Consider the following 65,892-nt stretch of genomic DNA (forward strand, 5'->3'; position numbering starts at 1 on the left):
CTGCTCGCCCGGGGGAGGCCCCGGAGGGAGGGCGGCGGGGAGCCCGCACCCCGCACGCCGCAGCGAGCAGCAAAGCCCCGAGCCTGGCCTCCCCGCCCCTCCCCGAGGCGCAGGGACGCGAGGGGGCGGGGCCCTGCGGGGCGGGGCTTCGGCGGGGGCGGGGCCGGCGCGGGGGCGGGGCCGACTGGCGGCGGCGCGTCGCTGCGCGGCACGTGTGAGAGCTCGGCCGCCGGCGGGCCCACGCGCGCTCCGGGCTCCGCGCGCTGGCGGCGCTGCTGCCGCTGCCTGTGCCGGGGCGCCCCCGCGGCCGGCTCCTCCGCCTGGCCGCCGCCGCCCTCCTGCGCCGGGAGCCGCGCTCGCCCCGCCTCGCCGCCCGGCCCGCGCCGCGCCCGCGCCCGCAGGCCCCGGGTAAGTGCGCCGCCTCGCCGCAGCCGCCCGGGCTCCGCGGTCGGGCCCCAGGGCCCCGCCCCAGCGGCCGTGCGCCCCGCGAAGGCGTCCCGAGCCCGCGGCGCCTCCGTGACGGACCGTGCCCGCGGGGGCGCGGCGGGAGCCCGAGGTCCGCTCCCGCGGGGCCGGGCCGGTCGGCAGGGGGCGCCGCGCGCTCCCGCCTCCCCGCGCCGCCCGCCGGCCGCGCACCCACGCCGGGCGCTCCCTGCCGTCCTCTGCCCGCGGGAGGGAGGAAGCCGCGCCGGGCCCCGGACCCGTGCAGCTCCGGGGTTGGGGGCGGGGCGCCCACGTTTCGGCCGCGAGCCCGCCGCATGCCCGGTGGGAGCCTCCAGCCCTGCCGCCGAGGCGCCGCCGCGGTGCGTGTTCAAACTCGGCGGCGCCGCGTCCCTACCGCCTGCCCTGCGCGGGGGGTGTAGCAAAGCCTGAGCCTTAGCGCCTGGGTCACTAGCGCCTGCCGGGAGGTAGGATCTGTTGAGTTTCGCTCGTCAAATTTCTGATCCGGTGGTCAGACCACTTTTCTTTTTTCTTTTTTCTACAGGATTACGAAGGGCTTTTGTTTCAAGTCTCCAGTCATCTGTGAAAACAGCCATGCCCCACTGGTTTGGGGATGCTTTGAGAATTGAGTGATCAGTCAAAAATCAGCGGGTACGCTCATACTCAAAAGGGGATGCATAGGCAGTGATTTTGTTGGGTCGTTAGGCAAGTAGCCAGCAGTCTGTATATATTAACAATTCCTTTTGAACCTATCTCTTGGTAGAGGCAGGGGCGATACAGGTATTAATAAAACATGGCTTTTGCCCCCAAGTAGGAGAGAGAGATTTCAGGATTGCTCTAGCCTCAGGTCCTTTACATGCGCTGGTCCCACTGCCTGGAACTCTCATCCATACCTTTTCGTGTCTAGTTCTTCCTTCAGGTCCTCTCTCGAAGGACACCTTCTTAGAAATGCTTCGTTAAAGAGCACCCCTCATCCTCCCCTTCCCTTTGCACTGCCTTATTTATGCATACATGTTTCTGAGATGATTATTTATTGATACATCGTTATAAATAACGTAAGCTTAGTGAGGGCAAGAAATTGTCCCTTTTTCCGCAGTGCCTAGAATAGTGCCACACTCATAAAGGGTGCACAAATATTTGTGGAATGAATGAACCTAATGGACTTCATGATTTTGCATGTTAGAGTATAGTGTGTGCTCTGCCCTGAAGAAAGCGCTGTTTATTGTGACCCAGAGGGATTATTGACAGTTTGCAGGGGGTGGATGCATTTAAAAGTTGGAAGTAAAAAAAAAAAAAGTAAAAAAAAAGTAAAAAAAAAAAAAAATTGGAAGTAGTATTCTAAACATAGGATTCAGACTGATACACCTTTTTTTTTTTTTAGATGTTCATTTTGCAGGAAATAATGTTAAGGGATTATCAGCGTTGTATTACAATTTTAAATATGTTAAACTTTTTTGTGTCATGGGTGTAAAGGAAGCTTATAGGTGAATCTAATATCCTAATGAAAAAGATTTTAAAGTATTTTTTAAATTGTAATATTCCTTTCTTTTTTTTTTTTTTTTAAGATTTTATTTATTTATTCATGAGACACACACACAGAGAGGCTGAGACACAGGCAGAGGAAGAAACAGGTCCATGCAGGGAGCCTGATATGGGACTCGATCCCGAGTCTCCAGGATCACACCCTGGGCCAAAGATGGCGCTAAACTGCTGAGCCACCCGGGGATCCCCAAATTGTAATATTCCTAATCTCATTTGGGTCATTTGGAATATAAAAGATACAAAACCCCATTATTTTATTACTCCCCTCAACAGATTGTGTAGGACTTTGAAGTTCATGGGTACCAGTAGCTTCTTTCTCTTCTTGGCTGTAGAATCAAGCTTCTGGTCTACATTACTTGACTGTGATTACTATTCTGGATCATGTATTTGTGCAGCATACCATTTCTTTAAAAACATTTTTTAAAGTACCATTAAAAACTCATGAAACTGGACCTCCCACCCTTCCTCCCCTCTTTATTTTTTTGATTGTTATTTATTTATATTAAGGATTTTATTTATTTATTCATGAGAGACACAGAGAAAGAGAGAGGCAGAAACATAGGCAGAGGGAGAAGCAGGCTCCCTGTGGGGAGCATGATGCGGGGACTGGAACTTGGATTCGATCCAAGGACCCTGGGATCACGACCTGAGTCAAAGGCAAACACTCAACCACTCAGCCCCCCCTTTTAAAAAGCCAGTCATGTTTTTACAGCGTTGAGATACAGTGCTTGAATATGCATATTTGGGTTTGTTTTCTTTTTAAGATTTTTTATTTATTCATGAGAGAGAGAGAGAAAGAGGCAGAGACACAGGCAGAGGGAGAAGCAGGCTCCACGCTGGGAGCCTGACATGGGACTTGATCCAGACGTGGGACTCGATCCCGGGTCGCCAGGATCACGCCCTGGGCCAAAGGCAGCCCTAAACCGCTGAGCCACCCGGGCTGCCCGAATATGTGTATTTGGATTTTCCTGAATGCCGAACTGATTTTTTTTCTTTTTCTTTTTTTTTAAGGTTTTATTTATTTATTCATGAGAGACAGAGAGAGAGAGTGAGTCAGAGACACAGACAGAGGGAAAAGCAGGCTCCATGCAGGGACCCCGATGTAGGACTCTATCCTGGATTTGAGGATCACGCCCTGAGCTGAAGGCAGATGCTCAACCGCTGAGCCACCCAGGTGTCCCCAAAACTAATTTTATTAGGAAAATCATACTGGGGCAGTCAGAGTGGTTTTATCTTTCTGATTGAATTCTTCCCAGCCTCTTAGGTTCCTCGATCTGCTCCCTTCCTCTCATTTAAAAATTACTGCATTTTATTCTTCGTTTTTATATGGTTCTTGCTCGTGAAAACGGTACTAATTTGAGTTCTCTCTTTCTTGGTCCAGAAGTTTGCACAGCTGTTGTGTAAATATATTTTTGGGTTCTAAGCCCACTGAGAAAACTTAGCAAAATATATATTAACAGATCTCTAATCATTGGTGCTATGTATACTTTAATAATTAATGTGTGATAGAGCCATTTGCTAAAACAAATGAAAACTATAATTTAATTTGAAACACAAAAGTGAGATTAGTTAATGAGCTTGTCTTTACAGTTAAATATAACAAGAAAAAGATTTTGGGCAAGTGTCCTCAAGTATCAAGAAAAAGCCTGCCAGGAAATATTAAAGGCCCATTTATTTGGTGCTGTTGGCAGTGCTGTGAGGGTCTCTTAAAATTAAATGGTATTTGAAGGAGGAAACCATGTTTAATCATTAGCCCAGAGAACAAAAGAAGCATAAGAAGCTTTGTTTTCCCCAGACTCAGCAATACAGTTCTGCTGTGTAAACCATCCGTAATAAATATTAATGACCAACAGTTGAATAGAAAAAGCTATTTCAAAAAAAATAATAAATAAATAAAAATACAAAAAGAAAGAAAGAAAGAGTTATTACAGGGATCCCTGGGTGGCTCGGCGGTTTAGTGCCACCTTCTGCCCAGGGCGTGATCCCCAGGTCTGGGATCGAGTCTTGCATCGGGCTCCCTGTATGGAGCCTGCTTCTCCCTTGGCCTGTGTCTCTGCCTCTCTCTCTGTGTCTCTCATGAATAAATAAATAAAATTTTAAAAAAAAAATAGCTATTACAAACCTTTGAGCAAGTCATCATTTTTCTGCTTTACAGAGAAAACCCAGCGTAAAGGGGAAGTGACCCACGTACAGTAAACAGCAGAATCTAGATGGGGTTGAAGCCAGTGGGTGATACTTCATATGCATGGTCGGCCTATACTCTCATTCCAGGGATGGTAGGCATAACAGTGCTCTTGTAAACTTTCTAGAATTTTGTTCATGAAACCATTGATGTGGGCACAGAGGGGAGCAAGGAGTTGGAGTTTCAACCATATTGCAACTTAGGTGACTAGTAGTTGGTGGCAGCAACATCCCCTGAGGTGAGAAGTGCAATCTAAACATGCACAAAAGATGTGTGCTGGTGGTGGGAAAAGATGAGCTCAGTTTAGGGCATTTTGAATTTGAGCATTTGATTCAGCCCTTCCTGGCTGGGTAAACTGGAGCAGATGTGTAATCTCTGGGGATGCTCCTGACCCCTGAGCCGCAGGGTTGAAGAGAGGCTTCAGCGAGTTCACTCTGCACGCTCTGCAACGGCTTAGCTGTTCTTACTGTTGCTTTGGGCCCCCAAGCAAAGCCAGAAGGAAGTCGGAGATGGATCTTGGCTGGAAAAATGTGGGAGTAAGCAGGGAACAAGATGGGGATAGGAAGCTTAGAGATCCCCACATTTTAGGAGCATGAGAGAAGGCAGGGAGAAGAGCATTCTGAGAAGCAGGAGAAAAGCAAGGAGTCAAAACAGTTTCAAGGAAGCTAAGCAGTGAACTGTGTCCAGTTGGAAAAAGACGTCACTCAGAGCCGAGATTGAGTGGCTGTGGTTTTGGCACAAAGAAGCCACTGCTGAACTTAAAAGAAACCATTTCAGTGGTGTGTTGGAGGCAGAGGCCAGGTCTTGCACTGAATGTTAGCTCCTCCCTGGCAGGGCGTTAGCTTGAGTTGCTGCAGCGGCTCTTCAGAGTGCCTGGAACAATGCCTGGTGTGGGTGTGTGGTGACTGTTTGTTGAGGGGATGAAGGAGTGAGTGAGTGTTAGAATGACTGTGGACTTCTTTCAAAGGGGTTGCAATATTTAGGAAATGGTCTTGTGAATATGCCGGAACGAGATGTGTCTGTCAGAGGCTCCCCATTTTCTTTGTGAATGGCAAGCAGGACTTGGAGAGGACTGTAGTGACCAGGGATGGCTGTCATAAGAGAGGAACTCCCCTGACCTGGTGTGGTTTTCTCCAGCAGCAACCAGGAGCACAGGTTTAGACAGTGGGATTGGTACTTGCTTGGGGTTTAGTGAGACTCCTGGAGCAGGACCAGTGAGCAAGAGTGTTGAGTGGTGGCTAACAGGTATTGTGGTTTGGGGCATTTGAAGAAGTGAGGGTAGGAGAGATGGGGTCTTGGGACCAGTTTGAAGAACAAGTGATGGGAGGGAGCAGAACACAAGAATGGAAAAAAATCGGTGGTTGGATCAAACAGACTAGTTTGTGTATCTCTTTATAATTGTATGTTTGAAATTTCTTTTTTTAGAAAAGATTTTTTTTTTTTTTTTTTTTTTTAGAAAAGATTTTATTTATTCATTCATGAGAGACACAGAGACAGAGACACAGAGGCAGAGAGAGAAGCAGGCTCCACGCAGGGAGCCTGATGTGGGACTTGATTCCCTGTTTGAAATTTCTTAAAGTTAAAAGCTCAAAGTAGATGTGGTAACCTCCCCATGTTCCCACCACTCAGTAATTACCTGCCTCGTTTCAAGTCTATACCTGCTCCACTTCCATTCACCACTGGTAAATTATTTTGAAGCAAATTCCAGACTTCATAATTTTTCAACCATAAATATTTCAGTTTCTATCCCTGAAACATAAGGATTCTATTTTTAAATGTAACCACAGCAACATAATTGCAGCTTAAAAAGTTGACAGTACTGGGGCACCTAGGTGACTCAGTCGGTGAAATGTCCAACTCTTGTCTATTCTTGATTTCGGCTCAGGTCAATGTCTCAGGGCCATGGGATCGTGCTTGAGATTCTCTTCCTCTGCACGCTCTCAAACCTCCTCTCATGCTCACACATACTCGTGCTTTCTCCCTCCAAAAAAGAAAAAAAAAAAAGTTGACAATACTACCTTAATGTCATCAAGTATCCCTGATTGACTCCAACACTTTTTTTTTTTTTTAAGATTTTATTTATTTACTCATGAGAGAGACACAGAGAGAGGCGGAAACACAGGCAGAGGGAGAAGCAGGCTCCCTGTAGGGAGCCCGACGTGGGCCTCGATCCTGGGTCTCCAGGATCACACCCTGGACTGAAGGCGGCACTAAACCGCTGAGCCCCGCCACCCCCCCCACCCCCAGGCTGCCCAACACTTTTTTTTTAGTAGTCCACTTGTTTATTTTTTATAATTATTTTTTAATGTTTTTAAAATATTTTATTTATTCATGAAAGACACACAGAGAGGGAGAAAGAGAGGCAGAAACACAGGCAGAGGGAGAAGCAGGCTCCATGCAGGGAGCCCGATATGGGACTCGATCCCAGGTCTCCAGGATCACGCCCTGGGCTGAAGGCAGCACTAAACCGCTGAGCCACCCAGTCTGTCGGTCTTTCTTTCTTTCTTTTTTTTCTTTTCTTTCCTTCTTTCTTTTCTTTCTTTCATTTATAGAATAGTCGATTTGTTTAAAGAAGGATCCACTCATTGCATTACTTTGTAAGTTTACCTGTAAGTTCCTCTCCCTCTTTTTCCCCTTGTTATTTATTAGTTGAAGGAACTATCTTTGTCCTTGTAGAGTTTCCCACATTCAGAATTTTGCTGCCTCCTTCCCTGTGGTGATATTTGACCTCTTCCATCCCTGCATCCCATCTAATCTGCCAATTCAACATCGAGTTCCAAGCAGTAAGAACACTTCATAGATAATAGCGTGTGCTTTCAGGGCCAGGCAGTGTGGCTGGTGGTGTATTTTTTGTGATGCTTGTGGCCATTCGTGATAATTGGTTGTCCAAGTCCACTATTTCCTTAGAGATATGCTACTTAGTGTGTCTTCGATCTCTGTAGGCGGAGAACAGTTTCAGCACCTGTTCCAGGAAGTCTACGGAATATCTATCAATGCCCATTACACCACTCTGAATTCTCTGGCATGTACAAAAGAAGTAATATTCTCAAAGAATCTGCTTGAGTTTGTTTTGTTCCTACTATGGCTAAGCTAACTGCTTTGTCATTTCATTTCATCTTCATGGCAGCCCTGTGGTGCACATGTTATTCCCATTCTACAGATGAAGAGCAGAAACTCAAAGAAATTAACTTCCTTGGGCCAAAAAGGGAAAAAATCATGGTACCCAGGAGTCCACGTGGTAGTGCAGATGAAGGGAAGTAAAATGGGAAGATGTAGAGTTAATAGAGAGGAGGGCACAAGAGTTAGGACTCATCATGGCCTTCGGATGAGTCCTGAAGGACGGGTGAGGCCAGGGTGCCCTGAGACAGGTATGGAGAAGCTCCCACTGGAGAGAGCTCATGAGCAGTCAGGCAGGAAACAGGTAGCTTTGGGGCTGGGCCTGCATTGTTGGAGGCATGTGGAAGATAATGATACGGGTCACTAGATGACGGGCGGTGCCAGAGCAGGACAGTGCAGACATTTCTGCAGAGGAAATAATTGATGTTTCCATCAAGGCTTCTGACCGTTGGTTTTCAAGAAGGAGCTTGATGAACCCTCTGCATTCTGGGAAGGAGGTAGACATCCTGCTGACCATACAGTCCCTGAGCCAGGCTGTGGATGTGGCTATTACTGGTTGTGCTTTCCTCTCTGCTGAGAATCCAGGCCTGGAAAGGTATGAGGATCTCCTAGTGGGTCCTGGCATGCCAGCTGGGAGCCTTGGACTGTCATTGGGAAGCCGTCGCAGGCTTGGGGTAAGAGTATGTGTAACACAGTGTAGTGCCTGGCTTTGGGGTGTCCCTAGGTACCTGCAACACCCCAGAACCATAAGTGGACTTCTCTTCTCCCACCACCTGATTCTCTGCTTGGGGTTTCTGTGGCAGGAAGAGCTCCCCTGTCCTCTCAGGTCCCTGAGGCAGAAAACCTGAGTCATCTTGGAGTGTTTCCTCTTTCTGCCCACATTTGTCATCCAGTCTTGTTTCCACCACCTCCTTAATGTCCCTGAATCCAAACTTCCTTTCTGTTGCCCTTGCCTCAGCTTTAGATCATGTTGTACTAATTTCTTGGCTCAATTTCAGCTATATATTCTCTCTCTCTCTTTTTTTTTTTTATCCTTCCTTAAGTTTTATTTATTTCTTTATTTTTAGTAATCTCTACACCCAACATGGGGGACTGAAATTCACAGGCCCGAGATGAAGAGCCACATGCTTTTTGGAGCCAGCCAGGCGCCCCTCGGCTACATCCTCTTACCTAGTCTTCCAGCGGACCCCAGTTTCTCTTTGAAGAGGTGCTGCAGAATCTTTCTAGCTCACATCCAGTGCTGGTTTGGTTTTCAAGATGGAATTCCCTGCGTTCTTCCTGGTGTGCCATCTGCCCACTCCCTGGCTTTAGTTCCAGACTCTCTCATTGTGTGTTTTACCCTCCACCAAGCAGAATGAGCTCCTAGGGCCTCTCCCAGCGCTCCTTGCTCGCTCATGCCTCCGTGTATGCACATGCTATTCCGCCTCTTGCCCCAAATAGCCTCCGCCCTGCTTTCTACGACCTTATCCGATCCTCAGAACTTGGCTCAGGTGTTCATTTCTGGTCTTCCATTAGGAAAGAGGTCCTCAGGACGCCCGGGTGGCTCAGTGGTTGAGCATCCACCTCCGGCTCAGGGCGTGACCCCAGGGTCCTGGGATCGAGTCCCACGTCGGGCTCCCTGCATGGAGCCTGCTTCTCCCTCTGCCTGTGTCTCTGCCCTTTTCTCTGTGTCTCTCATGAATAGATAAAATCTTTTTTTTTTTTTTTAAAGGAAAGAGGTCCTCTCTGACACCCTCCCCACCAGCACCCTCTGAGGTCTTCTGTGTGTTTCCATAGTCCCCAAGTGACACCCCCCATGCCCTTTGTATCTCCCTCCCTGGCATGTGGGCTCTGTGAGGGCAGCTTTGGTGATAAAAAGTGAGCATAAAATAGCATCAGCATTTCACAAACCAGCATTCTTTTTTTTATATACTTTGCTTAGAACAGATAAGGAATAAATGTTTTCTTGTTAGATTATTATTATTATTATTTTATTTGTTCATGAGAGACACAGGCAGAGGGAGAAGCAGACCCCTGGGGGGAGGCCAATGCGGGACTCGATCCCAGGACCCCAGGATCACGACCTAAGCTGAAGGCAGATGCTCAACCGCTGAGCCCCCAGGTGCCCTTCTTATTTGAGTTAGAGGTGATTTTGTGTAACTAGTTATGGTCTACTTCTGGTCTGGTTTCTTTTTTTTTTTTTTTTTTTTTAATTCTGGGAGGTAGGCATCTCCATTTTTTTTTTTTTAATTTATTTATTTATTTTTATTTTTTATGATAGTCACAGAGAGAGAGAGAGAGAGAGAGAGAGAGAGAGAGGCAGAGACACAGACAGAGGGAGAAGCAGGCTCCATGCACCGGGAGCCTGACGTGGGATTCGATCCCGGATCTCCAGGACCGCGCCCTGGGCCAAAGGCAGGCGCCAAACCGCTGCGCCACCCAGGGATCCCCTGGTTTCTTGATTTCTTTTGCTTTCTTTAAATTTTTTGTCTTTCAAAGGAAAATGATTTTATTAGCATCATTCTTATCTTTTTTCTTTTTCTCTCGTTTTTGTTTTTGGTCACCATCATCCTTTTTCCTTTCATTTTGTGCATGTATTTGTCTTTTTCTTTACTTTCCACTTTAGATTTTTGACAATGAGGCAAGATCAAATCTGGAGTCTTTCTTTTATATATATATATTTATATATATGTATATATATTTATGTATGTATGTACATAATCTCTATATTCAGCATGGAGCTCAAACTCATGACCCTGAGATCAAGAGTTGCATGCTCCTCCAACTGAGCCAGCCAGGAACCCCACAGATGTGGATTCTTAAACTTTAGTTTGTTGTAATTATTCTGCTGTAGATGCTTCTATAGTTGGGTTTCTTGTTAACTAGACCTTGGGGAACCTTAGAATATTGGTTCTACTCATGATTTTCTACTCATTTATGTTCTTTATGAGTATGTTTACTAAGTTTGTTAGCATGTTAATTATGTCATCTCCCTATATAATTAACATAGGAAAACTTTCATCCTTTTTACACTAAGAGCATCAAGTAAGATCAAATTAGATAAATGTATTTATTTTGATTGCCACAGGTTACCCCTCTGGCAAGCTGCTCAGTACTGGGAAGTATGTATGGCTTCTCAGACTTTCCCTCATTACATTGTGTGTTGGCTGGTTAAATGATAATCTGTGCTGTTTAAATTGTGGCAAAATACACATGATGTGTAAAATCATCTTAATCATTTTTTTAATAAGATTTTATTTATTTATTTCTTTGAGAGAGAGCATGAGCGGGGGTGGGGGGGAGTGGAAGGGGGGGTGGCCAGAGGGAGAAGCAGACTCCCTGCTGAGCAAGGAGCCGGATGCGGGGCTCAACCTCAGGACCCTGAGATCATGACCTGGGCCAAAGGCAGACACTTAACTGACTGAGCCACTTAAGTGCCCCCATCTTATCCATTTTTAAGCGTACAGTTCAGTAGTGTTCAATACATTCACACTGTTGTCCAATCAGAATGCAGAACTCTTTTTAAAGAGAATCTTTTTTTTTTTTTCTTTTAATTTATTTATGATAGAGAGAGAGAGAGAGGCAGAGACACAGACAGAGGGAGAAGCAGGCTCCATGCACCGGGAGCCCGACGTGGGATTCGATCCCGGGTCTCCAGGATCGTGCCCTGGGCCAAAGGCAGGCGCTAAACCGCTGCGTCACCCAGGGATCCCTAAAGAGTTAGAATCTTGCAAACTGAAATCTTGCAAAACTGAAACACTATACCCATTAAACAACTCATGCCCCTTGCTTTTTTTTTTTATATGGTGTGAGTATATGTTCATGTCAGTAAGTGTATTTATGCACTATTTTTATTTAATCAGTTTTTTGAAAGGATAATTATGTGAAACAAAGTTCAAGGGACCTGACTATGACATTCAGTAAAAACAGCAAGTCTCTCTGTTGTGCCCAGCCGCCCAACCCACCTTTCCCACTTTCTGTTCATGTTGTTTCTACATATTGTTTAGTTTATGAACCCATCATTGTTCTTTGTTTTTTGCTAACATAAACGCACTGAGGTGAGTATCCTTACAGCTAAACCTTGCTGCACTTTAAAAAAAATTAAACACTTTAATCATCTTAAGATAGTCTGAAAGTAACATTTCTGGGTCAAAGGGCATACATTTTTTTAAGGTTTTTGATGCACAGTTTCAAAATCTACGTAGAATTTTTCTGTGCCACCAAAGGTATATACCAGCATGGGAAAGAATTGTTTTCTTTTCTTTTCTTTTTTTAAGATTTTATTTATTTATTCCTAAGAGACACGGATAGAGAGGCAGAGACACAGGCAGAGGGAGAAGCAGGCTCCACTCAGGGAGCCTGATTGAGACTCGATCCCGGGACTCCGGGATCACGCCCTGAGCCAAAGGAAGACGCTTGACCGCTAAGCCACCCAGGCGTCCCAAGAATTGTCTTAATAAGTGAATTTGAGGAACCTAGGAACAAAGTTAACTGTGCCTCTGCTGAAACCCAGCTCTTTATAGAAGTGATTAATTCCTGTTCTCTCTTCCTTCCTAAAAGGTTCTCTTAAATGTTTTCTTGGAGCCTTAAAAATGGAGATGACGGAAGTGACTGGTGTGTCCCTGAAACGTGGGTCTCTTGCTGTCGAAGGTAATGACAGCATGGCCCCAGCTGAGGAGGCAAAAAGACAGAAAGTCTTGGATGGCTGCCTGCCCACAGGTCAGGACGGGCTGGAGCATGGCTCTCCACCCACCAGTGGACATGTGCCTGGGCCACCTGAAGCTGTAAATGCCGGACAGGGTAGAAAGAACTCTGATGTGCAGTTGGAAGAAGAGGAAGAAGAGGAAGAAGATGGCCTTTCTGAGGAGGCTGAAGAGGAGGAAGAAGCCGAGAGTTTTGCAGACATGATGAAGCATGGGCTCACTGAACTTGATGTTGGCATCACCAAGTTTGTAAGTTCTCATCAGGGCTTCTCAGGCATCTTGAAAGAAAGGTATGTTTCATTTACATGTCAAGTTATTTTAGTTCTGTTTGTTCTTCTCTTTACAAAGGAATCAACAATAGGTTCTTTTTTTTAAGATTTTATTTATTCATGAGAGACACAAGGAGAGGGAGAAGCAGGTTCCATGCAGGGAGCCTGATATGGGACTCAATCCTGGGACCCCAGGAACATGCCCTGGGCTAACGGCAGGGGCTAAACCGCTGAGCCACCCAGGCATCCCAACAATACGTTCTTCTGTTTAGCTTATTGTCCCTAATGATTGTGTATTGATGGTCACCTAGGAATAGGGTGGAGGAAAGCTGCTTAAGTAGATGAAGCCACATAAACATAAAATGAGTAAATGCAAATAATTTTTTGTGGCATGCCTTGCTAACATGTGAATGAATGCTGTTCACTTCTTTAAAATTAATTATTTTAAATGATTTTAAGTTGTCTCTTGAAATGGTCTTCAGATCTTAAATTCTTAACTCTTGGGGATCCCTGGGTGGCTCCGCGGTTTCGCGCCTGCCTTTGGCCCAGGGCGCAATCCTGGAGTCCCAGCGTGGAGCCTGCTTCTCCCTCTGCCTGCGTCTCTGCCTCTCTCTGTCTCTCTGTGTCTATCATGAATAAATAAAAATAAATCTTTAAAAAGAAAATAAATAAATAAATTCTTAATTCTTTCACTTGAAGGTTCCACATCTACAGTAGGAAAAAGGTAGTCTTTGGAGACACATGGATCTGGTTGTGAATCTAGTCTGGTCACTGCATTTACTTAACTCAGAGCCTCAGTATCCTCATCCAAAAAATGGATCCTAATACCACCTTGGGGTTTTTGAGAGGATTTTAAATAATGTGTGTAGAGTATTTAGCATAAAGGTAAGCTTCAGATTGGTTCATGATAGATTTATTGGGTTCTAATTTAATTAACCATGCCATGTTTTATGATTCACTCTAGTAAGGACTGCCTGTAGTCTTAGGGTAACATTACTAAGCTTTGATTTATGCATTTCTCTGAAAAAATGTTCTAGAAGTTCAGAGGGTCTTTTCTTTACATTCTAATATAAAGTCAAGCTGTGGCTTAGAATTCATTAAGCACCCAGAAAAAAATAACTCCATATGAACTTTGAACTGAAGATTTTTTTTTAAATCCCTGTTTTTTTTTGTTTGTTTTTTTAAGATTTTTTATTTATTCACAGAGACAGAGACAGAGAGGCAGAGACACAGGCAGAAGGAGAAGCAGGCTCCTCCATGCAGGGAGCCCCACGTGGGACTCGATCCCGGGTTTCCAGGATCACACCCCAGGCTGCAGGTGGCGCTAAACCGCTGCACCACAGGGGCTGCCCTAAATCCCAGTTTTGTACAACAGGAAGGCTTACTGTTGATAAACTTTCTCCTAAAATTAATAGGAAGTAAAATGTTAATGCTTTTTCTTTTCATCAGATACTCAGACTTCGTTGTTCACGAAATAGGAAAAGATGGACGGATCAGCCATTTGGATGATTTGTCCGTCCCAGTGGATGAGGAGGTAAGAACAAATCTCCAACAAAAGTCACTTTCTGTATAAAATAGCGTTTCCTAGAGATCCAAGAATATAGAGCAATAACAGCTTTGAATTCTGTGTGTGACTCACTGGGAATTTCATCATTTTCAAGGATCCTTCAGAAGATATATTTACGGTTTTGACAGCTGAAGAAAAGCAGCGTTTAGAAGAGCTCCAGCTTTTTAAAAATAAGGAAACCAGTGTTGCCATTGAGGTAAATAGCACAAAAATGTATGGGACAATTTTTTAGGGTTTTGATTGCTTCTTTTTGTGTGAACATCTCTGTGTACTAAAAAAATTACAATAGTTAACAAAAGGATGACCTTGCTGTATTTGATCTAAAAGATCATTACACTAAAAATCTTATCAGTGGTCAGGTAACCAGTATCCAGATAAAGTAAAGCAAAAAAAAGTTACGTTTTGTTTTAAGAAAATTTTATATGGGCAGCCCAGGTGGCTCAGTGGTTTAGCGCCACCTTCAGCCCAGGGCCTGATCCTGGAGACCCGGGATCGAGTCCCGCATCGGGCTCCCTGCATGGAGCCTGCTTCTCCCTCTGCCTGTGTCTCTGCCTCTCTCTCTCTCTCTCTCTCTCTCTCTCTCTCTGTCTCTCACGAATAAATAAATCTTTTTTTAAAAAAAAAATTTTATATGACCACAAATCAACAAAGAAATGTGTTGGCACCACAGAGTGACCTTTCTGTCACGTGGTGTCTGTAGCCAAAGGACTACAATAGCCTGACAGTCAGATGTATGGCCTAATAGGGAGGCCCTGGCCCTGGCTCTGCCTCCTATGGCCTCTGGGTCTCACATGGGTCTTTGGAGGGAGAGGGGTTAGGGAAAGAGGTAAGGAAAATATCTTTGCTCAACTTGAGTCTGCTTCTGCTGTTCAGGAAAAGGAGAGCTCAGCTACTAGATAGAGTAGTAGCCTTGTCTAAAGCTTTTGTTATGAAAATTTTATTCTTAGTGCTGTCCAGTGGAATTATAATGTGAGCCATGTTTTTAATTTTAACTCCTCTAAAAATTTAAAAGACAGGTGAAATTAATTTTAACAATATATTTTATTTACCCTAATACATTTGAAATACCATTTTGGGGCACCTATGTGGCCTAACATAGTTAAGCATCCACCTCATGATTTCAGCCCAGGACATGGTCTCAGGGTCCGTGTTGGGCTCTGCACTTAGAGAGGAGTCTGCTTGAGATTCTTCCTCTCTGTCCTTCCCCCCATGCTTGCTCTCTCACTCATTCATGCACGCGCTCTCTCTAGAATAAATCTTTAAAAAAATAAAATATCGTTTCAATAGGTAATCAGTATTTTTCAAAATTCCAAATGAGATGTTTTACATTCTTTTTTTTCCTACTTTGTTAGTCAGGATCCAGTCAGTGATCTTTCATGCTGGTAACATAGCTCAGTTCAGACTGGCCACATTTCAAGTGCCCAGTTGCCGTCTGTGGCCTGGCTGCCATATGGACAGAGCAGCTCTAGGCGATAAAAGATTTTTAGAATTTTAAGTTTATGTTGATTTGGGGTTGTCCAAAATTCCCCCTTCCATTGCTCCCAGTTGACAAGAGCTTACCATAACTTTCAGAATTCATTATCTGCCCCCAGCCCTCGTCTCCTTTTCCCCTCCACCTGGACATCCCAAAAGTATATAATGTTATGATTTTAAGGTTCATCAGTTACTGAATTTATCCCTGGACAGAATCTTTAGCAATGCCAAGGAAAAAACTAAGAATTGTTTTTAAGAGCAGTCCAGGAGGATGGTCCAGGTTTCTTTTGCTTGTGCAACGCAGTAGCATATCTTAGCCCTATAATGTGCATTTTCCCATGTGGGTGGCAAAATTTACTGTCATTTGGAAAAAATATACCATCTACTGAAAGTTTTTACCTTTTTTTTTTTTTAAGATTTTATTTATTTATTCATGAGAGACAGAGAGAGAGAGAGAGAGAGAGAGAGAGAGAGAGGCAGAGAGACAGGCAGAGGGAGAAGCAGGCTCTATGTAGGAGCCCGATGTGGGACTCCATCCCAGGTCTCCAGGATCACACCCTGGGCTGAAGCCAGGTGCCAAACCACTGAGTCACCCAGGGATCCAGTTTTTACCTTTAAAGATAAATCCTGGACAAGTTTCCTTGTTACTTGCCAAATTTTTGAAGTCTAAATATGTATTCAGTCGTATGCGCAAAGTTTGATTCCAACTGAGTTTTGTTTTTTTTTTTTAAGATTTTATTTATTTGGGGTGCCTGGGTGGCTCAGTCAGTTAAGGGGTCTGTCTTTGGCTTGGGTCATGATCCCAGGGTCCTGGGATCGAGCCCCATGTCAGGGTCCCTGCTCAGCAGGGAGTCTGCTTCTCCCTCTTCCTCTGCCTCTTCTCTGGCTTGTGCATGCTGATGCGCATGCTCTTTCCCATTCTCTCCCTCAAGTAAATAAATATATTTTTTTAAAAACTTACTTATTTGAGAGAGTAAGAGAAAGAGAGCATGAGCAGGAGGAGGGGCAGAGGGAGAAGCAGACTCTGAGATCATGACCTGAGCCAAAGTCAGACCTTAACCAGCTATGCCACCCAGGTTCCCCTGAATAACAGTTCTGAGCTAACAAGTTTACATTTTCTTGATGTTGATTTTATTTTTTACTGAGAACAAATGAGCTAGAATGTCATTGTAAGATAATTCAGTATAGAAGAGGATTCATTGTGAGGCATTTGTAGATTGGCCTATTCAAGGGAGTTGAGTTTCTGAAATCCCAAAAGGCCCAACTTGCCTACATTGCCATCTGTGAGCCATGAGGCGTTCATCCCGCAGAGTCGCTGAGCAAAAGTGTCTGTGATGGGTGCCTCTGGCTATGTGACCTTAGACACATTACTTCACTTCTCTCAGCCTTGTTTTCCTTATCTCCAAATACATATAGTGGTGGCACGGTAGGGGGATGATTGGGATGAAATAAGCCGATGACGGTGAAGTTCTTGCTACGGTGCCTGGCAGATGTCCTGCTCAGTAAACAGGCTCTTAAGATGTGCAGCGTTATTATTATTATTTTTTAAGGATTTATTTATTTATTCATGCAGAGAGAGCGAAGAGAGAGGCATAGACATAGGCAGAGGGAGAAGTAGGCTCCATGCAGGAAGCCCGATGTGGACTCAATCCTGGGTCTCCAGGATCACACCCCGGGCTGCAGGCAGCGCTAAACTGCTGCACCACTGGGGCTGCCCGATGTGCAGCATTATAAAGCTCTGAAAGATTTCTGAAATCATACCCGTGGACTTCTGTTACTTTTGCACAGTTGATAATGTGACTAATGTTTTTATTGAATCATTGGTATTATTTCCTTATTTAATGTTTATTAAATCAGTAGTTACATTATTTCCATTCTTAATAGGTTGTTGAGGACACGAAAGAGAAAAGAACTGTCATCCATCAAGCAATTAAATCACTGTTTCCAGGATTAGAGACAAAAACAGAGGACAGAGAGGGCAAGAAATACATTGTAGCCTACCATGCAGCTGGGAAAAAGGCTTTGGCAAGTAAGTGTGCGAGTGACCTGGCATTTCCTCTGTCAGTGGTCACAAGTGGCATCCCGTTCCTCTTGCTCCTTGCCTGTTCATGTTGCGGGCTACTTGGCTGTTACGCTGGAAAGGATACCGATCATGTCATTCCCTCAAAGAAGGTAAATAAAGTTCACATTCACAGAGCAGTCCTACAGACTGTCTGGAAGGGGCCCTAGGTCTCTCATGTGAGTCGAGATACGCTATAGTTACAGTGGCGCCTAAGAGATAGTCCTAGGAATTTGATATGTTCCCTGAAGAGCAGAATGGGCTCAGTGGCAATTCAAGAAGAAAATGGAAGGACATTGCTCATTCTGTGTTCTTAATGGAGGGAAGAAAGCTATCAGATGAACCAAAAATCCCAGTGGCATTTTTTTCTGCAAAGCCCCTTTATTGGAAGAGCTGCTGCTTTCTAGCCATGTATTTTCACTCACACATAAAAAACATGGAATATATGGGAAAGCGCCCCTTTGCCCAGGCTCATCTTCCGTTGTGTATCATTCCCTTGAAACGAATGTGTTGTCAGTGAATCTCTTCGATATTTATACTCTGATAATGTTCTACAGCCACAGAAATTTCTACTTGCATATAACCTTAAGAAAATTAGGTAACTTTTCTTCTTTTACCTGCCAAATCGGCAGACAGAATTCTAATGAAAATGACAGTGGGGAAAAAAGAGATTTCTTCACCCTCATCCCCTACCAGTGATGGCTTCTATTAGGGAAGAGTTATTTCCAGATCTATTTGTCAGAGCAAAACTCCAAGACAATAACAAAAGACTATTCATGCTGTTAGTGCTGTGTCAGTATTCTCTTAGGTTAATGCTGTGAATGGATGAAGCTTTAATTGTTTGTAACTATGATTCTAGTGAAATGAGAGCAGTATAAGAAAAATGGGAGCAGAAATAAGGTTTAGCTGTGCCTAAAAAAAAATAGTGTAAAAATAATGTCAGTTCAGTAAGTGTAGATATGACCTAGAAATCAGAAATCCTGAGCAGGTGGGGAGGAGAAGGTGGACACTGGAGGCCACTTCTCAGTGGATACCAAGAAGAAAATGACCTGCGTTCTAGAACGACTAGGGGCATAGGTTGTTAATCACTTCTCAAACCACATACTGATGGCTTGGTTGCTGTACATTTCTTTGATGTCTCAGTCACCGTATAAGATAATACTCCAGCCAGGGTTGTTGAGGAGCATTAAACACAGCGGAAAGTGATTTGAGTGACTTTTTTGCATTCTCTCAAGACTGACAGATGGCTGGTAACTATCCTAGATGTAGAGAGGGTGACTTACTACTATAGTAGATGCCATGGTGTATTCAGTCTCAGTTCTCTCAAGGGGCCCAGGCTGAGAACAGCTGCTGGGGAGCTGTTCCTTGTAGAGGCAGTCCACATTGGTCAGCCAACTTCTTTGAAAGGCAAAAAGAAAAGGCAAGGTCTTAATTCTGCTGAATGTGGTCATGAGGAAGCAGATTGGCAAAACCTGTATTTTTTTGACTGGCTACTTCTGGGAAACGATCTTTATTTCTTAGAGGATGCTGGCTTTTGTAATATGTAGGGAGGAGCATTTATTTGCAGGTCACAGTGGCCCTTAGAGTTTTCCCACCCTTTCCTCTTCTACATTTTCATGCTTGCACCACATTCACCTTCCTTTTTTTCCAAATAAAAAATTTCCTTAAGATTTTTAAAGTGAGATGCTGAGCTCTGTGGGATGTGAACCACCCTCCCTGTTCCCTTTGCACATCTTCAGTAAAATATTTCTCACTTTAAGAGGAAGCATTGGATCATCACTTGCAGAGAGTTGTAAACCTCTTGGGCTTGAGGTGTTTTGGCATTTGGTAAAAGATGGGCTAGAGGTCTGAGCGCTTCTCTCTCATCTCCTCATGGACTCAGGCACTGGAGAGCCTGCATTCAGCTCTTTCGCAGATCCAATTCCCCACCACGGAGAGAGCCTCAGTTAAATACCGTTGGAAAAGTAGGAGAGCTGGGATCCAGAGACTAGTCTTCATGTCCCTGCAAGTAGAATCCAGTACCAATAACAGCGTGTCCTTTTGGGCTACTTTGACTAACATATGAATGAATTATCTTTTAAGGTCTTGTTGCAAGGCTAAGTTTATAGTGTTTTTAGATCTCTATTCCTACCATAACCTGATATAAGTTGTTACATACATTATCTAGCAGATTTGCAATATTCTCACCTAAATTTTTCTCAGCTAGAGCCACGCATCCTAAAACATAGGCATGGTGAATTCTAAATCATGGTGCCCAGACACCACAGATTACCAACTGTTTTAACTCTGGTGTTATGTTGTTTGTTAATCCAGTCTAATAGGACACCTTGATTCACCTACCAAACTGTACTTAGGGTATTTTTCTGAAAATATCCTACAATTGTTAAATTCCATGTAATCAGGGAAACTAATTTATATTTTGAGATAGATGGTACATGCTCTAAGAATGTCTTTTTTAAAAAGACTTGTTTATTTATTTATTTTAAGATTTTATTTATTCATGAGAGACAACATAGAAAGAGGCAGAGACACAGGTCGAGGGAGAAGCAGGCTCCCCACAGGGAGCCCGGTGCATGACTTGATCCCAGGACCCCAGAATCACGACCTCAACCAGAGGCAGACACTCAACCACTGAGACACCCAGGTGCCCCTAAAGACTTGTTTTTTTTTTTTTTTTTTTTTTTTTTAAGATTTTTTTATTTTTTCATGAGAGACAGAGAGAGGCAGAGACACAGGCAGAGGGAGAAGCAGGCTCCATGCAGGGAGCCTGATGTGGGACTCGATCCCGGGTCCCCAGGATCATGTCCTGGGCTGATGGCAGGTGCTAAACCGCTGAGCCACCCAAGGATCCCCAAGACTTAAGTTTAAAAAAAGAAAATTCTGCCATGGGATATGTAGAGGTTCAGCATACTATCTGAAATGAAGGGTTCCCAGCAGGGATACTTGGATCTAGGAATCCACAGAGATAGGAGGAAGGGCCAGACAGATAAGGAAACTCTCTGGGAGAGACTGGTGTTGTAGAATCCACAGAGTGAATAGCAGTGGGAAATTATTATAGATGGGTCCAGCAAGATAAGAACTCTAAGATATACCCATCAGTTTTTTGCCACATAGATACCTTTGGTGTGTTTGCCAAAGCAGCTCTAGTGGAATAGGGTTGGAAACCAGTTTACACCATAGGCTGTGATGCAAAGCACTAATTATGGAATGCTGTTCACAATCAGCTGCAAAGAGAGGTGCCTGGCTGGGTCAGTTGGAGGAATGAACATGTGGCTCTTGATCTCGGGATCATGAGTTCTAGCCCCACATTGGGTGTAAATTAAAAAATAAGCTATGAAGAGGAGAAAGGAAAGCAACATGATTGAGGGAGGCATACGTTTGATTTTTAAAATGGAAGAGCCCTGGGGATATTGATATCCTGAAGGGAAAGATCCAGTGGAGAGGGTGGGCAGAAATTCTGGGAGGAGAGTGATAGTGGGGGTAGCAGGATCCTGAGGAAGCTGGAAGGTCGATGTGCGGGGATACAGTCCTGGAAATGACCTTGAATAAGAAGGAAAGAATGTTCTGCATGCTACCTCATCCTGTCATCTTTCTCGAACTACATTTTTCCTTCGTTATTCATGAAGAAGAGCTCTGTGCTCAGTACATGAACCTTCCTGAACGTGGTTTCTTTTTCTTTCTGGTTTCTATTTGTACTGGACTGGGGCTGCCGTATCAGGCCATCAGAAGGTTGCTTCCTGTAATCTCAGCCTGAGAATTCTTTGCATTCGCATTGTAAATCAGTGTCTCAAAAAAGTCTGAAAGTTATTTTAAATTTTCCTAAATTATGAAGCTAACATACATGCTACTTGGCATTCTAAGGATTTGGAGTTTTAGAAAGTCAAATCGCCCAGAATAAGTTGAGACTCATTGATTTTCCGTTATTCAAAATATTCCCAGTTAACTAATGCATATGCTTACTATTTTGTATACTAAGTGCACTTAGAAAAAGAATCCTTGTATCTATTATTGACAGAGGAGATAAGTGTATGCATGCTTAGTGCTTGGATTTGCTAATAAAAGATGCATGCTTGTGAGCCAAAACTCATACTCGGTTGTCATGGTTTCTCTTAAGGTATAACAGCATTTAGTTCTTTAGCCTTGTGGCTTCATTTATGTCTTGCCTATATTGGAAATATTCCTAAGGGGATCATTAAGTACAGATACAGTTCCACTTCATCAATTTTTATCACAAGTTTTTTAAACTTTTTCTTACAGACATTTTCAAACAGGCACACAGAGTAGTATATATTGAACCACTGTGTATCCATCAGCCATCTTCAAGATTATTAACATTCTGTTGTTTCTGTTTGATCTTTTCCTCCCACTTATTTTCTTATAGTTTTTTTTTTTAATTTTTATTTATTTATGATAGTCACACAGAGAGAGAGGGAGAAGCAGGCTCCATGCACCGGGGACCCAACGTGGGATTCGATCCCGGGTCTCCAGGATCGCGCCCTGGGCCAAAGGCAGGCGCTAAATCGCTGCGCCACCCAGGGATCCCCTCTTATAGAGAGTTTTAAAGAAAATTCTACACAGCACTTCATTTCACCCATAAATGCTACAGTCTGTATTTAGTCTGTATTTAGCAGCTAAGGACTAAAACCCCAAAACGATATCACATCCTACATAATGAACAATAATTTCTTAATATATGATACCCTGTGCATGTTCAGTTTTGTCTCAAAAATGTCTTTTACAGTAGATGACTTGTCAAGTGATGACACGAAAAAGATCTGAATGTTGTATTAAATAGTTAAGTCTCTTAAATTGCCTCATGTCCCTTTTAATTGATTAGTTCAAGAACTTTTCTGTAATGATTTTTCAGATGTTTATCAAATAAAATCTTTAGAACTCAACTCAGGAAACTCATAAAACATAGAAAAACACAAAGCAAAACAATAATTGCGTTCAGTGTCACCACCAAAAGATAATCATAAGTAGCACTTTGTGAAAACATCTCTGGCTGGGGAAGCATTTTATAATAGGTCTTTTTTTTTTTTTTAAGTTTTTATTTAAATTCTAGTTAACACGCAGTGTAACATTAGCATCAGATATACAACATACTGTATTCAGTTGTAAACCTTACGCTGCATCCTGTGGGTACGGACAGTGCAGCCGTGAGGATGAGCTAACATGTCCTTGTGAGGAGGCTGGTACCTATAGGTGAGTTTTCTTACTCGTTCACTGTCTGCCTCTGCGACATTCCATTGTTAATGTCTGAATGGCTGTTAACCCACCACATAACTACCAGGTGCTGCAGCAGTCCTTGGTAGAAACTTTCCATGCGATCATTTGCATGTTCACCTCTAAAGCACTTTAATACTATTAAAAATTAAACATTGCTCTCTTGTGCTCTTTATGCTGTGCATTTGGACAGAGGTCAGAACTGCAGCAGGTAAGAGCGGTTGGTGTTTCATGTAGAGAAAATGAAATGCCAATGATTTTTCTCCCAAACGCTAAGTAGAAGACAGTTTTGCTTAACCATGGTGAGCTGAAAGGAAAAGCCTAAAAGAATATACCCTTATTCACAATTCTCTGAGGATGAATTCCGAGGAATTCACATGAAGAGCCAAGGAAATACTTGTAATATTTTTTTTTCTCCAAGGCAGAAGAGACATTCATGTTTATCAGAAAGGAAAAGCAGTTCGCTAAGCATACATGCTATGACAGTTTTCCAAGAAGATTTATTGATTCGTTTGTTCTTTACGTTGTAGTGTAAATCACTAATCTATCAAGAGTGCTTTTTTGCCTTGACAAAGCCAGGTGTACCAGCAACTTCAGTACCAGAAGTTTCTTACGTCTCAGAAGAGGATGGATTCATGAGTTCATGCTAAAGGATTATTTTAGGGACAAAAACAAAGGCATATTTTTAAAAGAAGATGACTCTAAGGATTAAATGAAATATTTTTACAGTTTTTCTTTCATGGAGTTACAGAAGTCAAGTGGATTAGATGTATTCAGATAACAGTTGCAGCTATGTGTCACTCAAGACTCAGGAATATTACCGTATAGCGTCTGGAAGTGTGGCTGTGGCTTGCATATTTTTCCCAAAATATGTTGATTTTTTAAAATCAAAGTTGAAATCCTAATATTTAAAAAATATATCTCTAGATGACAGTATAATTAAAATGGTCGCTTAAAAGAACACTTTTACAGGTTCTCCAAAGCCTGTACATGTTTGTTGGTTTTCAAAAGGTTGAACAATCGAAGGAACCATGGTTCAGAAGTTAACATTTAACCTGGCTTAATTTTTAAAGTCTCCTTTTCCCTGAGAATAATAACCACTACGTTTTGAATGCCAGCCGCTCTCCCCTGTCAGGTAAACATTTGTAAACCACCTAGGATTAAAGAAACTTGTGAAGGAAGTGGACTTTGCAAAATTTGAACCTATCATCGAGGCAACTCCTCATAAGTTTATCCCCCATCCTTGCTCAGGCATCCAGCCTGTATGCGTGAACTCCCTGCTTGGGATGTGAGGCAGGGCTTATATGGCAGCGGGAGTGCTGTTTCCCTCTGGACCATGTGTGTTCTAGAAAGCTAGTACCCACCTACCACACACATGCTTGTGAAGTACATGCCACCAGGGAGTGGTGGATCTCTCTGTGTTTCTCTGTGAGAATTGCTGGTTAGTCTTACTTCTTTGTCACCCAACCTGCTTGCAGCTTTTGATTGTGAATATGGACAGGTAATGTTGAGTCTCCAGTCACAGGAAGGAGAATGCCTGTAGTCCACACAGCTGTAACCACTTAACCTGTATTTCTTGTCAGACTAGATGGAATTTCTCACTCAGAGGTTCTCTAGCAAAAAAGAAAAAAAAAAAAAGCTTGTAGGTTTCATAAGCAAAAACTTAAATAGCTTTTGTTATGGTCTATATAACATTGAATTTTTTTGTTTTTAAGATCCAAGAAAACATTCTTGGCCAAAATCTAGGGGAAGTTACTGCCACTTTGTACTGTACAAGGAAAACAAAGACACCATGGATGCTATTAATGTGCTGTCCAAATATTTAAGGTTAGTATCTTATTCCCGTGCTGACATGAAATGACCACATGGGAATGTATTTTCTTCTTTCCATGCTAATGAAAAAGTGGGAAAATAGATAGCAGATGTGCCTCCCCCCCCCCCCCCCGTTATAAGTTCCTTAGACAATATGTGAATTAGGTGTTTTTTTTTTCCACCTCCTTGCATATAGGTAGTAATTCAAGAGAGAAATTCTGTAAGTAAATAGCTCACATATAGCTGAGAATTACCATCCAGCTGAAAATAAAAATGGATTCACTTCCTGGAGAGCCCTACGCTTTGATGTGTTTGCAGGGATTTGCTTAACTAGACTGTAAACTCTTAATTCTTGGAGATTGACTAGGTTGAAAACTTGAGACCAGTCGAATTTCCTCATGGGAATGCAATTGAACCAGATTTGAATCTCTCCGGATGGGCCAGGTGCCGAAAAATTTTGTTTCAGTCATGAGTACAGGCTCCACAGCAAATCTGTGTGCAGCGGAAGTTTACTTTCTGATATATAATTAGCCCAATTCAAACGGGGTACACAGTGTATCAGTTTGCTGTGGCTGCCGTAACAAATATCACAGACTGGGTGGCTTCAATAACAAACTGATTTTCTCACGGCTCTGGAGACTAGAAGGCAGGTTTGGGGGTTTTTCTGAGGCCTCTCCTTGGCTTACAGATGGCTACCTTCTTTCTGTGTCTACCCATGGTCTTCCCTCTGTGCCCTCTGTGTGTGTTATGTGTGTGTGTCCCCAACCCTAGAGTCTGTGTGTCCAAATTTTTTCTTATTAGAACAGATCGGATAAGGGCCCACCCAGCAGCCTCATTTCAACTGCATCACCTCTTTAAAGGCCCTCTCTCCAAGTGCAGTTACATTCAGAGGTGCTGGTGGTCAGAGCCAGTATGGCCATATTTCAGCCAGTAGGGTGTAGTACCCTGTAAGTGACACTATCCTCGCGGTGCTAGCTGTCTGGGAGAGAGTCGGTGGTACAGAGGATAGTGCCTATCTGTACTGGAGCCTGGGAGGATAGACCACTGGGGAGGGACTTCCTCTGAGCTCTGCAGTTGAGGGAGCGCTCAGAGTTCAAGAAATTTGTCCTGTTTTTTTTGTTTTTGTTTTTGTTTTTTTTTAATGTGGAGCAGTTTCTATAAAAATACTTAGTTAACTAGCTTACTTATTATCAGAACTATTCAGGGCACCTGGGTAGCTCAGATGGTTAAGCATCTGCCTTTGGCTCAGGTCATGATCCTTAGGTCCTAGGATGGAGTCTCACATCCAGCTCCCTGCTCAGTGGGGAGTTGGCTTCTCCTCCGCCACCTCCCCAATACTCTCACTCTCTCAAATGAATAAATAAGCTTTTTTTTTTTTTTTTTTTTTTTTAAGAAAAAAACCCTATTCAGATCCTATTTTAGTATCTGGCTTTTTTATGCAAAGAAATAGCATGTATTTATGAATATTTCACATTATTATTAACTTCTTAAAAACTGAAGATAGAAAATTTTGAGGGGCACCTGGGTGGCTCAGTTGGATAAGCATCTGCCTTCAGCTCAGGTCGTGATCCCAGGGTCCTGAGATTGAGCCCCAAGTCAAGCCCCAGGGAACTTGCTTCTCCCTCTGCCTGCCCCCACCCCTCTCTCTCTTTCTCTCTATATATGCATACACACACACACGTATATATGTATGTGCATATATACATATATTGTATATATATTTAATATATATTTTATATATATATATATGTATCTGTCTTACATAATAAATCTTTAAAATTTTCAGAGTGGCCCATTGTATATCTGGAATGAATTTCTCTTTACTTTCACCGTTGTGCCATCTAATGAATGGCTTGTGATTGATAGGACGTGCATTGTTTTCTTTTTGGTTACTGGCTAGCCAAGTCTTTGAACAGCAGGTTATTCACTCACAGATAGCCATAAACCTTTTGAGTCAAGCTCTGCTAAGAAAGCTGTCCAGGCATCATGTACTTTCTTATCTTGCATTTTATATTTTCTGGGTACCTTTCAAAGTCAAGTTTATCCTCTTCTCCTATTATGATGATTTTATTTACTTAAAATCTTAAACCGTGAGAAATAGGATTTCCTAATGGTGTGCAACTTCATATGGTTTTGTTTTTGTCTTACCAGAGTCAAACCAAACATATTCTCCTACATGGGAACCAAAGATAAAAGAGCCATAACTGTTCAAGAGATTGCTGTTCTCAAGTAAGTACTGAGTTCATATTGGGATTTGTTCTACAAAAACCCTAGCACCACCTGCCACAGTTCTCAAATTTCCTGTGGGATTTATCTCTTCCCTCTTTTTCTTTCTTTTTTTTTCTTTGAGAGAGAGAGAGAGAGCACGGGAACGGGAGCAGAGAGAGAGACACAAGCAGATTCTGTGCTGAGTGTAGAGCCTGATGTAAGGCTTGACCTCATGACCTGAGCAGAAAACAAGAATTGGTTGCTTAGCTGACTGAGTCACCCAGGTGCCCCCATCTCTTGTTCTTTAAATGGTGCCTCTGCCTATTTGAAAAATCATTTTTTATTTTTTTATTCTTGCTTATCTGTATTTCCTAATGTTTTTAGGAGCAAACAGGCATTATTTGTGTCATTTTTAAAGGATTTTTGTGGTAGAGCCAAGAAAATAAGTGCTTTTTTCTCCATCCTTTTTTGTTCATTCATTATTAAATATAAGTTATTTAAAATTTAATTACAAAACAATGAATGAGCTCTTTTGTTACACACTGGGGAAATGCAGATGAAAAGATGGTCTCTGCAGTTGAAGCAATTATAATTTAATGGAGTAGTCAGAGGTTATCCCTCAGTGAGATAAATGCTAAAATACAGGTATGTTGGGAGGATTAGGGCAAACCTGACCACAAGCATGGGACTCACTGCTGGGGTAGGCCAGGGAAGCCTTTCACAGAAAATGGGATGCTCCAGTTTAATTTAATCAGGGCTTCTCAGCCTTCACCATCAACAATTTCAGAATGGATAATTTTTAATGTGGGGGCCATCCTATGTGTTATAGGACATTTAGCAGCCATCCTGGTCTCTACTCACTAGATGTCAGTAGCATCCCCAGGCCCCCCACCCTCCAGTTGTGACAACCAAAAATGTTTCCAGATATTGCCCGATGTACCTTAAAGGGCAAAACCACCTATGGTTGAAAACCACTGGTCTAGATTCTAGAAGGATGAGTAAGAATTTCTTGGGGCTGAGGAGGGTCTAGGGTTGCTTGATTGAACCAAGAAAATACCTTGTGAGAAGACACTGGAAAGGAGTTAGGGAGTATAGCACATTTGGTACCTGGCAGGTACTTTTAGTCTTGTCGGAACTGCAAGAAATCAGGATCCGGAGGGGCCCTGGAGGTCATGGTGAGGATCTTGAACCTGATGATGCTCTAAACAGAGGAGGTTGTGTATAGAGGCAGGAGTGGGGGTTGTGACTGGAGCAGGTGGGTGACCCTGGAGTTCAGGGCTCTGAACCCAGCCAGTTGAATGAAAGGAAGAGGAAAAGATGAATTTATAGCCTCATAAAGTCAGGCAAATTCAGGCTTTCCTCTTATGAACGGCCACCACCACCCCGCCCCCCTAGGCAAGAAGGGGTGAGAAGGAGAAATAAAGGGGCAAGAAGAAAAAACTTCATTACCTTGAATGTAGTGATGGTTTCATCGGCTTATTCACATGATAAATCTTGTACATTTTGAATATGTGCAGTTTACCACATGTTAATTATACTGTACTGACAGATGAAATCATCTATGCCCTGTTTAAATCGCATATATTTATTTATAATTACCTTATCTTTTAATAAAGACTTTGAGGTGGCCTCTCCTCTTTACCCCACAATGCTCTGTGGTCTGCTGCTTTCCCACTACTATTCTGATTCACTTGAAATGGTGTCCAATTGCATCTTAATGGATTTTCCAGCCTTTCTCTTCTTTAACTGTGGGATGTATAGTAAATGCAGGGTAAGAACATCTCCGCATGACTTCATTCAAATGTTGACGTGTTTGAGACACGTCATGAGACATGAGACAGCTGAAGATGTTCTTACATGGTGGCCTGTTCTTTTTCTTTTCGTGATGCATGGAATGTGGAGTCATCTGCTGAGATGGAGGGGACATGAGTGGGGAAGGAGACTCGAAAAGAACGTGAAGGGGCACCTGGGTGGCTCAGTTGGTTAAGCGTCTGCCTTGGGCGCAGGTCATTATCTCAGGGCCCCGGGATCGAGCCCCACATCAGGCTCTGTGCTCAGCAGGGAGTCTGCTTCTCCCTCTCCGTGTTCTCTTTCTCTCTCTCTCTCTCTCTCTCTCTCTCTCTCAAATAAATAAATAAAATATTTAAAAAGAGAAAGAAAAGAGCATGAAAAATTGAAACCACCTCTTTGGGTATTGGGCTAGTGGGCTAGCCAGAAACTCTTGAAGGGCAGGGGGAACAAGCAGTGGCTTGAGGGCTAAGGTTTTTCCATTGTCTGTATCTAAAATATCATTGTAGTCAACTCCTGTGCTTTCTGGCTGGTTCTGTGAATTTCTTCACCTAAATTAAAAAATAAGTTTAGGGACACCTGGGTGGCTCAGCAGTTGAGTGTCCCCCTTCAGCCCAGGGCCTGATCCTGGAGTCCTGGTATCGAGTCCCGCATTGGGCTCCCTGCATGGAGCCTGCTTCTCCCTCTGCCTGTGTCTCTGCCTCTTTCTCTCTGTGTTTCTCATGAATAAATAAATAAATCTTCAAAATAAAAAAAGTTTAAAACAATAGTAAGTTTAGGTGCACTTGGCTGGCTCAGTCAGTAGAACATGTGACTCTTGGTCTCCTGGTTGTGAGTTCGAGCTCCATGCCGGTGTAGAGATTGCTTAAAAATCATACCTTTTAAAAAATAAATAGATGGGCAGCCCCGGTGGCGCAGCGGTTTAGCGCCGCCTGCAGCCCAGGGCATGATCCTGGAGTCCCGGGATCGAGTCCCACGTTGGGCTCCCTGCATGGAGCCTGCTTCTCCCTCTGCCTGTGTCTCTGCCTCTCTCTCTCTCTCTCTGCATCTCTATGAATAAATAAATAAATAAAATCTTTAAAAATAAATAAATAAACAAATAGGTAGATAGATAGGTTAATTGTTTTGTTTTTGTCACAGAAGGAACGAGGCAGAAAATGAAGTTCTGCCATAATTTGTACTCCCTTAGAGATTGCCTTATTCACAGTTTGGTATATTTTTCGTCAGGGACTGTTTTTTTTTTCTTTGTGGACCAGAATATTTATATAAAATGTGTTCTTGTGAACAGTAAATGATGTACCCCTTTCCTTTTCAGTACATAGCAAAAGATATTTAAATATGTGGTAAATCCTAAGTTCTGAACTCTTACTCTATTTTTGGATGTTGACATTGTTTCCCGTTTCTTGCTATTATAAGCAGTTCCACGACAGACATACTGGTAGCTAAATGTTGCCACACATCTGTAAAAACTTCATTAAGTTAAACTTAGTAAAAAAAAAAAAAAATAGACAAACTTAGTGGAATTCTGATTTAAAAGGAATGTGAAACTCTAGGTTTCGGGTTTTTGATAGCAAAGCCTAATTGCCCTGTGGAAAGGTGGTGCCAATTTATCACCTTTATTCTGCTTCCACAGAATCCTCCCTAACACGTTTTACATTAAAAAAAAAAAAAGTCATTTGCTAATTCGAGGGTCAAAAAATGGCTTCTCGTTATTTTATATTGCATTATATGATGTGAAATCTTTGAATATTTGAAGATACTTCTTTTCTTGGTCAGCCACCAGGTGTCATACTTGATCACAGTGCAGCTCTGTCTTTGCTGCTTTTATCATCTTCCTGTTGACTTAGTAAGAAACTACAGTAGAACCTTATGTGTTGGCCTTTGGAAAGCACATAGTACTTATCTCACGGATGCAGGCGACACCCTTCGGTTGCTTAATGGATACATGGGGCCGGGCAGGTTGGCTTTTCCCGTGAGAACGGGTAGGCAGGATAAACCCACTCCACCTCACAAGGGTTTTCATTATTGCTGAATCGCTCATTCCTAGGGTTAAGCAGCATTTCTTTTCAGCCTCATGTAACTCTCCAGCCACCTCATAATTTTAACAGGATCTCAAGCAGGAACAAGCTCATTCAGAATGTTTTGTTTCTTTTCCGCCTCTTCCTGCCAGTCTCCTTTCTGAGCCTCAGCCAGTGTTTCACTGGCTTTAATAAAGGCTTTTTGTGCAACATGTTGCTTAGGTTGGCTCCTGATGTAAAAGTGAGATTTTTTTTAATAGTCTCAAGTTATTCACAGAATTCGCTATGAATTTACAACTATAGAGCTCTATCCAAGATCATCAGAATTAAAACTGTGAACAGGATCATGAAGATACTGTCAACACCATTCTACCTCTGTTCAGGGAGCACCCATCCTGTAAGAATGAGTATACCTTTTCTGCTGTGATGGTGGGATTCAGAAATATGTGTCTGCTGTGTATTCAAGAACAGGCAATAGAATAGGATGCAGTCATAAAAGGAATGAAGTACTGATACATATTACAACATAGATAAATCTTTTTTTTTTTTTTAATTAATAGAGACAACACAGAGAGAGAGAGAGAGGCAGAGACACAGGCAGAGGGAGAAGCAGGCACCATTCAGAGAGCTTGATGTGGGACTCGATCCAGGGTCTCCGGGATCACGCCCTAGGCTGCAGGCAGCGCTAAACTGCTGCGCCACCGGGGCTGCGCAACATAGATAAATCTTAAAAACATGCTGAGTAGGGTAGCCCGGGTGGCCCAGCAGTTTAGCACCTGCCTTTGGCCCAGGGCGTGATCCTGGAGACCCGGGATCAAGTCCCACGTCAGGCTCTCTGCATGGAGCCTGCTTCTCCCTCTACCTGTGTCTCTGACTCTCTCATAAATAAATAAAGTCTTAAAAAAAAACATGCTGAGTAAAAGAAGTCAGACACAAAAGGCCACATAAACGATTACATTTATGTGAAATGTCCATGTTAGGTAAATGTATAGAGACAGAGGAGATGAGTGGTTGTCAGGGGCTGCAGGGAGAGGGAATGGGGTTATTAATAGATGTAGGGTTTCTTTGGGATGATGGAACTGTTCTGGGATTAGATAGTGGTAACAGTTGCATGACATGACTAAAACCCACTAAATTGCATTCTTCATACCGGTTAAAGTGATAAATTTTAGGTTATATTTTATCTCAAGGGGAAGAAAAGCAACAGAGCTGTGAGGCATGTCCATGGCTATCAGGGACTCCAGAATCTCTCCAGAGCTGCCAAGTTGCCTGCTTACTTTTTTCCTCTTGACTTAAATATTCTGTTCGTTTCTACAATAGTAGTTACTGACCAAAGACAAGTTCTGTTGTTCTCATCTTCACTCTGTTCCTCATGATCCTCTGCTTTCTGGATTCTTGGGGATAGAACTCCTGGATTAATTTATGCCCTGTGGCTCCACCATTGTCCACATACATATGCAGTCAAGGACCTGGTGCCTTTTTCTCCTGGACCTGCTGCTTCTGAGCAGCTGGCCCAAGGCCAGATTAGACCTGCTTTGTGCTGTCTGGTCCTCGATTGGACAGGGGATTGGAGAATTGGAGATGGGGAGGGAAATTAATGGAGTATGAGCTTTGCCCATTTCCTGACTTCTCTGACAGGCTTCCTACATTTTATATTAATTAATGGGGCAATGACAGATTTTTTTTCCCTCAAGAAATTTGGTCAGGCTGCTTTTGTGCATACTGAGCTAGGAAACAAATAAGTTGATTGATACGCAGCAAAGAGATGACCAAGTGTCTTCAGAGACTACGGGAAAATTTTCAGCAAAGAAAAAGAGTTTTGTGAGATGAATTGGCAAGCTGGTATTATATAAATGATTTTTTTAAAGATTTATTTATTTGTTTATTTATCCATAAGAGACAGAAAGGCAGAGGGAGAAGCGTGCTTGCTGAGGAGCAGGAAGCCCGATGTACGGTCCAGTCCCAGGACCCCAGTATCACAACCTGAGCTGAAGGCAGACGCCTAAACAACTGAGTCACCCAGGCACCCCTATAGAGATGAATTTTAAACAATTTACCTAACTCAGTAAATAGCATGTTAACTAAGGACTAAGATAAACTTTGCCCATCAATTTTTCATGTAACATTGAGACCTCAGAGACTACAGAGCAGAGGCACACACCTCTGTGGGGTTGCTCCATGATTAGCTACTCTGGGAGTGTAGACCAGGCCCTGGGGCCCAGGCTACACATCCAGACACATACCCACCCCCAACTCCTGCATTTCCAGGGCAAAGTGGAACATGGCTCCTGACAGCAGGGATAAGCTCCAAGGACTGACTAGTGCTGATAAACAGTGTAGAGTGTCAAGTGTCTTGTTCACCAAGGTGAAGCACAAACGTTCTTTGTGGTGGTAGTTTTCAGAGTAGATGTCTTTTATAAGTAAGTTTCTATTGGTACATTATTTTCAAGCATATTAGATTCTTCTTCTTTTTTTTAAGATTTTATTTATTTATTTGGGGACACCTGGGTGGCTCAGCAGTTGAATGTCTGCCTTCGGATCAGGGCCTGATCCTGGGATCCAGGAGCTAAACCACTGAGCCACCCAGGGATCCCTAAATGCTACTTTCAATATATACTAAATCTGTGTATGGATCTAGGTCTCTAATTATTCTACTGATTTATGTGCCAAGATCAAATAGCTTTAACTGTGATAATTCTTTTTTTCTTTTTTAAGATTTTATTTATTTATTCATGAGAGAGAGAGAGGCAGAGACACAAGCAGAGGGAGAAGCAGGCTCCATGCAGGGAGCCTGATGCGGGACTCGATCCCGGGTCTCCAGTATCACACCCTGGGCTGAAGGTGGCGCTAAACCAGCTAAGCCACTGGAGCAGCCCTAACTCTGATATTTCTATAACATGCTTTAAATATATACTGAGGTTAAGCCCCCTTTGTTAGTAACTTTTCCAGAATTCTTATAGCTAGTTTTCATATTAGATTTCCTACATTAACTTTATGATTAACTTAGTTAAAAAATAACATTCTACTGGTATTCTCATTAGTAACAGCATAAATTTATGCATTTATTCAATAAGGAAAGACATTTATATGTACCCAAGACGAGGTTTATCATTCATTCATTTCTTTTACATCTCTCAACAGTATTTTAAAATTTTCTTCATGAAAATCCCACATACATATATAAAAATCTATTTCTAGGTATGTTCCTTTTTTCCCTTTTTTATGTAAAAGACATCTCTTTTCCATTATAATTTTTAACTGTCTATTGTCTTCATATTACCTTTTGTACATTAATCTTTGTTACCTTGTATAACTTTCAGTAAACTCTTTTGAGTAGAAACAATCATCACTGACAAAAACTGCAATTTGGCCGTCTCCCTTCTAATTTTTACATCACTTATTTCTTAAACCATTTTTAACAGACGTTTTAGGGCAGCCCGAGTTGCTCAGTGGTTTAGTGCCACCTTCAGCCCAGGACCTGATTCTGGAGACCCGGTGTCGAGTCCCACATCGGGCTCCCTGCATGGAGCCTGCTTCTCCCTCTGCTTGTGTCTCTGCCTCTCTCTCTGTATCTCTCATGAATAAATAAATAAAATCTTAAAAAAAAAAAAAGTAGCATTTAAGACCAGAGGAAAAAATGGTTGAGTCAGTGAATGTTGAAATAACTGAATAGCCACCTGAAAAAAAAAAAAAAAATTGGCTCCTTACCTCAGTTCCCTATTCCAAATAAATTCCAGGTGAATCAAAAATATAAAAATATATTTTTAAAAACTGCAGGAAAGAATCAGTGATGACATTTTTGTAGGTCTTCACTGAGTGGCTAAAGTGGCAATACTTTGCCAGATATTCCCCCCCCCCCCTACAAAGAAACGCTTATTTGAAGCAAAAGTTGCTCACCAGGAATGGCTTCCAAAGCCATGACTCTGCTTTGCTGGATCTCAACAAAGCCAGTCAAAAAGCAGCACCAGCCACAGTGTCACTGCATAAAGGTACAGATGTATAAATATTTTTTTGTAGCCAGGTCCTTGGTACAGTTTTTATACTCCATAGTCTACCTTTTTAAAAAGACATAAAGCAAAAAGGCATGTGTGATAGTGTTGATTTAAAATGTGGAGCCCAGGGCAGCCCGGTGGCTCAGCGGTTTAGCGCTGCCTTCAGCCCAGGGCGTGATCCTGGGGACCCGGGGTCCCACGTCGGGCTCCCTGCATGGAACCTGCTTCTCCCTCTGCCTGTGTCTCTGCCTCTTTCTCTGTGTCTTTCATGAATAAACAAATAAAATCTTAAAAAAAATGTGGAGCCCAAGCCACTCAGCAGCAGCTCGCATGGTTGCCAGTTTGTGTGTGAAAAATACTTTCCCTCTTCTTCCCTTAACCTTGTTGCTTAGGATGAGGAGACCCCATGATTTAAAGCAGGGGGAAAGAGCAGGAAAACCTTCCCAAGTCAGCATGACCTCGCCCATATCCTGCTCCTTTGTAGATGACCCACTTTGGCATCAGAGGTGAACTGGAAGAAAGAGAAACAGAAGCTCTCACTCAAAGCCCCTGGAACAACAGTGCCGAGAGGTCTTTTCTTTTTCCCCACAACCAGCGTAAACTTATAAAACCCCAGTAGTGAGGATTAGTGTGTTGGAGAACGTGTGGAGGCCAACAGAGCTCTGAATGAAGTGTGGTAAAAAGTAATCACTACAGTAAGCCCAAAGGCAACAAAAGAAGAGTGCCCTTTTTGCTGAAAACCAAAACAAAACTGTAGAAGCACTCTGTTTACACTTGGGAAACTTAAAAAAAAAAAAAATCTGGCTAATGATACCTTTTCTAAGTATGACTTAAACCTCAGAACTTTTTTTTTTAAAGATTTTATTTTTTTAAGAGAGAGAGGAGGTGAGCAGAGAGGGGAGAAGCAGACTCCCCACTAAGCAGGGAGCCTGACACAGGGCTCCATCCCAGGACCATGGGATCATGACCTGAACCTAAGGGAGACACTTAACTGAGTGAGCCACCCAGGGGCCTCTAAACCTTGAATTATTGAAAAAAAAAAAAATGAGGAGGGGGCACCTGGGCGGCTCAGTGGTTTTGTGTCTGCTTTTGGCTCAGGTTGTGATCCTGGGGTCCTGGTATTGAGTCCAGCATCAGGCTCCCTGCAGGGAGCCTGCCTCTCCCTCTGCCTGTGTCTCTGCCTCTCTCTGTCTCTTGTGAATAAGTAAAAAGAATTAAAAAAAAAAATCATGAATGTAACAAAAATTTTACTATATACTCCTTATTTACAGAAGAATACCAACTAAGAAGGAGGAATTATAGATACAGAAAAACACTCTTTCACATCAACACACTAGTGTTTTCTTCAGGCAGTAAGAATCCTGGGGTACCTGAACAGATGGATGAAAGACTCAGGAACAGAATAATCACCTAGGAGGAAATGTTCCCTTACAGTAGAAAAATCTTGCACAGACCATCCTAGCTCAGTGATTAAATTTATCGCCATCAGTGATGGACAGACTGAATATTATTGCCTTTTGCTATAGTACACTGAAAAGGCGGTAGCATCACCTAAGTAATATGTTTATCTAAGTCTAATCACAAGGAATCAGAGAAATCCAGATGTAAAGGCAAGGTATGTAACAGCTGCCCTGGATTCTGCTAAGTCAGATACCAACGTAAAACAAAAGCCTAGAAAAGATCCAGACAGCTTAGTGGAGACTAACGACATTGCAATGGCAGTATGAGGTCCTTGGTTAGATCCTGAATTTAGGGAGCTTATAAAAAAAAATGAGATGATGTTATCAGGTAATTGGGTGACTGTGGGTATGGACTGCCTGTTGGTAGTGTCAAATTCCTGTTAGGCTTCCCGAGTATGACCCATTTGGTTAGGCAGGGGACTCTGCTTGTCCTAGGAGATACAGGGTCACTAGGGGTAAGGTGTGATGTCTGCAACAAACTCAGATGGTTCGGTAAAGTATTTAGATTTCACATTTGTGTATATGTGTATGCCATAGATTAGAAAGAGATAGATAGGGCAGCCCAGGTGGCTCAGTGGTTTAGTGTCACCTTCGGCCCAGGGCATGATCTTGGAGATCCGGGAATCAAGTCCCACGTTGGGCTCCCTGCATGGAGCCTGCTTCTCCCTCTGTCTCTGCCTCTGTCTCTGTCTCTGCCTCTCTCTTTCTCTCTCTCTCTCTCTCTCTCTGTCTTTCATGAGTAAATAAATAAAATCTAAAAAAAAAAAAGATAAGTCTGGCAAAAAGTTAACAATTGGTAAATCTCTGTGGAAGGTATAAGGTAACAGTGTTGCCAGTTTCCTCAAGTTTTGAATTTTTTTTTAACATACCACGGGGAGGGGGATCCCTGGGTGGCTCAGTGGTTTAGCACCTGCCTTTGGCCCGGGGTGGGATCCTGGAGACCTGGGATCAAGTCCCATATCGGGCTTCCGGCATAGAGCCTGCTTCTCCTTCTGCCTGTGTCTCTGCCTCTCTCTGTGTGTGTCTTCCATGAATGAATAAATAAATAAAATCTTTAAAAAATAAAAAATAAAACATACTGGGAGGTAAATTTTCTAAAGCATAAACTATACTATAAATAAACTAAGCTCAGGGTGCCTGGATGGCTCAGTTGGTTAAGCAACTGCCTTCTGCTCAGATCGAGATCTCAGGGTCCTGATCAAGCCCTGCTCAGCGGGGAGCCTGCTTCTCCCTCCTCTGCCCCTCGCCCCGCCCCTCGTGTTCTCTCTCCCTTTCAAATAAATAGTTTTTTAAAAAATAAACTAGGGGATCCTTGGTAGCTCAGCAGTTTAGTGCCTGCCTTCAGCCCAAGGTGTGATCCTGGAGTCCCGGGGTCAAGTCCCATGTCAGGCTCCCTGCATGGAGCCTGCTTCTCCCTCTGCCTGTGTCTCTGCCCCTCCCTCTCTCTTTGTGTCTCTCATGAATAAATAAATTAAATATTTTAATAAAAATAAACTAAACTCACAAAGTGGAAGATAATATTTGCAAACTGTGTGGTAAAGGGTAGATTTCCTTACTCCGTGAAAACAGTAAGAAAAATAACCCAAAATAGGTTAAAAATAAATAACAGGACAAACAGGCAGTTCGTAGTCAATATGTGAAATGTTTAACCTCACAACAGGAAGTGTGCAAATAAAAACCAAGGTAAAACATTTTTAACAGACTGGTGGAGCTCAAGGTGAGGTTTGTAGCATGCTATGGGAGGAGACATGAGGGTGAGGCAGCAGGCACTTACGTATCAGCAGTGTGAGCATAAAACTGATCAAACTTTCCAAGGGCAGGGCAGTAGGGATTAAAATTTAAAATCCACACTTTCCACATCTAGGAATTTATTCCAAACATGCACCTATATAGATGCACAAAGAAGTATGTATCGGGATGTTTGCCATAGAATTGTTTGTGATAGCAAAAGATAGGTCGCAATTTAAATGTCCATCAAAGGAGGTCAGATAAAGGATGGAATATGCAGGTCAGCCGCTGTCCTGAACGTGCAGTTGGACAAAGAATGCAGCAGCCTCACAGTACTGTGTGGATGAAGCAAATCTACAATACACATTTTTAAGTGGGAATAAAGCAAGATACCGGAGCGCCTGGGTGGCTCAGTCAGTTAAGCATCCGACTCTTGCTTTCAACTCAGGTCACCATCTCCCCAGTCAGAAGATTGAGCTCCCCTCACATCAGGCTCCCTTCTAAGCAGGGAGTCTCCTCCCAAGTGAGCCACCCACTCGTCCTATCCTTAAATGATAACAAGGTACACATTTATGGTCGGATGCCATCTATATCTCTTATCTATCTATACATAATGTGTTTAAGAAAAAAAATGGGAGCACTTGGATGGCTCAGTTGGTTAAGCGTCTGCCTTTGGGCTCAGGTCATGATCCTGGGGTTCTGGGATTGAGCCCCAACATCGGGTTCCCTGTTTAGTGGGGAGCCTGCTTCTTCCTTTCCCTCTGCCACTCCCTGTGCTTGTGGGCTCTGTCTCTTGCTGTCTCTCTGTTGCTGTGTCAAATAAATCTTTAAAAACGAAAAAAGAATGGGAGGAAAAGCAAAGTTGGATATTAACATTTTTTTTCAGGTGATGAAACTGCATTGTTTTTCTTTTTTCTGTACTTCAAGTTTTCTTTGTGAGATTACAGTATTTTTCTGATAGACAAAATTAGGACTCACTCTTTAAAATGCATAATAACAGTCTTTATGATTGTATGAGATTGCTCTCTGTTATTATCCCCTTCCCCCTCACAAAAAAGTAGCAAATTGCACAGATACAGTGGTATCATTACTCGTTCTAGTTAACATGAGACTTGATAAACATAAATATGGCCCAGGTTACATCTATCCAGTAAGATTGAACTGCTATCATTTTGCAGGAGGAACAATCCAGGGGGAAATGAAAAGTATTCTCAGGCCACCTGCCGTGATGCCCGACTTTTTCGCTCAGCATAGCTTGGTGCAGTCCTGTCTCAAGCTGTCGTTTCCTGTAGTAAGGTGCCCAAGACTATTTTATTTTAGGCAGGCAGTATTTCATGATCCTCTCCATGCTCCTTTTTTATTTTATATTTTTTAGAATAACCGCTCAAAGACTTGCTCACTTGAACAAGTGCTTGATGAACTTTAAGCTGGGGAATTTCAGCTATCAGAAAAACCCCCTGAAACTGGGAGAGCTTCAAGGGAATCACTTCACAGTCGTTCTCAGGTAAAAGAACTGCAGGTAGGAATGCAGACCAAGAGGGTCTCACTGGGTCACCTTGCATCTGTTTGGGGCAGTTATTAATCCAGGTGAGCTGGTACTAACAGGTGGGGCAACGGGAAGGCCAAGCAGAGCCTGATAGGGCTGGGAGAGCAGATACTACTGGAGTATTTGTACTGATGCCTGTCAGCTCTCAAAACTCAGTCCCTCCTTTGGAAAGGAGCTGTCTGCTTCAAATGCTGTGTTTAAAAAATTCACAGACCCAGAAAGTAGAAGAAAGGTTACCTGGGGTGGGAGAGGGTGAGGTGGGAGCTATTGTTAATGGGTACAGAGTTTCAGTTTGAAGAGCAGAAAATTCAGGAAGTAGATAGGGTGAATGTTGCACAACATTGTTGGTGCACATAAAGCCACTCTGTTGTGTACTTAAAAACGGCCAAAATGGTGAATTTAGTATTATGTATATTTTGCCACAATTTTTTTAAGAAAGACAAAGGTCCTCAACAGGTAGAGAGAAAGCTGCAGGGGTTAAGGGGAAGACATAGAAGCCAAGCCATATCATTGACAATAAGCATCCCTGAATGTGTTTGACTAAAATTTTTTTCTCTGGGTAATTTGGGCCCCTACAGAAATATAACAGGAACTGATGACCAAGTTCAGCAAGCTATGAACTCTCTCAAGGAGATCGGATTTATTAACTACTATGGAATGCAAAGATTTGGGACTACAGCTGTCCCCACATATCAAGTTGGAAGGTTTGTATTTAAATTCTTAACTTTTGTCTAAAAGGCCTCACATAGAAAAAGAAGAATGGGTTTTTTTGTTGTTGTTGTTGTTTTTTTTACTTATTCATGTCTGGGCCAAATGAACCAGTATGTCTCATCAACCGATCCATAGCATCTTTCTAATTCTTGTTGTGTTTTAAGATAATACACAGTAAAAAATTAAGGATCAAGGATTCAAGTTGTATCAAAAAGATACAACCTGAAAGGTAAGTTTTTCTCTCATCCCCGATACAGGGATTCTATTTTTAGTTTCTTCTTTACAGGTAAATCTTGGCTCAGTGTAATAAGCAATTGGATAGCCTGACAGAGAAGATGTAGTTTGTCATCTCTGTTAACAAGCGCTTCCCAGTTTATTAAACTTGAATCTGTACCCTTAGAGAAAAGTGGTGTAGGATGTAAAAGTGAGTTAAGTTTATTTTTTTAAGAACCCTGATTCACTTTCAGGCAGCAGGGAATCCCATCAATAAGTACTTGGACTCTTGATCTTGGAGTCATTTGAGCCCCACATTGAGTGTAGAGATTACTTAAACAAATAAACTTAAAAAAAAAAAAAAAAACTTTAAAAGAGGCACCTGCCTGGCTCAGTGAGAAGAATGTGTGACTTTTGATCTCGGGGTCGTGAGTTCAAGCCCCACATTGGGTGTAGAGATTACTTAAATAAATAAACTTTACATACATACTTGGGTTCAGAAACCTAAACCTGAATATGCTGTCCTGCTATCAATAGACCATTACATAAAACAATCATGGGCGTTAAATTCTCGAAGTCATCATGAGTTGTGATCTGCAAGTTTGTATAGTTCCTGTTCTTCCTTGTCTTTCAAACCCATGTTCTAGCAGAGATGAAATTTAGGCCTGGGGCTTTGCTGCAGCTGTTTGGTTCCCTGTAGTACTAGGAACAGAGGACTTTTCTTGACTTCTGGTGCATGGTTATAGCAGCTGTCTACACAAAGTTGCGTTTGTTCATGTGGTGTTTTTTTTTTTTTTTTCTGAGATTTTATTTATTTATCTGAGAAGAGAGAGCACAAGGGGCAGGGAGAGCAGAGGGAGAAGAAGGAAACTCCCCACTGAGCAGGGAAGCATAATGTGGAGCTCAATCCCAGGACCCTGGAATCAAGACCTGAGCCAAAGGCAAATATTCAACTGACTGAGCCACCCAAACTGCCCTGTTGGTGTGTTTTTAAAAGCACAAAATCAGGGATCCCTGGGTGGCTCGGTGGTTGAGCATCTGCCTTAGGCCCAGGGCATGATCCTGGACTCCCTGCATGGAGCCTGCTTCTCTCTGCCTGTGTCTCTGTCTCTCTCGCTCTCTGTGTCTCTCATGAATAAATAAATAAAATATTTTAAAAAAATAAAAGCACAAAATGATTAGGGTGCCTGGGTGGCTCAGTTGGTTAAGCATACAATTCTTAATTTCAGCTCAGGTCATGATTTCAGGGTTGTGAGATCCCCACATCGGGCTTTGAGCTTAGCCTGCAGAGTTTGCTTGAGATTCTCTGTCCCTCTGCCTTCCCGCCCACTCTATTTCTCTAAAATAAATAAATAACAGTTTTTTGGAAAATAAAATTGTTTTAAAAGTACAAAATGATAAAAATGCATCATGTAGTAATTTCTCTACTTCTTTGAGTCAGTATTGTGAAGGTTAAAAGCTCAGGCAATAAAGTCAGACTTCAGTTCTGAACCTAAGATTATTCATCTACCAAATGAAGATCATAATGTTAACGTCACAGTGTGCTGAAAATGAAGTGAAATGATATTTATGCAGTACCTGTTGCTATGCCTGGGATGTAGTAGGTGCTCAGTAAGCAGAAAGTAATTTTTTTTTAAAGGTTTTATTTATTTATTCATGAGAGACACAGAGAGAGAGGCAGAGGAAGGAGAAGCAGGCTTCATGCAGGGAGCTTGATGTGAGACTCAATCCTGGGACTCCAGAATCACACCCTGAGCCGAAGGCAGACCTGACACTCAACCACTGAGCCACTGAGGCATCCCAGAAAGTAATATTTTAAAACTAAAGTGAACTAACCAGAGAAAGAATTTTTACTAAGAAGAAAACTAAAGTAATTAATAATAGTTGTTATTATTAGATAATAAATGGTAATGTTTTCAGTCTTGCTAAATGGTCAAAGGACATTGATAAAGATAGTGAAGATATTGTGTTATGGGACAGAATATTTTAAGGGAAGGCTGTATCAACTTTTGTTTTCTTTAATTTTGTTTTGTTATGTATAATATCTTACTTATTCTTTAAGTAGGCTCCATGCCCACCATGACTCTGAGATCAGCCAGCCAAATGCCCCAGGCTGTGTCAACTTTTTTTTTTTTTTAAGATATTATTTCTTAGTTTTAGAGAAAGCGAGTGCAAGGGGGGATGGGGAAAGGAAAAAATCTCAAGCAGACTCTGCCCTGAGTGTAGAGCCTGACGAGGGGCTCAGTCTCATGACCCTGAGATCATGACCTGAGCCAAAACCAAGAATTGAGCACTCAACCAACTGAGCCACCCAAGTGCCCCTATAGCAACTTTTGAATTTGTAATTAATTTGGGAGAAGAACAGCCCCAGGACCCTGCAAATTTTGTACTCCAAAGATAATGTAAAATGGCTAATGAGAATGAGATCAGATTCATAAAAAAAAAATAGGAACAAAAAAAAAAAAATAGGAACAAAAATCACATCATAGGCCCTAAGTATACAGTCAATACCATCCATTCAAAATTACAAACCAACAGTTTCCATAACCTAAGACTGTTTCCTATCTTCAAAGCAGCCCACTGTAACCATCATAGGACCTCCTAAGGAAAAAACAAACAAGTCCTCATTTATAGTTTAAAAATGGGGGCAGCCCGGGTGGCTCAGTGGTTTAGCACCGCCTTCAGCCCAGGGCCTGATCCTGGAGACCTGGGATCGGGCATCCTGCATGGAGCCTGCTTCTCCCTCTGCCTGAGTCTCTGCCTCTCTCTCTCTCTTTGTGTCTCTCATTAATAAATAAGTAAAATTTTTTTAAAAAAGTAAGAATGAGTTATATCCAGAGTTTTTAAAGAACTCTTAAAACTCAAAGACAAAAAGGGCAAATAGTCTAAAAATAGGCAGGTGATCTGAGTAGACATTTTTCCAAAGAACATAGACTAATGACTAATAAATATACAAAAAGATGCTCAACATTATTAGAGAATCACTAAATATTAGGGAAAGGCAGTTCAAAACCACAAGGAGCTATTCATATCTACTATGATGGCTAAAATAAAAAAGACAGACAATAACAAGTGTTGGTGAAAATTGGAATCCTTATGCACTATTGGTAGAAATGTAAAATGGTACAGCTATTTTGGATAACAGCCTAGTTAGTCCCCAGAAGGTTAAATGTAGAGTTACCATATGACTCAACTGTTGCTCTCCTAGATAAGTACTCATGAATTGAGAACATGGGTTCAGATAAAAATCTAAACCAATGCTATAGCAGCCAAAGAAAAAAAATGAAAACGACCCAGATGTCCATCAACTGATAAAAAGATGAACAAAATGTGTATCCATACAATGGAATATTATTCAGCAATAAAAGAGAATGTAGCAGAGTTGATCCCTGCCACAACATGGATGGACCTTGAAAACATGCTAAGTGAAGGAAGTCACAAAAGGCAAGATATCATAGGATTCATTTATAGAAATGCCCAGAATAGGCAAATCCATAGAGACAGAATGTTGATTGTGATTGTCTACATCTGGGGAAGGGGTAATGGAGAGTGAATGCTGGTGGGTGTAGGATTTCTTTTGGGGTGATAAAAAATGTCCCAGAATTGATTGCATGATGTTATGAAATTCTGTGAGTATACTAAAAGTCATTGAATCGTGCACTTAAATGGATGAATTATATGGATGTACGAATTATACCTTAGTGTAAAGCTGTTTGTTTTTGTTTTTGTTTTTAAGGTAGAATAAGCCCTTGCATATATGATCAAATGATTTTCAACAGAGGTAACAAGACCATTCAATGGGGGAAAGGACAGTCTTTTCAACACATAATGTTGGGGAAATTGGATATACACTTAAAAAAGTAAAAAAGAATTTGGACCCTTGCCTTAACACCATTTACAAGAATTAACTCCAAATAGATCAAAATCCTGCATATACTACAACTATAAAATTAGAAGAAAAAGGGGAATTCTCATGGCATTTGATGGCCAGTTTCTTGGATATAACACCAAAAGCACAGACAACAAAAGAAAAAAAATAGGTTGGAGTCCATAAAATTAAAAATATTTGTGTACAGGGTGCCTGGGTGGCTCAGTTGGTTAAGCATCTGCCTTTGGCTTGGGTCATGATCTCAGGGTCCTAATCGAGCCCGGCGTCAGGCTCCTTCCTCATTGGGGACTCTTGCTTCACCTTCTGCTTCTGCTTCTGCTGTTCCTCCTGTTTGTTCTATCTCCAATAAATAAATAAAACCTTTAAAATATATGAATATTTGTGGGGCAGCCTGGGTGGCTCAGTGGTTTAGCGCTGCCTTCAGCCCAGGGCATGATCCTGGAGACCCAGGATTGAGTCCCATGTCGGGCTTCCTGCATGGAGTCTGCTTCTCCCTCTGCCTGTGTCTCTGCCTCTCTCTCTTTCTCTCTCTCTCTCTCTCTCTCATTCTCTCATGAACAAATAAATAAAATCTTAAAAATATACCTATATATATATTTGTGTACAAAGGGCACTATCAACAGGGTGAAAAAGCAGTCCTGCAGAATGGGAGAAAATATATGCAAATTATATATTTGATAAAGGGTTAATATAGAGTTCCTACAACTCAGCAACAACAAAACAACTTTATTTAAAAATGGACAAAGAGGGCAGCCCCAGTGGCTCAGCGGTTTATCGCCGCCTACAGCCCGGGGCGTGATCCTGGAGACCCCGGATCGAGTCCCACGTCAGGCTCCCTGCATGGAGCCTGCTTCTCCCTCTCCCTGTGTCTCTGCCTCTCTCTCTCCTCTCTGTGTATTCTCATGAATAAATAAAATATTTTTAAAAATAAATAAAAAATAAAAACGGGCAACTTGAATAGAACTTTATTCAAAGAAGAAATACAAATGACTAATGAACTAATTATGAAAAGAGGCTCAACATTACTAATCATTAAGAAATTGCAAATCGAAACCATAATGAGATACTACTTTAAACTCATTAGAAAGGCCATTATTAAAAACAACAAAACAAGTGTTGGTGAAGATGTGGAGAACTAGGAACCCTTGTGCATTGCTGGTGGGAATATAAAGTGGTCCAGCCTGTATGGAAAATAATATATGGCGATTTTTAAATGTAGAATCACCATATGATCTATAAATTCCATTTTTCAGTATATACACAGAAAAAGTAAAAGCAAATATTCAAATACCCATGTTTTAAGAGCATAATTCATGACATCCAGAAGGTGGAAGCAACCAAGTTTCCATTAACAGATGAGTGGATAAGCAAAACATGGCACATAGATACAGTCAACTTTGACAAGAAGGAAATCCTTTTTTTTTTTTTTTTTTTTAATTTTATTTGGAGGGATCCCTGGGTGGCGCAGTGGTTTGGCGCCTGCCTTTGGCCCAGGGCACGATCCTGGAGACCCGGGATCGAATCCCACGTCGGGCTCCCGGTGTATAGAGCCTGCTTCTCCCTCTGCCTATGTCTCTGCCTCTCTCGCTCTCTCTTTCTGTGTGACTATCATAAATAAATAAAAAATTTAAAAAAAAATTGTATTTGGATGTGGGACTCAATCCCGGGACTCCAGGGTCACACCCTGGGCCAAAGGCAGACGCTCAACTGCTTAGCCACCCAGGCATCCCAACAAGAAGGAAATTCTTACACGTGCAATTCACAACATGAATAGACCTGGAAGACTTTTATGCTAAATAAGCCAGTCACAAAAGGACAGATACTGTGTGATTCCTCTTTCATGAGGTACCTGGAATAGTCAAATACACAAAGTAGAGTGGTGGTTGCCAAGAGATGGGAGTTATTTAGTGTGTACAGAATTTCGGCTGAGGAAGATGTTAAAGTTCTGAAGGGGGACACCTGGGTGGCTCAGCAGTTAAGCGTCTGTCTGCCTCTGGCTCAGGGTATGATCCCGGGGTCCCAGGATCAAGTCTCGCATTGGGCTCACTACATGGAGCCTGTTTCTCCCTCTGCCTGTGTCTCTGCCTCTCTCTCTCTGTCTCTCATGAATACATAAATAAAATATTTAAAAAATAAATAAAAGTTCTGAAGGCAGGTAATCCAGATGGTTACACAACAGTATGAATATTTAGTGTCATAGAACTGTACACTTTTAAAATGGCTAAAATCATGAATTTTATGTTGTGCATATTTTATGCAAATATTTTTATTTTTTTTTTATTTTTTTTTTTATTTTTTTTTATTTTTTTATTTTATGCAAATATTTTTAAATAGAGGAAGGAAAGAACATAAGAAAACATCTTAATGTGTAGTGGGCCAGATACAGTGGCCTCTTGTAAACCAAATCTGCACATATTTAATATGGCAATATACACTGAACTTTCATGTATATGGTAGCATCTTAAGGAACTTTGTAACATATTATACCAGGCATTGGCAGACTTCTGTGAAGGACCAGATAGTAAACATTTTTGGCCACAGAGTGGCGTGTTCATAGGTACTCCCCTCTGCTGTTAGAACAGTGGGAAAGCAGTCATACACATGGTATCAGGGGATGAGCACAGGTGTTTTACAATAAACCTATTTACAAAATCAGGTGGCTAGCTAAGTAGCAAAGGTTTTTGAACATAGATGTCTCTTCTGTGGTACCTGACAGACCAGGGTCTAGTCCTGAATTAATACTCCACTCTCTTTGGAGGTGTTGTGGATGGCCTAGCCAGCTACATGATGCGTCACCCAGGAGAATATTTAAAAATTAATACAGCATGGATTGTTCCAGGACTGCAAGGATGGCCAGCAGTAAGAAATCTGTTGTGTAATTAATTGCATTAGTAGATATAAAATCCATATGATCATATCATATACCAAGAGCATTTTATATAGCTTAATATGCAAAACTAGGTTAACTTAAACATGAAAAATACCCTGATTAACTAAAAGAAACAGAAAAATTAGAAGAGATTTGTATATTCTTATGGTAGGAAAGGCCTTTTTAAAAATACTTATCTATTTTTTTTTTTTTTTTTAGAAACTGTTTATTTTCCGTCAACCTTATTTCTATTCTATTACTATTTATTTTAGAGAGAAAAAGTGAGCAAGGGGTGCAGGAGAGGGAGATATTCTCAAGCGACTTCCCCACTGAGCACGGAGTCAGACGTGGGGCTCTACACAGGACTTGTTCCCACAATCATGAGATCATGACCTGAGCTGAAACCAAGAGTTGGACACTTAACTGACAGGTGCCCCTAGGAAAGGGCTTGCTTGCTTGCTTGCTTGCTTGCTTTCTCTTTCTTTTCTTTTCTTTTCTTTTTTCTTTTCTTTCTTTTAAGATCTATTTATTTATTCATGAGGGACACAGAGACAGAAACACAGAGGGAGAAGCAGACTCCCCACAGGGAGCCTGATGTGGGACTCAATCCTGGATCCTGGGGCTATGACCTGAGCCAAAGACAGGTGCTCAACCACTGAGCCACCCAGGCGTCCCTAGGGAAGGCCTTTCTAAGCAAGACTCCAACACCAGAAATCTTACTGGAAAAAATTTCGGATATGATATACAAAATTTTTGTATGGCAAAAGATAACAATAAAAGTTTAAACATTACCTGTGCTGACAAATTTCTGAAAAAAGTCATGGGGGCACATGACTGGCTCAGTCGGTGGAGTGGATGATTCTTAATCTTGGGGTGGTAAATTCCAGCCCCACGTTGGGTATACAGATTACTTAAAACAAATCTTTAAGGGGGTACCTGGGTGGCTCAGTCAGTTAAGTATCTGTCTTCAGCTCAGGTCATGATCCTGGGGTCCTGGGATCCTGTTTCTCCCTCTGCCCCTGCTCCCTTTCATTCTCTTGTTCTCTCTCTCAAATAAACAAAATCTTTTAAAAGATAAAATCTTTTTTAAAAGGGTCACAACAAATACACTCTAAAGTGTTGCCTTAGATAGTGTTAATTAGATAACAGGTAACCTTCCTAAATGTTTTAATTTTTAAGAAGCATGTATTCTAATCAACAAAAATAAAGATATTTCCATTTTGGCAAGAATAATAGGGAAGGATAAAATGTTATTCTTTTTTGTCTAGGCAAGAAGATATTTAACCAGGGGGAGAAATTTCTTGAGAAGTTTCAAATAAGTTTTAGTGCAGACTTTGATTATACAGATAATACCATAACAGCTTAATGACTTGGTAGTATTTATAACATTTGCATTTTAAAACTGCCGTGATACTTAATGAGTGAACATGTTTTTATTTTCTTCTTTTTTTTCTTTTTTTTCTTCTCTCTTTTTAAAGTTCCTTTGGTATTTACAGTTGAAACCTTTATGTTAGTTTTGCAGCTTACTTTCACATTTAATGAAATATATAAAGTTAACATGATTTGATACTCCACCAATTTCGGCATATAATGCAAAATTGAGTAAAGTAAATGCTGTTTAATTTTAGAGCTATCCTACAGAATTCCTGGACTGAAGTCATGGATTTAATATTGAAACCCCGTTCTGGAGGTAAGAATGAAATTCATGTTAAAGAAAAAAAAAAATAGAGTATCTTGTTAGGTATTCATGGAATTGTTTTGAGTAAAAAGTATGTGTCTTGGGGATGGTTATTTCAGAATTTTTAAAAATTGTTTTTAAAGTAAAGAGGATAGTTTATTTTTTCACTAATTATATATATATTTGAGATATATAATTTATATCCTGTTTTCATCTGTTTAGCTAATCTCATTTATTAATTCATAAATGAATACATTTCTTTCCTTTTCCCCATGCACTACCGAATCTCTAAACATGCAGGAATCCAAACATATTTGTGGTTAATCTGTTAAAGCATACTGTAATACGATGCAAAAACTGGGCAAAAAAATATTGAGGAGGGATGCCTGGGTGGCTCAGTGGTTGGGCGTCTGCCTTCCGCTCGGGGCATGATCCTGGGGTCACGGGATCGAGTCCCATGTCGGGCTCCTGCATGGAGCCTGCTTCTCCCTCTGCCTGTGTCTCTGCCTCTCTCTTTCTCTGTGTATGTGTGTGTGTGTCTCTCTCTCTCATGAATAAATAAATAAAATATTTTTTAAAAAAAATATTGAGGGATTTTAGTTGGAAAAGTTTGTTAAAAATTTTTCAGAAAATATCTCTACTTTCATACTATATGAAAAAAAAAAACAAAAACAGCTGGGACGCCCTGGTGGCTCAGCAGTTTGGCACCTGCCTTTGGCCCAGGGCATGATCCCGGAGTCCCACGTTGGGCTCCCTGCATGAAGCCTGCTTCTCCCTCTGCCTGTTTCTCTGCCTCTCTATCTCTCTCTCTGTGTCTCTCATGAATAAATAAATAAAATCTTTAAAAAAAAATAAAAAAGATTTGAATACTACTGTACAGGGGCAGGTAGGTGGCTCAGTCAGTTGAGCATCTGACTCTTGATTTCAGCCCGGGTCTTGATCTCAGGGTTGTGGATTTGAAACCCACATTGCACTTTGGGTAATTATTCATTTGCAAATGAAAAGAAATAAAGTTGTCTAATTTTAAAGTGAGTGGCCTATTAAATTTGCCAACACAGTAAAAAAACAGAAGAAAGGACTGTGTTGGTTTTGTCCTCTGTTGAATCAGCTGTGATAATGGAACAGTAATGGTCTTTAAATCCTGGGGTTGGTGGTAGGTTGACAAAGCTGGCTTGCTCTGTACGCTCTACTTGTCCTGTTCACATTCTGATGGGTATTCTCAGGTGAGCAGAAGCTGTTCAGAGTACCTGTATTACAAAGGGCATTTTCTAATTTGTGTTCTCTAGGAAGCATGTTAGGTTATGGAAATCTATCTATTCGATAAATTATTTTAATCACTGCTTTTTCTTTTCCTCAGCCGAAAAAGGCTACTTGGTTAAGTGCAGGGAAGAGTGGGCGAAGAGCAAAGACCCAGCTGCTGCCCTCAGAAAACTTCCTGTCAAAAGGTGTGTGGAAGGGCAGCTGCTTCGAGGACTTTCCAAATATGGAATGAAGAATATAGTCTCTGCATTTGGCATAGTGAGTGCTATTTGTGAAGTGAGGCAAATGACGTGAGGTGGCTTAATGCTTTTTAAATTTTATCTTTAAATATTGTACTAAATTTTGAAAGAGCAGAAGGTAAATAAGGATCCTTTGATCTCTGAGTGCTGTGTTACCTGAGTGATCCTTGTTTGTACCCTGAATGGTGAAGGGGGAGGAGGGTGGGTGCAGGGACTGCTGGAGTGGAAAATATGATCCTTAAGGAAATTTAAATTAAGTATCTGGATACTTCAGAAATTCACAATCCATCTTAGAGTTCATTTCTTGATCATTCTTTAGCATCAGAACTATAACCTGCCTAAGTAAGAGGTTGCACAAGAAGTGGTCTAAATGATCACATTTTACTTCGATTTGTTCATGGTGGTTCAACAGTGGGGGTACCATTTTGACATGTATGGCCTGTGCTCGTATTTGGATATCTATAACCCAGAACAGACTGGTTTAACTCTTCAACTTCAATCTTAAATACTCTTCCCCAGAAAAACAAAAAGAGCAGATTTTCCTACATGTAATTAGTGATCAGTTCTGTTATCTAGAGTTTCTCCTTCCGTGGAATTATCAGGAAGAAAGCGCTTTTTACCCTGTCAGTGCTGTGTCTTTGATTCAGGGTATAGGTTCCACCAGGGTATAGGTTTATTTGTATGAATGCATGGGAACCACTGTAATCGGAGCTGTGAACACCGTATAGTCGAAAGGGTTCTGTCTCTAGCACTGGTTCTGTGCTTCAGTCCCTATTTCTCTAAGCTCTTAGAAAAATGACATTGAAAGTATGAGCTGCTTATCCTGGGGTCACCATTAAACAAGTAAGATGTCTTGGAAAGTACAGTACTTTTAATATTCAGAACATATATTTTTTTTCCTTACCCATTTTCTTCTTCCTTCCAGATACCAAGAAATAATCGCTTAATGTATATTCATAGCTATCAAAGCTATGTGTGGAATAACATGGTAAGCAAGAGAATAGAAGAGTATGGACTGAAGCCCGTTCCAGGGGACCTTGTTCTCAAAGGAGGTAAAAAGGCAGATATCCTCATTATTCCATCCAACCATGGCTCAGTTATTTGACACTAGTGCTTAAAAACCAAGCTCACCACTACTTAAGAGGGAGAGAGAGAGAGAGAGATGTCTAGTAAGGTTGAAATGGAAAGACGTCATAAACTCAGACTGAACAGTTTGAATCTTTATTTTAATGAGAATACATATCTGATTTGAGTAAGTGCCTGGCTCTCTCTGGGTCTCTGGGCCTCCATTTTCTCAGGAATAGATTTGGACTCGGTGTTGCCTTAAATCTTTTTCCAAACTTTAATCTGGATCCAGCAAAATCTCTATGCTTCTGAGCGTACCTCGGCCTCTCTGCTGTTGTCTGCCACTTTTAAAGAGTTTCTTTACGTCAGCACTCGACTGGAGCTCACGTAACGTGCAGGCCATGACATCACAGACACGTAGTGCATACTCTGTGCCGACAGCATTCATAAAACAGACAATCCCATCTGATGCTGAGCCCTCACCGTGGGCCAGGCCTTGTGCTCTGCCCTTCGCCTACATCTTCTGGTTTAAAGCTGATAGTGCTCTGTGAAGTATGCTCACTGTTCTTTAGACAAGGTTCACAAGGTTCCGCAGCTGGGTCAAAAAAGAAACGGCAGGGACTCAGAATGAAAGTCTGCCTATTTTCACAGTCCATTGTCTTCCTGGCATATGTGGCTGCCCTTCTGTTCTCTGAAGACATGGCCTGCTCATCTGAATGTATTCCCAATAAATCCACTAAGGTTTTTTTTCTTTTCTTTTCTTTTCTTTTCTTTTCTTTTCTTTTCTTTTCTTTTCTTTTCTTTTCTTTTCTTTTCTAAGATTTTATTTATTCATGAGAGACACAGAGAGGCAGAGACATGGGCAGAGGGAGAAACACGCTCCCCAAGAGGAGGCTGATGTGGGACTCAATCCTGGGATCACATCCTGAGCCAAAGCAGATGCTCAACTGCTGAGCCACCCAGGCATCCCTCCACTAAGATTTCTGTTAAGAAGTAATCCTGAATTAAGTTTTTTAACCTCCTCCAATGTGATTACATCCAGTGTATTTTGATGTCCCATGTGCCATCACATTTCATCCTCTAAATGCAGATGATTTTTTAAATTACTCTTTTAGCAAAATGCATCCATTGGTGATAACATTTTAGATAGTATTTTGTAGTGTTGTTTAAAAAAGATGGGCAGCCTGGGTGGCTCAGTGGTTTAGCGCTTGCCTTCCGCCCAGGGCATGATCCTGGAGTCCCAGGATTGAGTCCCATGTCTGGCTCCCTGCATGGAGCCTGCTTCTCCCTCTGCCTGTGTCTCTGACTCTTTCTCTCTGGATCTTTCATGAATAAATGAATAAAATCTTAAAAATAAAAGTAAAAAAGGAAAAAGGAGGGCGCACCTGGGTGGCTCAGTCAGTTAACGTCTACCTTTGGCCTAGGTCATGATCTTGGGATCCTGGGATTTGAGCCCCGCATCGGGCTCCCTGCTGAGCAGGGAGTCTGCTTCTCCCTCTCCCCTGCTTGTGCTTTCTCTCTCTCTCTCTCCTCTCTCTCTCTCAGATAAATAAATAAAATATTTTAAATATAAGTAAGGAAAAAGCTGATTTTTTAAAGCATACATTCTAACAACTGAGGGTCCAGCTGAGAAATAATTTATTTGACTTGCCACTTGTTCTCAATCCATGATCTTCATTTTTTGAGTAGAATAGAAATGCATCTAACTTTATTTTGTTAACCTTTGTAGGCCACTTAGCCTGTGGCAACATGCACTTCTAACTTCTTAGATGTGTATGATTTTAGAAGATCAAGCTCATGAAAATATCATCTGTTTTCATAATTTTTCTATCTGTGAATTTGCAGCTACAGCCACCTATATTGATGAAGAAGATGTTAATAATTACTCCATCCATGATGTGGTAATGCCCTTGCCTGGTTTCGATGTTATCTACCCAAAGCATAAAAGTAAGTTCACTGTCTGGGGAAAATAGTTAAAACAAACCTGACGTATTTTAAGCCACTAGCCACCAAGAGTAGAGAGAGGGGGACAAAAATCAGTACTTGAAATATAATTTTAGAATTTTGATTTCCATCAGACTTGAAAATGTGTAGATTTCAAACATTTATAAACCATGTTACATACAAAGTCTCTCAGGAAGGAATGTATTCAGATGGATAATTTAACTTTTTAAAAAGTTTTTATTTTTAAGTAATGTCTATACCCAACATGGAGCCTACTTCAAACAAACAAAACCCATCTTTTCTCTCACGGGACCAGAATGATTTTCCTTAATCAATGTTATATTCCTTGAAATTATACAAGTTACAGAATGATTAAGGTATTAACACTTTTCTCTGATAATACAAATACTTTAAAGTCACCTGCCACTTACATGTTGATTAATTAACACAACCAAATTGCTGTGCTCCTAATACTTAGGTGAGATTGACTTTGCTGAGGGACAGGAGTAAAGACGAGGAGAGAATGGATAGCGAGGTGAGGGAGAGGGTGGGAAGCGGTCTGCCGCACAGTGAGGCCCCCAGGAGACAGTGCTAGCAGGAGCAGAAGGAAGGCACTCAGATGCTCAGAGCCACACTCTCTTTCCAAGAAAGAAAAAGTTAAACATTATTCTTTCTTATACCCACAGGATCAGAAACGTGGGCTGATACCAGTTAAGACAGAAATTCAGCACACCTTTGACCAAGCCGTGCATGCAAACCTAGTGGCTAAGTCGGGCGCCCAGCCTGGGTGGGTGGTGGTTAGGGCGTGTGGACTGGTAACATAGGCACACTCGGCATCCAGCAGTGCTCAAGTTAGGGATCCCTGTGGTCTTACAGGTGTTATCAGGGAGTCTTCCCTCGACCCTGGTCTACCCAGTATTTGTTATGAGTAACTTGAGTAAAGAAGTCTGCTCATTCTGTTTGCAAATTATGTCACCCAAAATGATTAATAGTAATTCATGAAAAATAGGTTTTTTTATAAGAATTGCAGAAGGCATTGATTTGGGTTAAACGTAAATTCTTACTTTTGTAAAGGCTCAGGTTGATTGTCGTCTACATAAAAAGTATCTGGGGTTATTTATTGAACATCAGGCTGCTGCCCTGGGCAGACACAGGGTTTTGTGGGGAATACAGAAATGTCAGAGGACAGTTGAAGGAACAGTTGTTTGGCCTAGAGAAGATGTGGCTTAAAGGTCAGTCCAGTGCTTGTGAGTATGTGTGGAAGAGGGCAGTGAGTCTGCTGTGTTCTAAAGCAGTCAACAGAAGTTCTAAAAAGACAGTTTTCATCTTAGAATAAAGAACTTTCTAACAATTGTGTTTCTCACAAAGAAGTAGTTACCGGTAGGGAAACCTGGGTGGCTCAGCGGTTGAGCATCTGCCTTTGGCTCAGGTCATGATCCCGGGGTCCTGGTATTGAGTTCCACATCGGGCTCCCCGCAGGGAGTGCTTCTCCCTCTGCCTGTGTCTCTGCCTCTCTCTATCTCTCCTGAATAAATAACTCTTAAAAAAAACAAAAAACAAAAAGAAGTAGTTACCAGTAAGTGGCAACACACAAGCAAAGTGATGCCTCTCTCTATCTACGGTGTTATAAATAAAAAGGATTCTACATCAGGTGTGAGACTGAGCCAGATGATTTTTCCAGATCTATTCTTTATATATATATATATATTATTTATATCTGCCTTCTTCCAGAAAGAGTTTGAGGCCACTGTACATGGTCTCTTCCAACTCGGAGCTTGTATTAATAGGTCAGTAACTTGTATTGAAATGCTTTTTGTAGTTAGCTTGAGATCTTTACACCCCAGATACTGTAGTGCTTGCAAGAGATAACTTACAGGTTATCAAATATAAGCTGGAGACACTAGTCCTGGAAGTAAGTCCCTAAATTTTGATTCCAGAGAACAGACTGGATTATAAATTAGAGGGACTGGTTTTGTTAGGATGATCTAATTGAACTTACATGTTACTTTCTTCATGGTCTAGCTGAAGGTAGCTTGCTGGCGTGCTGTGTTCCAACTAACTTTTTATATTTTATAGTTAGTGAAGCCTACAGAGAAATGCTCACAGCAGACAATCTGGATATTGACAACATGAGACACAAAATTCGAGATTATTCCTTATCAGGGGCCTATCGAAAGATCATTATTCGTCCTCAGAATGTCAGTTGGTGAGTGATAGTCTGCAGTGAAATAGAACTGAATTATTATGTGCAATTGAAAGCTTTTGCATCACCTGTATATTTTCCAGTCCTAGCATAGAAGTGCTACTTGCTATTATTACCATAATCATTATTGCTACTACTTGGGATTTTTCAAGTCATCAAGAAACAAATGTGAATGAAAGTGATTGAGTTTATATTTTACTGACCTTGCTAAATTATTGAAGAAATGTACAGACAATACTTTTCCTTACTAATAAAAAAAAATCGAGATTTGTCGGGGCACTTGGTGACTCAGTTTTAAGCATCTCTTTGTTTCACCTCAGGTGTGATTTCAGGGTCATGAGATCAAGCCCCTCATCAAGCTCCAGAGTCTCCTTGAGGCTCTCTCCTCCCTCTGCGCCCCTCCCCCCAAATAAATAAAAGTAAATCTTTAAAAATTTCAGTGTTGCTTACCGAGCTCTCCCTCAGCACGCTACCTTTACTCAGAATTAGTTCTGAGTTCCAAACACTGATGTTTCTTTTAATACCATGTTTCTAAAGAGAAAAATACACATGTATTTAGTCATTTAAAATATTTCAGTACCTAATGTGAACTAAAGCTTTATTTGATAATTTTTAAAATTAAATCTTGAATTTTAAACCTTGAAATCTTAATTTTCTCTTGCCAGGAAATCCTCTCTCTTCCCTCTCTCCATCTCTTTCTCTCCCTCTCTCTCTTCCCTCCTCTTCTCTGGGTTGTGGGATGAGCTTGGCAGGATTTGGTTCTTCCCACTCTAGAGAGCAGTTCTTGGTGAGGAACAGGGTGTTGTTAGTAGTGAAAACCACTCTGGAGAATATATTAATGCCATCATTAATTTATTCGCACCTGTGCAAAGTGAAGTTTAGTACTTATCAGCTACATATGTACAAAAGAATTTCTGTCTTAAGGAAACTTTTTTTTTTTTTTTTTTAACATAGACTGGCATCCTTTGTCACCTTGCTGTATAATAATGGGCAGTACTTACGTAGAAGATCTGGCCCTATTCTGTTATCAAATCGTCCCACCCAGAATTATTTCCAACAGGCCTATATGTTTTCCTTTCTAAGCAAATGGCAATGAGAATCTTAGTACCTTTGATGGCAACTCATATTCATACTTTACTTTGTTTATGTACTTTGAAGGGAGGTCGTTGCATACGATGATCCTAAAATTCCACTCTTCAACACAGATGTGGACAACCTAGAAGGGAAACCACCACCGGTTTTTGCTTCTGGTAAGTTTACTCCGCCATCAGTTCTGCGTCAGCTTTGAAATGTTTTCCCAATCAAAAACACAAACACAAAACACTCTCGCAATCACCACCTCCTTCCACCAGCTCAGTGATTTCTATTTTGTGTTTTGTCATCTTAGTTTCATGTGTATATAGCTTGATAGTGAAAACAGTAGATTTCACTGGAAATGAAGGAACGTCACAGAAGGTTGTGGTTTTAGGTGATTGAATGTTTCCTCCACCACCCCACCCCCATCCCCACCCCGAGTTAACACAGGTGAGTGAAAATCCAGGCACAGAATCTAACACATGAAATCTGCATTGTCATTGTCAAATTCTTGCCGACATTCTCTTGTCTGTTTTCACCCTGTTGCTCTTTTGTTGTCTGCCCTTTCTGTGAAGGTTCCAGGTAGAATTACTGCAGAGATTCAGCTAGATCATTTACTCCCAGATCTCCTGGCCAGGCTTCATTCTCCGAGGCCCCACGGGAGGTCGAGCCGGAGGGAAAAGAGCACAGTTGTTTCCTTTCTTTTGCGATGATATGACTCGCCCCAGTGTCTGCCGCTGCCTTCCTTTTCTGACCCTTCTCTTCTCTCTCGCCTGGCAGAGGGCAAATACAGAGCTCTGAAGATGGATTTTTCTCTCCCTCCTTCTACCTACGCTACCATGGCCATTCGCGAAGTGCTAAAAATGGATACCAGCATCAAGAACCAGACCCAGCTGAATACCACCTGGCTCCGCTGAGTCCTTCCTCCCCAGATTAGAAGATGCAGACGAGTGTTTGCTGGCTTCCTGTTCATTTTTCTCTTAGTACAGACCCATAGGTGTATTTTAGATCTTTGTAGTTAAAGATTATTTGTATTTTTTCAAATTTTTATTAGCTTAATTTGCAATATTTGTACACATACACAAATCCTGAGGATCCTAATTCTAGCTCAGAGGATATAAATTGATCAGAATATATTTCAGGTGCTTAAATCATAGTAAAATGTCAGCTTTATTGGCTTTGTAATCATTTAAAAGGACTTTGGCTTAAAGTTGCAGTTTTAGGTTTTGCTACATTCTTAAAGGACATGAGTTTTTAATGTATCCATGAATGGAGTGTGCAACAATGCATTTTAAGAGAAAATGCAACAAAACAAATCTTGACTATGAATAAATAGTATACATACCCCACCTCCACCTCTTAATGTAAGTACAGTGCTTATGCTTATTTAAATGATGATAAAACATCTACAGGTTTATAAATGCAAAAGTGATTGTCATCATCAAACTCCTTCCTATACCAGGGTTAGGTCAGCGTTGATAGATCTTTTAGTTGCAATAGCTTTGCATTGATACTATCCTTGCCTTGCAGGACAATTGCATCGATAAGGCCTTTTTTCTCGATGTAAACACGTCCAGCTTTTTTTTTTTTTTAGTCAAGGTCTGATTTTTACTCTAGGTGCCTTTTACGTTCAGAACTCTTTCCGCTGGACTGGTATTTGCCCCAAAATACATGACAGCAGAGAAGAAAACTTTAAACTTTGTACGAGGCCCCTCCAAGCAGCAGCAGCCTTTGTCACCTTGGGCGTAGGTGTCTCCATTTCTGGCATTGTGTAACACTTGTCTCTGGTGCGAAAGGCTAAATATGCCTTTCCAAGGGTGTGTGACATAAGTGCACCAATTTTTATTTTCTACCACTTTTAGAACAAAATATAATAAATATTTTTAAAAACTCCTTTCTCCTAGTTACATTAATCAAAGAAATTATCTAAAATGGCATGCACACAAGAACCGTAGCTCATACTGAGGGGGAGGAACTAAGTGAATGAGGGATCTTCTGAAATGGTGTGGCAACACAAAGATGTGTCAAGATCGGGTTGAAATGTCATGAGAATAATACAGTTCAGTGTACCAACTGTCCAACTATTGGACTGGATTTGGGGTTATTCTTACGATAGCCCCCCTCACTTGCTTCCCAGCGTGCTTTCTGGAGAGAATGGAGAAAGGTTTCCCTCCCGGGAATAGCACGCCACAGTGGTGTGGGTGACATTCGTCCCATGTCTGGCAATGGAAGATTCAGAACGGTTTTCCAGCCCCTGTATTTTAGTGGTGTCCATCACACTACAGAGGTGAAAAAGGATTAGTAATAGCAGGATATTTTAGCTGGCTAGTTTCTAAAGAATCTTTTGTCCTACAAAAGCCAAATCTATTAAATGTGTATTGGACTGTTGGCACTTTCCAGTGCTTGTAAGTTACCTTCCTTCATCAGACTGATAAGTGAAAAAGTGCTCATTAAGGGGCTCTAACTGCCTAATGCAAGTGCATTCAGTAGTTCTGCACTTTAAATTCACATTACTGGGGGAAAAAAAAAGTGAGGCTAAACTTAGAAATGTACTCTTCATCTGGGAAATAATGATGGCCCTATGGGATGAGTTTATTTTCACACTGCATTAGCCAACTACCAGTTTGTGCAGGTTCCTTCTTAAACACAAGTGGGAAAAGAGTGATTCAAAGCAGTGTTCTAGAGCCATTTTGAGACTTGGGGACATAACGTTTAACTCTAGGGACTTGTCAACTTGGAATAAATCATTCCCTTAGCTGTCAGGACATTCTGTTGATGTTGACAAAGGGGAAACATTTCTCTGAGGCAGATTTACAAGTATGAAAGCAGCCTCATCCACAACATAAATATACCTTGTGTTCTAAGTTTTTGCCTGAAAGAAATAATGAAAGACCATTATTTTTATATTATAATGTAAACCCAGCACTCTACTAAGCTAAATAACCACACTCATACTATCAACTATTTTTATTTGTGATTTTATGTTGCAGGTAGTAACTAACTAGACAGCCATTACACTAATAAAAAAATATTTGCAAAAAAATATATATTTGCTGGATGAGTCCAACGAAAAAACTGGTAGCACCTACAATAACACATCAGTACTTAAAACTTGAGCAGTTGTGCCAGGCAGTACAAATCAGCACAAACTGTTATTTGTATCAAAATGCTTTTTGTAGTTGTGGCCAATTTTGCACTAAAAAACTAAGGATCTGTGTGTGAGATACCAAATAGAATGCGTGTGTGTGTGTGTGTGTGTGTGTGTGTGTGTGTGTGTGTGTTGTAGTCTCCAGATGTGTATGTGTGCTATTTTGTGTTTTGGTTTGGTTTTTTAAAGATTTTATTTATTCATGAGAGACAGAGAGGCAGAGACACAGGCAGAGGGAGAAGCAGGCTCCATGCAGGGACCCTGATGTGGGACTTGATCCCGGGGGCCCCGGATCATGCCCTGGGTCAAGGGTGGTGCCAAACCGCTAAGCCACCAGGGCTGCCGTATGTGTGCTATTTTGGAGCAAAAACAGCGTACTGTGTCTTCACCACACATGAAGAAGTAAAAGCACAATGGAAGGACTCAGCTGTGAATGGCCAGGTCCTGCCCTTCATGACTGAAGAGTATGCTTGCAAAGCAAAGAATAACTTGACTGTGTTCTTTGTTCAGTGAAATGTGCTTTCCTAATCTGTGGGGCCATACTCCTATAGGCTAAAACTTCTCAGTTTTGGATCATAAACTTGAAAAATCGGAGGAAAAATTATGGATGTGGTCTCCAGGGGAAAGAGAGAGGGCAAGTGTGGGTAACACACCCACACACCTATGCATACATAGAGATGCTAACTTTGAATACAGTTTCAAATGAGACCCACTACTCTAAGTAAGGACTTTTGAAACTTTTTTTTAAGATTCGTGAGAGAGAGAGAAGCAGGTTCCCAACAAGGAGCCCGACATGGGACTGGATCTTGGATGCTGAGATCACACCCTGAGCCAAAGGCAGGCCCTCAACCACTGAGCCACCCAGGTGTCCTGGGCTTTTGAAACTTAAATGTGCATAGGAATCCCCTAGCAATCTTGTACGCTACGGGATGTACGTCATAACTCCAGGTGGAGTCAGAAATGCTTTGCATTTCTAACAAACTCCTGGAAGGTGCGGTGCTGCTCACCTGAGCGCCGCGCTTGGGGAAGCAGGGCTCTAGACCTGCAGTGGCCAGTGTGGCAGTGACCAGCCATATATGGTTAATTTTAATTTAACTTTAAAAAATGTTATTTTAATGGGGCAGCCCTGGTGGCGCAGCGGTTTAGCACCGCCTGCAGCCCAGGGCATGATCCTGGGGACCCTGGATCGAGTCCCACGTCGGGCTCTCTGCATGGAGCCTGCTTCTCTCTCTGCCTATGTTTCTGCCTCTCTCTCTCTCTCTCTGTCTCTATGAATAAATAAAATCTTTAAAAAATAAAAAAATAATAAAAATTAAAAATGTTTTAAGTTAAATAAAATTTACAATTCAGCTTTTCAGTTGTACTAGTGACAGTTCAGCTGCTCCATTGCCATGTATGGGCAGTGGCTGCTGAGCTGGATGGCCCAACTCTGGACATCACAAATCGGCTACCTGAGATACACAGGAGTCTGTGTTGATCAGATGTGACACCCAGTGACGTTAACGATGAAGGGCACATACTCAGTGCATGTTCAGCATGTGCAAGTGGGATGACAATGCGATTAGATCCAAGGCTCATATTGATGATTTAAGAGTTCCCACTTGAAATAGATCACCTTAGGAGTACTCTTTAAACTTGCTTCCAAAAAAAAAAAATAATAATAATAATAATAAACAACTTGCTTTCATTTTCTGGCTTTCTCCAGGACCACCTACGATCCTGTTCTTTTCTGCCCTTGCTTTCATCCACATTGTCCAAAGATTTAGTCAACCCTGACTTAAGGCTCTATGGCCTTGTTGCTCCATATGGGAAAATTATCCCCCAAAAAGACTTCACTGATGTAATTTAAAATGTTCCTTTGGGATGCCTGGGTGGCTCAGTGGTTGAGCATCTACCTTTGACTCAGGGTGTGATCCTGGGGCCCTGGGATCGAGTCCCACATCGGGCTCCTTGCGTGGAACCTGCTTCTCCCTCTGCCTGTGTCTCTGCCTCTCTCTCTGTGTCTCTCATGAATGAATGAAAGAAAAAGAAAGAAGAAAGAGAAAGAAAAAGAAAGGAAAAGAAAGAAAGAGAAAGAAGAAAGAAAAAGAGAGAAAGAAAAAGGAGAAAGAAAAAGAGAGAGAGAAAGAAAGAAAGAAGAAAGAAAAAGAAAGAAAAAGAAATCTTTAAAAAGTAAATAAAAAAGGGCAGCCCAGGTGGCTCAGCGGTTCAGCGCCGCCTGCAGCCTGGGGTGTGATCCTGGAGACCTGGGATCGAGTCCCACGTCGGGCTCCCTGCGTGGAGCCTGCTTCTCCCTCTGCCAGTGTCTCTGCCTCTATGTCTCTCATGCATAAATAAATAAAAATATTTTTTAAAAAGTAAATAAAAAATACTTGAGTGGCACACACTGTAGCTTCTAATGAAAGCAGCGACTATAAAAAGCAAGGATGGTTAGAATCCATATGGTTTTGGTGTCTAGCAGGAGTACAGTGATGACTATGTGTTACAGCTTTTCCACTTTCTGGGAAAGTGACCGGTATGGGGGTGCCTGGGTGGCTCAGTCAGTAAAGCATCTGCCTTCGGCTCAGGTTTTGATCCCAGGGCCCTGGAATCAAGCCCCTCGTTGGGCTCACTGCTCAGCGGGGAGCCTACTTCTCCCTCTCCCTCTGCCCCTCCACACTGTGCTCTCTCTCAAATAAATGAATAAAATCTTAAAAAAAAAAAAAAAAAAAAGTGGCCAGTATGTAAAAGAGAGAGCAACAGGGAGAAGTTATTCAAGACCCTTATCTCCTGGGATGCCTGGGCCGCCCAGTGGTTGAGCCTTCAGCTCAGGGTGTGATCCTGGATCCCAGGATCTAGTCCTGCCTCAGACTCTCTGTGGGGAGCCTGCCCCTCCCTCTGCCTATGTCTCTGATTCTCTCTCTCATCGATAAATAAATCTCATGAATAAATAAATCTCATGAATGTCTCATGAATAAATAAATCTTTAAAAATGTCTCATGAATAAATAAATCTTTAAAAAAAAATCCTTATTTTGTAATGTATACTTCCTATCCCATCAGAAGCTCAAATGCTGTCCAATAGAAATGTAATGTGTGCCTCATACGTCATTTAAAATCTTTTAGGGCAGCCTGGGTGGCTCAGCGGTTTAGCACCTTCAGCCCAGGGCCTGATCCTGGGAACCCGGGATCGAGTCCCACGTCAGGCTCCATGCATGGAGCCTGCTTCTCCCTCTACCTGTGTCTGCCCCCCTCTCTCTCTCCCTCTCTCTCTCTCTCTCTCTGTATCTCTCATGAATAAATAAGTAAAATCTTTAAAAAGTAGAAAAATCTTTTAGTAGCCATATTAAGATAGTAAAAAGATCCATTGATAGATGAAGGAATAAAGACACAATGGAATGAATATTTGCTCAGCTATAAAAGAGGATAAGATCGGGGATCCCTGGGTGGTGCAGCGGTTTGGCGCCTGCCTTTGGCCCGGGGCGCGATCCTGGAGACCCGGGGTCGAATCCCATGTCGGGCTCCCGGTGCATGGAGCCTGCTTCTCCCTCTGCCTGTGTCTCTGCCCCTCTCTCTCTCTCTCTCTCTGTGTGACTATCATAGATGAAAGAAAAAAAAAAAAAAAAAACACAAGGAGATCAAAAAAAAAAAAAAAAAGAGGATAAGATCTTGCCATTTACAACAACATGGATGGATTTATAGGGTATAATGCCAAGTGAAATAAGTCGGAGAAAAAATACTGTGTGGTTTCATATATGTGTGGAATCTAAAGAAAAAAGAAGCAGGCCTATAAATTCAGAGAATAAACTGATAATTGCCAGAGGAGTGGGGGGAGGGGGATTAGGCAATGGGTGAAGGGTTGTGGGAGATACAGGCCTCCAGTTTTATGGAAGGAATAAGTCATAACTTAGGGGGTATAGTCAATAATAGTGTAATAGCTTTGTAATAGACGGCAGCTACACTCATGAACATAGCCGTGTATAGACTTGTCGAATCACTATGTTGTATGCTTAAACTAACATTGTTGTCACCTGTACTTCAGTTAAAAAAGTAAAAAGAGGGGCACTGGCTGGCTTAGTTGGTAGAGCATATGACTCTTGATCTCACGGTCATGGGTTCATGCCCCATGTTGGTTGTGGAGATCACTTAAATAGCAATAAAAATAATTTTTTAAAGTAAAAAGAGACAAGTAAAATTAACTTTATTTTACTTAAACCCAAATATCCCAAATACCACTTCAACATATCATTAATATTAAAAGCTAAAAACAGGGACACGTGGTTGGCTCAGTCAGTAGAGCATGTGACTCTTTATCCCGGGGTTGTGAGTTCTAGCCCTGTATTTGGATATAGAGATTACTTAAAAATAAATCTTAAAAATAAAAGCTAAGTACATTCTCCTTTTTGGACTGCCTTTAACATCTAGTGAGTATTTTACACTTAACACAGAGCTCAACTTGGACTAGCCACATTTCCAGTGCTCAGTAGCGAAATGCGACCAGTGACTACCATATTGGATAGAGAAGTTCTAGAAAGATCCCTTTATTGCATGTCACCTGCTTAATGGCAAATTCATCTTGAGTGTTATGGTTTATTATGTATAATTGGGAAAATGTGGGTTGGGAGTAAGCTAATTAAATATGATTTTGAAACGCTTAATTATTAAGTTTTATGATGATTATTTTTGCTATGGGAACACCTAAATATCGTTAATAGATTTTGAGATATTTCAGAACACTTAAAGTTTTCCTTAAGCAGTTACAATGATACACAGGAATTTTCTCTCTCCTCTAAATGCAGAAGCTAATCCCTAGTGCAGTCTCTCTCTAGATTTTAAATTCCAAATCTGTGGAATATAAATTGAGGTTTCAGGGCATGAAAATGAGGATTATGTGACTAGTAGTATAAACTGGGAACTCAGGTGGTGTGGAGGTGGTAAAGCGACTGAAGCAAGGCTGAGATTTTTGTCTTACTTGTTTTTGTTTTTATTAACAGCTTTGTTGAGTTAAAGTCTGTTTCTTTCCTGGGCCTCTGTGCATTAATTGGGAGGAAGTCATAATGTGAGTAACTCCAAAAAGTGAAAATCAAAATCAGATACTTTTTTTTTAAGATTTTATTTATTTATTCATGAGAGACACACAGAGAGAGGCAGAGACACAGGCAGAGGAAGAAGCAGGCTCCATGCAGGGAGCCTGACATAGGACTCGATCCTGGGTCTCTAGGATCACGCCCTGGGCCAAAGGCAGCACTAAACCACTGAGCCACCCCAGCTGCTCTGGTTTATTTTTTTTTAATTAAAGTGTAGTTGACATACAATATTAGTTTCAGGTGTAAAATATAGTGATTCAACATCTGTATACTTTACAAAGTGATCCTCTTGATACATCTAGCTACTGTACAAATTGGTTACATGTTATGAACTATATTCCCTTTGCTGTACATTGTACCCCCCATTCCTTCTTATTTAATAACTAAGTTTGTACTTTTAATCCTCTTCCCTTATTTTGCCTGTCCTGTCCCCCCACAAGATAAAGTTTACTTTAAATACAGCACAGCTTGGGGCGCCTGGGTGGCTCACTCGGTGCCCTTAAGCATCTGCCTTCAGCTCAGGTCATGATCCCCGGGTCCCGGGATCAATCCCCTTGTCAGGCTCCCTGCTCATCGGGAAGCCTGCCTCTTCCTCTCCTGCCTGCTCGTGCTATCTCTGTCACTATCTCTGTCTGTCTGTCTCTCAGATAAATAATCATTTTTAAGAATAAATAAATAAATACAGCTTATTGATATCTCTAGCTTTTTTGTAGGAAAGACATGCCGCATTCATTCCACAAATGCTTATTGTGTTCCTAGGATGTGGAAAGCGCTGTGTTGGTATCTTGAGTACACCTTGCCTTGAAGGAGCTCCTTCCTGTGCATATAGCAACTGATGCAAGGGGAAAACAGTCCAAAAAGTATGACGGAAATGGGAAACCCAGCAGCATAATACAACTTTGGAAAATAAATCAGGGGACACCTGGGTGGCTCAGCAGTTGAGCGTTTGCCTTTGGCTCAGGGCGTGATACTGGAGTCCTGGGATCGAGTCCCATATCAGGCTTCCCACAAGGAGCCTGCTTCTCCCTCTGCCTGTGTCTCTGCCTCTCTCTCTGTGTGTGTCTCTCAGAAATAAATAAATAAAATAAAATCTTTAAAAAAAAATAAAAAGGAAAATAAATCAGAAAGTGGAAGCTTTGTTACGTGGATAGTCGAGATAGTGGAGATAGTTGTTTTTCACAGAACTTTGAAAAGTTCGTGACACGTAAAACATTAAGGATATATTTGTTCTTAGATGCATAATGTCCTGATTTTAGGGTGGGCAAAGACAGACAATTATAAAGGCAGAACTGATCCTGTAATAGTGCTGTATGGTGACCGAGGGTAGCTAACACTTGTGAGCACAGCATAACACAGAGAAGTTGAATTACTGTGTTGTTACCTGAAACTAAGGTAGCATTGTCAACTGTACTCAAGTTAAAAAA

General features: G+C 41.7%; 1 protein-coding gene across 2 annotated transcripts; it reads left to right on the forward strand.

Moving 5' to 3' along the window:
* Window positions 1–361: 361 nt before the first annotated feature.
* On the forward strand, window positions 362–58,149 carry PUS7 (pseudouridine synthase 7). 2 transcript variants are annotated; one of them, XM_041721968.1, is made up of 17 exons: window positions 362–408; window positions 11,822–12,254; window positions 13,683–13,767; window positions 13,895–13,996; window positions 17,158–17,302; window positions 22,752–22,769; window positions 24,274–24,385; window positions 26,522–26,599; window positions 38,940–39,068; window positions 39,689–39,814; window positions 48,421–48,482; window positions 49,828–49,988; window positions 50,895–51,021; window positions 52,880–52,981; window positions 55,055–55,184; window positions 56,340–56,431; window positions 57,036–58,149. In XM_041721968.1, exons 2-17 carry the CDS (start codon window positions 11,854–11,856, stop codon window positions 57,170–57,172), a joined length of 2,007 nt encoding a protein of 668 aa, XP_041577902.1. In that variant the 5' UTR covers window positions 362–408; window positions 11,822–11,853; the 3' UTR covers window positions 57,173–58,149. The 2 variants fall into 2 exon arrangements, with proteins under 2 accessions (XP_041577902.1, XP_041577903.1); XM_041721969.1 differs by lacking the exon at window positions 22,752–22,769 and adding an exon at window positions 986–1,092 and having other exon boundaries at window positions 369–408.
* The last annotated feature ends 7,743 nt before the right edge of the window (window positions 58,150–65,892 follow it).

The sequence above is a fragment of the Vulpes lagopus genome, chromosome 11 (genome assembly GCF_018345385.1).
Source record: "Vulpes lagopus strain Blue_001 chromosome 11, ASM1834538v1, whole genome shotgun sequence".
NCBI classification, from domain to species: Eukaryota; Metazoa; Chordata; class Mammalia; order Carnivora; family Canidae; genus Vulpes; species Vulpes lagopus.

Excerpts from the sequence above, each read along its gene's own strand:
- PUS7 (XM_041721968.1), top strand. The coding sequence starts at position 11,854 with ATGGAGATGACGGAAGTGACTGGTGTGTCCCTGAAACGTGGGTCTCTT. Across the intron at positions 49,989-50,894 it reads TAGTCTCTGCATTTGGCATA|ATACCAAGAAATAATCGCTT; the intron begins GTGAGTGCTATT and ends TCTTCCTTCCAG. Across the intron at positions 56,432-57,035 it reads ACCACCGGTTTTTGCTTCTG|AGGGCAAATACAGAGCTCTG; the intron begins GTAAGTTTACTC and ends CTCGCCTGGCAG.